Genomic DNA, 72,089 nt, shown 5'->3' on the forward strand with positions numbered 1-72,089 from the left:
TAATTATTGTACTTACATAGGACAAACTCCCCATATAATGGGCTCTCAGCGCCTCACATGAAACAATACATAATTACACGATAGTGCATGTTGTCACACAAGAACACGTGAGAACATAGAAGAGAAACTGATGAAACAAAACATAGCCATTCGGATGAGACGATAAACCGAGGTCCCGTGTGTAGCATGCACTTAGCGCACGTAAAAGAACCCATGGAAAAAAAAAAAAAAAAAAAAAATCCTGGCAAATTTCTGTAGAAAAATCCACTTCGATAGGAAAAACAAATAAAACTGCACGCAGGAAAAAATACAAAGAAAAAAAAAGGTGGGGCTGTAGTGTAGCGACGTGCTCTCCCTGAGGAGAGCAGCCCGAATTTCACACAGAGAAATCTGTTGTGATAAAAAGAAATACAAATTCGCCAAGACAATACTATGAATTGCAGATATGAATCACATAAAAAGGCACAAAATAAGTCACCCCCTCACCTGTTTACCAACAAACCTGGGAAATTAACATCACACTCCTTCCTCTGGCATGCTGTGACCAAATCCCCGCCTCCCCTCCCCTCTTCCCCTCCCTTGACCACTGAGTTCCTGTCCCCGTCCACCCCACTCCCCCTCCCTTGACCACTGAGTTCCTGTCCCCGTCCACCCCTCTTCCCCTCCCTTGACCACTGAGTTCCTGTCCCCGTCCACCCCCCTCCCCCTCCCTTGACCACTGAGTTCCTGTCCCCGTCCACCCCCTCCCTTGACCACTGAGTTCCTGTCCCCGTCCCCCCCCCTCCCCCTCCCTTGACCACTGAGTTCCTGTCCCCGTCCACCCCCCTCCCTTGACCACTGAGTTCCTGTCCCCGTCCACCCCCCTCCCCCTCCCTTGACCACTGAGTTCCTGTCCCCGTCCACCCCCCTTCCCCTCCCTTGACCACTGAGTTCCTGTCCCCGTCCACCCCCCCTCCCTTGACCACTGAGTTCCTGTCCCCGTCCACCCACCCACCCCTCCCTTGACCACTGAGTTCCTGTCCCCGTCCACCACCCCCTCCCTTGACCACTGAGTTCCTGTCCCCGTCCACCCCCTCTTTCCTCCCCCTTCCACCCGCCATTGATCTTTCGCGGGATGTCATCTATCTCATATGCCACTGCCTGGTGTGGTGTGTGTGTAACTTGAACTGAAATGTTCTGAACAGGGCGGAATTGTTTTCCTCCTGGCCAGTGCCAACTGTCCCTGTCTCTTTCATCACCCACCCACCCCAACCCGTCTCCTTGTCAGTGCCCGGTTCTGTCGGAAAGCATTGTATGTGTATGTTCTGTCACTGCTTGTTCCAGATTGGTTAGTAGTCTCCACTTCTAATCCGGGAGGTCCTGTTGCTGTATTTGGCCGATTGGTCCATTAACTCCAGTCTGGGTTTCAATCCAGTTTGCATGAAGTGAGTGTGTGGGAGAGGATACAACCGGTAGGCAGGTATAATAATCGCATCCTTTTCCTTGCTTAGAAGAAATCCTAAGAGCCAGACCGATGAGAAGACACTGAGGAGGGCTGTGAGTGGAGGACTTAACTTACTAAATGAACTTTGCTAAAAGTGTGGTTCCTGATTACTGGTTATGTGACCAGCACTTTGCCCCAGTGGTACTGTGTTCTGTTTCACAAGAGTGCTGATTATTGGTACTGCACAGTTAGCATCTATGTATGTGTAACACTTGTGCATGTTTCCATTTCTTCCAAATACATGAAAGTGGTAGGGAAGTGTTATTTGGGATCTTTGCTCTTGGAGAACAATCAACTAGACTGTAATAAGGGCTGTTATCCTACAGTTGACTGTCATTTCCAAAAATGGTCTGAAACTATGACTTATGCTAAAGTTATGGGGCTGTAAGGTGGAAAACGTTTGAAGAGTGAACTAGAGGACAAGTGACTTAAAAGGCACAATCTGCGTTTATCATAAAATAAGTCAAGATTCTGAGTGTGGGTTCTGCGGACAATGAAGTCAACACAGATGTTGACTAAGAACTGCGTGCTTGTACTATTAGTTTTGAACATGTATTTCTATATAGTGTTCAGGTGTATTTTGTACTTTTTGTCTTGACTGGTTTTATTTCCATTTTTGGTAACACTTGCATGTTCTTAGTATCTAGTTAATTGTGGCCCTCCAACATGAAATGATTCACTTTGCACCTGAACAACTTTGCCGCTAGCGACGATTTTAGACGGGTGGGAGTCCGGATGTCGATTTTCAGATATTGACTTCTGAGTAAACTTTAGGCTTTCTTTTATCTCATATTGAAGTATTTTGGTGTAATGTTTTCTTTTGCCTTTAAAGAGTGTTTAAAATGCCTAACCCATCATTCTGGAATTGACCGGTCAAATCATACGTCGTTTTTAGTGTTTCATTTCCAAAAGATCACAGACAAACAGCACTCAGGGGTTAATTATTTGAACAGACATATCAGACTAGCAGAGAAATATTCATACAGAGGATACAAATTCAAACAACAGAACCCAAGCACCAGCTGGTGTATGTACTGATTTATTGGCCTGCAATGAATTTTTGGATAACATCAATAATGTCTCACTAACACTGCATGCACCCATAGTTCTGACATCTACATAACTCAAAATAAAATTTGCAGTCACAAAAATCAACATTAGTACCACAACAGAATAATATTGATTTAAAAAATCCATTCTCATGTCCTCTTGTGTATTGAAGTTATGCATCAAAATAGTCTTTTGGATGAGATTATAAACCGAGGTCCAACACACAGCATATTCTTTGTGCACTCAAAGAACCTGTGGCAACAAAAGGGCTGTCCCTGGTAAAGTTCTGTTGAAAAAAATCACTCTGATAGTAAAACAAATACACTTGCACACAGAAAAAATAAAACTGAAAAAAAATACATGGGTGATGCTGCACTGTGGTGACATGCTCTCCCTTGGGAGAACAGCTGAAATTTCATACCAGGAAATATGTTGTGCCCAAAAGCACTACAATACAAAACAATGCATTTTTTAAAACAATGTCACTGGACTTTTCCAAATGTTTTATCACATCTGAATTGATTGATTTAATTGGTCTCTATACTTGCAATTGCATCACAATCATATGACTATATACCATCAAATCATAATCAACTATGACTATGTGCCATCAAATCAAAATCATCTATGGCTATATACTATCAAATCATAATCAACTATGACTATGTGCCATCAAATCAAAATCAACTATGGCTATATACCATCAAATCAAAATCAACTATGACTATGTGCCATCAAATCATAATCAACTATGACTATATACCATCAAATCATAATCAACTATGACTATGTGCCATTAAATCAAAATCATCTATGACTCTAAGCCATCAAATCCTAATCATCAATCACTAATATCATAACTCATATGCATCTAAGACAGTGTCATCAAGTCATATTCATCTATTACAGTATCACTGTATGCCATTAATTTATAAACATCCATGGCTGTGCCATCTAATTATCATCAGTGACTATGTGTATTCAGTTCATAATCATCAATAACTACATACCATCAAAAACTAAACAAAAACAAAATATAAAAGAGAAAGAAAAGGAGCCTCACAAATATCATATACAATAAAGTAATCGCTAAAAATAGTGAATGACTATCAAAAATGCACCAACATTGACTTCATTTATTGCACTTGATAACCAGAAATTTCCAACTGGCAAGGAAAAAAAAGCATGGTCAGATGCCTTGGAATAAGTCCAAAAGTTAAAGCAATGACAGCTTTGGATTGAGTCTTAAGATAATGGCAATGTGACAGCTCTGCATCATTAAGTCCTCAAATAAAAACAACATGACAAAGCTGTCAAGGGACAATGTAGTCTCTCTAAGGCAGGGAATGTATACAGCCTGCCACTTGGTTCAAGCAGACACTGCACGAAAACAGAGAGTAGCAATAACTGTTATTTCCCTTCACCTTCCTTAACAGACCAGCCTCACAATATGCCAGCAGGGTAATAACACAAGGCTGCTTCAAAAGAAGTTTTCAATTCAAGTCATTATCAAATTCCTTTTAACACCAACCACAACCAATGTCATCCAGTATCCACCCAAACTACGTTACCGATCGCACCAGTTCTGACCCCATCCTTCCCCATCCCACTTCCTTATCGCCCCTTTATGAATATTTCAGAATTATCGTTGTCGGTTCTTAATTTCCGTCACTCAAGCCAGTCTGGGCACAACAGACAGGACACCAACAGACTGGCAGCAAGACTGGAGACATGAGTTCCAACGCTTTTTGAAGATGAATGAAGTACAGAATTGTGTATGTACCATACAGAGTGGTCAATAAAGCGCATAACCAATGGACAGTACATACATATAGTAATGTATATCATATGTGCATCATATCCTCAATATATTTGATAATTTATCATAAAAGCACAAGTACACAAGTAGTAACATGATATATTGTGTGCATTATATATATATATATATATATTTATATTTAGTTCTTGTATACAAACATCATTTAATCACAAATATACACAATATAGGATAACTAAATTGGTAAAAAAATGTTAGGCTTTCAAAACCGAGAGGTCATCACTGTTAAAAATGCAACATACATATGCACATCCATGCACATGAGCGCACAAACACATGAACAAACACAAACACAAAATCATATGTATATCAGTGTGCTGCTGATTCCTGCACACTCTGAATGCACCAGTGATCAGCATGAACCACACATGCACACAAACAGAATTCCAGACAGACTGATTATATCAATACAATGAGTAAAAACCTTTTTTTTTCTCACACAGTATGTCTGACATCTGTACGGTAGAGCTGTTATCATGCGTGTGTGGTCAGGCACCTGCCCCTTTTCTTTCTTTTTATTTATCTATTTATTTATTTATTCATTTATTCACATTTATGTGTGTGTGGTCAGGCACCTGCCCCTTTTCTTTCTTTTTATTTATCTATTTATTTATTTATTCATTTATTCACATTTATGTGTGTGTGGTCAGGCACCTGCCCCTTTTCTTTCTTTTTATTTATCTATTTATTTATTCATTTATTCACATTTATGTGTGTGTGGTCAGGCATCTGCCCCTTTTCTTTCTTTTTATTTATCTATTTATTTATTCATTTATTCACATTTATGTGTGTGTGGTCAGGCATCTGCCCCTATTCTTTCTTTTTATTTATTTATTCATTTATTGAAATTCAGCAGATGACGTGTAGTATAAGGATCAGTCTGCACACTTTGACACTTCCTTGAAACTGAAACTGGAAGTGAAGCATTACCTTTTCATCATGCTCATTAAAAAACAATGAAACAGAAGCCCAAATGGAAATGCTTACTTGGTACACAAACATAATCAGTAAATGAAACAGAAACCATGCTCATTTGGCACAAAAACAATCAGTAAAGTGCAGGTCAATCAACAGTTGTGCCCCTCTCAAGATATCTTGTGAGTGGCTAGAAAAAATTTTTTTTCGAAAGAAATAAGGTTTGATCAATCTAGGTTAGACGCCTAACACTGCTAAGGCATCGGTGTCCACCTAAACAACTCACCCTCCCAGATCACCTAAATGCACAGACAAAGAAATGAAGACTTTACCAGCAAAACTCATTTCAAACCCTAAGGTTTTAAAAGGGCAATTCAATAATGTCATGAACTTCAAAATCATAATAATGGAAATTATTCTAATAATAAGACGAACAATACTGGTGACAAAAAAATAGCAACAAAACTGCCTTCTCAATATCCACAGCCACCAAAGAAGGTGGTGGTGGTGTTTTTTTAAGACTGATTTTCAACATACGATAAAAGATCTTAGCTTAACCCCTAGGCTGCCTGCATGACGAGATAACTCGTCATGGCAAGCATGTATGCTTCGCTGCCTGCATGACGAGATAACTTGTCATCGAAATATTCTGACTTTTCCCTGCTTTGCATTCAGTTCGTTGACAAAAATGCTGGTAGCTTTAGCTTGGGGAATCTTTCTGGATTCTATTCATAGCTAGAAACACCATCTGCGTCATAAGGCAGTCCTTTATTTCAACGTTTTGGTTGGGTTACTGGCCGCAGTCTTTGCCTGGCTCCTCTCCTCGCTCGCTCAACAAAATGTCGGACTGACTCCGTGCTCAAGACATGCGCTCGTGGCGAACTAAATCAACCAAGATTACTTTCTTCAGCTAATGCTCAGAAAGAATTGGAGCATAAATTCGAAGGAGAAGACAGTGGTGAACATTTATAGGACGATTTGATAGAAAATAAAGGGAGCAATCAAGAGAGTGGCCAAGATACAACTATCAGTGAGTGATGCAGGCTGTTCAACTCTAGCAGACGAATTTTTAGCAGGGCACCGTATGAGCTATTTTCTTGGCACTCAGCCAACACGGTCTGATGAAGTGACGGTGTGAGAGGGGTGAAGAGGAGGGGGGTGGAGACTGAGGGGGCGTGGCCTCACATCCATATTATCACTTGCAGAAGTCACAATGCATCTATTTCTTTTTCAGTTTTTTTATATTGTGGTTGTTCTAGTATGATTTTGTGTGTGCAGATATCCATTTGTCCAGAAAATGATATTTTTGTGCAAATTACCAGACTAATGTTTGTAATGAACAAGTTGAAAATGTGACAAAAAACAAAACACTGATTTCAAAACAACAGCATGTCACTTAAAATGCATAAAATGGGAAAACATCATGTGTTTTGTATTCTTTATTCATTTCCCTTTCAGAAAATATATACTTTTATGGGTCTTTCTCCAATAACAAAGAGCACAGAATTTTTTGAAAATTTATACCCGTTTTTTGTGAAAAAACCCTGGCAAATAGATTTCACTTAAATCTTATTTTCCTGGCAGCGAAAGGGTTAATTCATTCTCATATTCATGCACAGTATTCATTCAAATAACTAACTCTAACAGAGATAAAGGTATGTTTGCGACAGAGATAAAGGTATGTTGAACTCTTTCTTTACTCATTTATTGGCATTTGCATTTCAGTACATTACATAAATTAAGTATTTATCATTTTAATAGTGATGCTGTATAACAAAAATAAAAATGAAAATAAAACCAGAAATTTTTTTTTTTTTTTTAATGTGTATATACATACCATGCAGTATTACTGCACTAACATCAGCTTCGCCCTGAACATATTGGCAGAACACAGACACTCGAACAAAGGAACAGAATGGAGGCAAAGGAGACAAATGGATAAGGTCGTTTCAGATCTCTATGTATCAGGGAAAATTGTTTACCATGCTTTCCAAGTTGTTCAGACTGAAGGGGTGATATCAGACCTTCTCATGTAAATTCTCTTGAATTTATCAGTACTTGTGCTTCATGTACAAATCAAAATGTGCATGTGTGTGAAAATGTGTATAACACACAGAAGTGAAATTGTGTTGGTGTATGTACTGCCTGTACAAGCAAAAGTACTCATGAACGTGTGCTGTATGTACAAAATTAATGGGAATATGTATGTGTGTATGCTACAAATCCAAATGGGAATATGTATACATGTGTATATGCTACACATACAAATGAAAGTACGAATGAGCATATGCTATGCAGACAAGTGAAAATGTGCATGTGTGTGTATTTGTATACATAAAAATGAGTGTGTGCTACAGATACAAGTGAAAATGTGTGTGTGTGTGCGTGGGTGTTTTCTATGCGTACAAGTGGAAATGTGTATGAGTGCGTCCCTGTGCTCGCGTTCTTTCGTACCAACAGAAAGGAACATTATTTTCATGGATTTCATTTACACATTTTAAAATGAAACATATAGGTGGTTATGAGGGTATCCACAGTTAAAGAACATTAATTCTCAGCAGAGCTTGCTGCTATTGCCATGACTATATTTCAACGGCTGATTTCAATAAAATAATAAAGTACCATACACAAGTGCAAAGGCAGTTACACAGCTTTATAAATGGCGTGAATTGTATACCTTTTCAGCATACATATACTGAACACACTCCCCTCACTCCTAGCTTCTCACCTCCCTCCAAACACACACACATGCACACACACACGCACACACACACATATACACAGACACACAGATATGTGCGACACTCACTGAGTGCATGAGGTATTCCTTCAAACCTAACATTCCTCTTCCACACTCAGATCCTCAACAGCAGCAGTGTCAGTGTACAGATTCAAAACAATAAGGTTGTAAGTCCACCTGCTGGGAACAGCGATGGGCATGGGCACAGGAACGTTGGGGGAGAGGGGGTTGAACATCAAACGCTAGCTTTTGGCTGGCTGTGTTATGTTCACTGTCACCGGCTTCAGGTCAGCTGGTTTGAACTCCCTGGAACAGACAAGCACACATTTGATGTTGCAGTGTGTGTCTGTGTGTGAATGTGTGGAACAGACAAGCACACATTTGATGTTGCAGTGTGTGTCTGTGTGTGTGTGTGAGTGTGTGTCTATGTGTGTGTGTACATGCGTGCGTGCGCATGTTTGTGTTTCTATGTGTGTATATTTGTGTGTATCTATGTCCATGTGTGTGTGTGTGTGTGTGTGTGTTTGTCCGTGTGTGTGTGTGTGCGTGTGTGTGTGTGTGTGTGTGTGTGTGAGTGTGTGCGTGACAATGAAACCTGTTTGTCAGTTTCTCATTTGTGTGGAGGACAATGTGACTAACTATGTGTAGTTAGGTTTTTCACTCGTAAACAATAAATGAGGAACACTTTCTCAACCACAAAACTAACTGAAATATCAAAATCAAACAATAGTGTATGCATGACAGACATACAGTTTATGCAGCGCTCTTTGTAAGACAACTGTGACTGTGATGAAATCCTAACCCTAGCAGAAGTGCTGGATGCAGACATGAAACAAATACAAAACATCTGAACGGCACTGAATGTACAGATACCAAAAGTGTGATACTCACGAATACGCTGAAGCAGGCCACCCAATAATAATGACATGACTGCCTTTCAGGTACAGCCGCCACATGCTCTGCAACAGTTTGACAATCCTTAGTCATGCACAGCCATCACAGTAATATTATCTCAGCGACGGGTGCAAAAGCCGAGTGGTTAAAGAGTTGAACCCTCAATCTGAGGGTTCCCGGTTTGAATCTTGGTAACGGCGCCTGGTGGGTAAAGGGTGGAGATTTTTCCGATCTCCCAGGTCAACATATGTGCAGACCTGCTTGTGCCTGAACCCCCTTCATGTGTATGCACAAACAGAAGATTAAATACGCATGTTAAAGATCCTATAATCCATGTCAGCATTCAGTGGGTTATGGAAACAAGAACATACCCAGCATGCACATTCCAGAAAACAGAGTATGGCTGCCTACATGGCAGGGTAAAAATGGTCATACACGTAAAAGCCCACTCGTGTACGTGCAAGTGAACGTGGGAGTTGCAGCCCACAAACAAAGAAAGAAGAAGAGAAGATGATCTCAGCATAAAAAAATTATGTAATAATACACTACTGCTGTCTGCAGTGCAAACAGTACAGGTATCAAAGCGCTGGGGGGACACCGTCATGTGTGTTGTCCATGAATATGCGAGTACAACACAACAAATAAAGAAAGAAAAACAAACACAGAATACACACAAGCAGAAAAACACACCTAAACATGCTTGCACACACACACACACACACACACACACACACACACACACACACACACACACACACACTCACTCACTCACACACACACACTTTTTCTTTCAATAAAATGTGTAAGAGGATATGTATCTCATGGTGACTCACTTTATGAAAACCTCGCACATCAAGGTCCCAGATATGGTAACACTGCAACAACAGGAAAATGAACAATCCACATTGCAATACATATGAATTGGGCAATATCAAAAGACAGCAACAGCTTATATGCTGGTCAGCTGTTGACAGACCAGACATGTAACACTCCACAGAAACATGTACCTTCATTTCAAAAAGCATGTAAAAATACATAATGGAAAATGTTTAAGACCATTTACTCATAAACACTCCTTATTACATATATTTGCGCTTTCTAACTCTTTTCATTTTGTTTCTCTCGCACAAACACGTTTACGAAAGACTAACACACACACACACACACACACACAAATACACACACACAAACATAACTTCAACAAAAATCCAACAACACACATGCATACACACATGCATACACACACACACACTGTTCACTCAAAAAAAATCAAGGAAAACACACACACATTTACACATAACTTCAACACAGAATCAACACACACGCACACACACAAAGCTACACACAACCCCCACCCCCACCCCCCACGCCCCCACCCTAAATCTCCCTGTCACATCGTCCAGAACTCAGCAGACCTCTAAGGCCAAGGCAGAGAAACAAAACCAGAGTGGAGGCCACCTGCTCACCTTTGCAATGTATTTCCACACAGTGAAGTCTGTCTCACTGTCCATCTTCATGTAGACCACATACACCTGGTCCTGCCATCACACCACACCCATCCATCACTGACAGGTTGCTAACACTGCCACACCTCAAACTGCAAACTTCTCCATTTTTTCACCCAGGTTCCACCCCACTCACGTACATGGTGGGTTAAGGGTGGACATTATTTCCCATCTCCCAGGTCAACATAGACCTGTTAGTGTCTGTACCCCTTTTGTGTGTATACACATTCTGAAGATCAAATACACACGTTAAAGATCTTGTAATCCATGTCAGCGTTCAGTGGGTTATGGAAACAAGAACATACCCAACATGACACCCCCCCCCCCCCACCTCCTCCGAAAACAGAGTATGGCTGCCTACATGGCGGGGTAAATAAACAAAATGGTTATACATGTAAAAACTCAACACACCTGTGTGTGTGTGTGTGTGTGTGTGTGTGTGTGTGTGTGTGTACATGCATGACTGAAACCTGACTGAACGATACAGGAAACAAATGATGAGCACCCAATGGCAGTTGTCAGCTGGTTCAACCCAGGTAGGCAGCCTGTTGTGCAAATGACTGTGTTTTTAAAGTGCTCAGATTTTGGTTTCTAACTCAAGATAGGTGCTATATAAGTATCCATATCATCATCATCATTCCCCACAAATATCACTTCCACTGCAAGACTGTATTCTCTCCTTTGACAAAACTGAAACATCACCAACCAGTCATTTTCGATGCACACCAGATTTGGTATGGCATATCATTTTGCAGACTGCTGTTGCTCAAGCATCACCTTTTCATAAAACAGAGCACCTCCAGTGACAACAGAAGACTGGCTACATCAAGTCTAAAAGCTGAAAACTGAAAAGAAATCTATCACAAATGAAAGAAACCAATAGAGTACAACACCAGACGAATAAGTCAGTCATTAATGTTAATAATAATATTCAACAAATATGAAAATAAACATTCAAGACCAAAATAATGTTGAAGGTTATTAAAAAAACAACAACAACTTAACAACTGATCACTAAAACATTCAAGAACGTTTACCTTGTGGTTTGAGTCATCTTGAGTGGGAATGAAATTCCCATCACAGACGTCTAAACTGTGGTCCACAACTTTAGCTGACTTGATCAGGCCTTTGATCACATCTTCATATGCTTCCCTCTTCATTCTGCAACAGGGTAAAAAACATGGTCGGACAATTAGTCTAAATGAACAATTTCTTTCTTTTACTGTATATAGACAGAGCGAAAGAGAGAGAGAGAGAGAGGGGGGGGGGGAACAAAAATTACAGACCACTCAGATATTCATTCACACATACAACACACACATGCCGCCCCCCCAAAAAAACACACCCCTCCCCCACAAATATATATACATGCAAATATACACACAGACAAAAAACACATAAAAATGAGCACAGAATGAGAGTGATATTGTATTGTGTTGTATTGTATTATATTGTATTGTATTGTATTGAATTTCATCATATCATATCGTACCATATCATATCGTATTGTATTGTCACAACAAATTTCTGTGTGAAACTTGGCTGCTTTCTCCAGGGAAAGCATTCCACCAAGATGTAGGCCACCCACATTTTTTTCTTTTTTTTTGTGCATGCATGTGTATTTGTGTTCCTATTAACGTGGTTTTTTTTTTCTTTAAAAAAAAATTAAACAGCATTTTGCCAGGGACAACCATTTTGTTGCTGTGGCTTCTTGTACATTCTTATAAGGGCATGCCACACACAAGACCTCAGTTTACGGTCTCACCCAAGTGACAAGTGCACAGACTACCACTCAAGCTCTAATGGAGAGGAAGAAAACTATGGTCTAGTGGAGGGGAAGAAAATTCTGGGGTGTGGGATTCGATCCAATGCCTTCAGATTCTCTTGCATTCAAGGCAGGTGCATAAACACAAAGCAACACTCCACTCCACCAAGAGAGAAAAAGAAAGTTGTGTCAAACTGTCAAACACACAGTTATTCATGTATCTCACCCCACTTCACTCCCTCTCTCTTTTCTCCCTAAGCCCATCCCCCTCTCACTCCAAAAAACAACAACAACAAAAACAAAACATCTAGATCTGTCACCTCTCTCTCCCTTTGCAGTTTCTCATATCTTCTATCCAAACCATCACCTGCAACTCCACCCCAGCACCAAACCTCTCACCTGCCACCCACATAGTGCCAAATGTTTTTGATACTTGTATTATTAATGTAATATTTTCATGTACCCAGATGGGGTTTCCTGAAATAAATACGTCATATTGTCTCATCTTGTCACAACCCTACCTCAACAGAAACCCCTGAGTGTACCCCAGCAGCAAACCCCTTACCTGTCAAGGTCTTTGAGCACCACCCCTGAGTGTACCCCAGCAGCAAACCCCTCACCTGTCGAGGTCTTTGAGCATTACCCCTGAGTGTACCCCAGCAGCAAACCCCTTACCTGTCGAGGTCTTTGAGCACCACCCCTGAGTGTACCCCAGCAGCAAACCCCTTACCTGTCGAGGTCTTTGAGCACCACCCCTGAGTGTACCCCAGCAGCAAACCCCTCACCTGTCGAGGTCTTTGAGCACCACCCCTGAGTGTACCCCAGCAGCAAACCCCTCACCTGTTGAGGTCTTTGAGCATTACCCCTGAGTGTACCCCAGCAGCAAACCGCTCACCTGTTGAGGTCTTTGAGCACCACCCATGAGTGTACCCCAGCAGCAAACCCCTCACCTGTCGAGGTCTTTGAGCATTACCCCTGAGTGTACCCCAGCAGCAAACCCCTCACCTGTCGAGGTCTTTGAGCACCACCCCTGAGTGTACCCCAGCAGCAAACCCCTCACCTGTCGAGGTCTTTGAGCATTACCCCTGAGTGTACCCCAGCAGCACACCCCTCACCTGTCGAGGTCTTTGAGCATTATCCCTGAGTGTACCCCAGCAGCAAACCCCTCACCTGTCGAGGTCTTTGAGCACCACCCCTGAGTGTACCCCAGCAGCAAACCCCTCACCTGTCGAGGTCTTTGAGCACCACCCCTGAGTGTACCCCAGCAGCAAACCCCTCACCTGTCGAGGTCTTTGAGCACCACCCATGAGTGTACCCCAGCAGCAAACCCCTTACCTGTCGAGGTCTTTGAGCACCACCCCTGAGTGAGACACAATGGAATGTTTCTTGAAGTAGAGGTCCTGGAAGTAGGGGTTCATGTTGAGCCCCTTGGAGCCAAAGTGGAAGGTGCGGCTGACGTCCGGAATGATGCACTCCCGGTCCTTGCGGATGGTGCTTGTCCTCATCCACATGTCCCAGTCCCACTGCTGCACAAGCACATGGACAGGATTCAAACTTGAACTCAAACTCACCCCTGAAAACCGAGTACGGCGGTCTACATGGCGTGGTAAAAACAATCATACACGTAAAAGCCCACTCATGTACATAGGAGTGGATGTGGGAGTTGCAGCCCACAAACGAAGAAGAAGAACTCAAACTCAAATGTTTTACTGAGGGTAAAAGGACAACCTACGAGCTTCTTTTTACCTTATTTCAAAACAAAAATAGTAACAGCAACAAAAAAACAACAACAACAAAAAAAAAAAAAAACACATAGAAAACAGAACAGTAAGAAGAAAAAGAAGAAAATTGAGAAAAGAGACACTTGACATTTCATCTTTTTTTTATTTATTTTTATTTACTGCCTTTAGCTAAGTAACCTATAAGGTCAAGGGGGGAGGGAGTTAAATATCTGTCACATACATGTCATATCACAAAAGGAAATAAATAAACATACATTGCCTTGTTAGTTCAAAATAACAGGCAAGCTGGTCAATAAGTGATAATTTCTTCAAATCAGCTCACTCAAATAACATGTCACCCCTACAACCATGCAGACCATCTGCCCCCTCCCTTCCAACTCCTCCTACCAACCAAAATGTCCCCCCTTTACTCCTGTGCCTGTCCTAAGCAAGCATGCATGCAGACCTCCTTCTTCTTCTTCTTTGTTCGTGGGCTGCAACTCCCACGTTCACTCGTATGCACATGAGTGGGCTTTTACGTGAATGACCGTTTTTACCCCGCCGTGTATGCAGCCATACTCCATTTTCGGAGGTGTGCATGCTGGGTATGTTCTTGTTTCCATAACCCACCGAACGCTGACATGGATTACGGGATCTTTAACGTGCGTATCTGATCTTCTGCTTGCATATACACACGAAGGGGGTTCAGGCACTAGCAGGTCTGCACATATGCTGACCTGGGAGATCGTAAAAATCTCCACCCTTCACCCACCAGGCGCCGTCGCCGTGATTCGAACCCGGGACCCTCAGACTGACAGTCCAACGCTTTAACCACTTGGCTATTGCGCCCGTCCATGCAGACCAAAAAGTCATGCACATAACCTACACAGAAAATTATAACCCCATCCTCCCTTAAATGTTGTTCCTACCCCCCTTTTCTTTCCCCCACAGAGAGAACATGTTTTTGTGTGGGACGATAAAACAGTAGTTTGGGGCTTGTGTTTGATTTCAGAAAAGTAGTGACCCAGTGATCACTCCCATGAATCATCACCATCATTTTTTTGAATGATTATCAAACAAGGTGTTGTATTCCTAAAAAAAATTATAACACCCACCCTCCAAAAAACAAAACATAACAAAACCCCACAGAATAAATGCATTTAGCATTTCCATACTCCTTTTTGTGTTGGCATGAGAGAGAGAGAGAGAGAGAGAGAGAGAGAGAGAGAGAGTGTGTGTGTGTGTGTGAGAGAGTGTTTGTGTGTGTTTCCATGCATACACCTGTGAGAAAGCACATGCAGGAGGCTGTGTGTTCATTTGTGCACATGGGATATATATGTATGCTTGTGCATGTCAGTGTGTGCATCCCTGCACATATCTAGATGAAAGTATGGACTAACCCTGTTTTTGAAACTAGCTATGCAGGTAGGCATGCATGCGCGCGCGTGTGTGTGTGTGTGTGTGTGTGTGTGTGTGTGTGTACAAGCATGTATGTCAGTGTGCCTCAGTGTGTCTGTATGTGTCTGCATTCCTGTTCATGCATGCACAGTGCAAGTGAATCTGAGTTAACTTGTGTGCATATATTTTTGCAAGCATTCATGGTTTTCAAGTAGATCACACACACACACACACACAGATATATATGCACATACACACACAGAAACACAATCTCATGCACACATGAACACACACATACACACACACTTCCCCCCTCTAACCACTATCAACCCTTCTCCTCCCCCAATATGAAACACAAATTTCAGTTACAGTTTCAAGCAGGAATCAATTTTAAAGCATGTGGACGGATCTGTATACGCTACACCATATCTTCTATTCAACCAAATAACAAGCATGATCCATACACGTTACACCACATCCGCTATCTAACCAAACACAGCACAGTGCACATGATCCATACACGTTACACCACATCCGCTATCTAACCAAACACAGCACAGCACACATGATCCATACACGTTACACCACATCCGCTATCTAACCAAACACAGCACAGCACACATGATCCATACACGTTACACCACATCCGCTATCTAACCAAACACAGCACAGCACACATGATCCATACACGTTACACCACATCCGCTATCTAACCAAACACAGCACAGCACACATGATCCATACAAGTTACACCACATCCGCTATCTAACCAAACACAGCACAGCGCACCTTTTCCGGGCTGGGCCACTGTGGCTCCAGCTCCAGTTTGTACAGACTTTTCTTCAGCATCCACCCCAGACCCGGCATCGTCTCCACCCGGTACAGCAGGCTGGGGTCCTTGCAGGAGTGCTCGTAGCCCTGGAACCACCAGAACACTTACGATACACAGAGTGGACAGGCAGACAGTAGCCTATTGTCTTTCTTTGTATTTAGAAGAGGAGTGATGGCCTAGAGGTAACGCATCCACCTAGGAAGCGAGAGAATCTGAGTGCACTGGTTCGAATCCTGGCATAGTCGCCAGTATTTTCTCCCCCTCCACTAGACCTTGAGTGGTGGTATGGACGCTAGTCATTTGGATGAAATGATAACTGAGGTCCCGTGTGCAGCATGCACTTAGCATATGTAAAAGAACCCATGGAAACAAAAGGGATGTCCCTGGCGAAATTCTGTAGAAAAATCCACTTCGATAGGAAAACAAATAAAAAACTGCAGGCAGGAAATATTACAAAAAAAATGGGTGGCACTCTCAGTGTTGCGACTCACACTCCCTGGGGAGAGCAGCCCAAATTTCACACAGAGAAATCTGTTGTAACAAAAAAGAGTAATGCAATACAATAATACAATACAAACAGTTAATTCTTCCTAGAAGATCAGCCTAATTTTTTTTCTTTTTTTGATACCCCCTCATCTGCACCATTCAGTGGCATTACTTCCACACCACTCTCCTTTACACAGCACACATGGGTTTGTCTGATGCAGTCCCAGCGTCAGCAGTCCACAGGAAATCATCAGTGTTAGGTCGCCAGGAGGCCACACACCAGAGAGACCACATACCAGGAGACCCTGCATTGCTGCTGTGTCACTCCAGTTGTGTTCAGTTATGCCTGTTCTGATTTAAAGTACTCAGGACACCACCTACAATGCCCCCTACTGTCAACAATGATTGCCTAGTTGCAAAGCCAGAATGAATGAGCATTCCCCTAGAGTGGAGACCATCACCATGTCCCTCCAACAAAAGTCCCCCATGAATCTGCTGACACTGAAGACCTTGACAGGACTCACCACAAGCACAGAAGTGGAGGGGTATCCAAGCTGTATTATACTACCTGCATTGGCTCAACCTGTTCATGACTATATCTGTAAGATCCATGATGATCTTTTTTTGCAGATTCAACTATCAAATTTGAAAAAAAAAAGTAAAGCACTTGGTCATACACACATTCACATGTACATTCAAACAATATGCACACACATGCACACACACACGCATTTCCAAAACACTTCTATACATGTATATTCAAGAATGCATGCACAAGAAAGAGAAAAAAAATGAAGTTATATTTTTCAAGCTCTGCCCCATACACTGACAGCTGAAGCAGACCTGATCATTCCAAGCTGACACACAGTAGAGACTTGGGTCTTCTTCCAGCAGCTGTTTTGTCTGGCTGAAGTAACTGTACACAGAACCACAGGACACATATTTACTGACGACGATATAGCACACACCACAGATAGCAAGAAAAAAAACAAAGAAAATCCCTCCAACAAAAACAAACAAACAAACAAAGGATTCTCACAGTCATGACCAAACAAAATCCATACTTTTTCTGGACTTTTCCAAACCAGACTGAACATTTCCCACACCAAAAGCAAAGCCAAATAAAAAGTTGTCTGCTGTACTGCTGAAAAAACATCAGTGGATATCTTGTAATCACTTTTTCTTTTTTCAAATGTTTATTTTTCTAACTCTTAGTTAAATGGGACTAGTCAAGACTTCTCCAGACCTTGAAGGGCAAAACAAATTTTTCCATGACTTTTCAAGCCCTGGAATTGGTTCTGTCATTTTTCCAAGACATTTCCAGACTTACATGACTTTGTATTAATGCATTTTTAACCCTGCAATATACTGCACAGCACAGGTCCATACACACATCAACATAATGCAGGACAAAAGTCTACTGACAGTAACAATAACACAGGACAAATACTCTTGTCTAGAAATAATCAGAAAAACACTGCAGCAATAACATTACCATGTTAAAGAATGTGTGTGGCTGTTGAAATACATATTAACACACATGTATAGCTGTATCAGTTTCAGTTTTGCTTTCAGAAAGGTGACAAAGCATGTAGACTGATCCATATAAGCTACACAACTTAATCTTTTTTTTTTTTTTAAAGAGGGAGCAGGTGCTTGGCCTGAGAATAAATGAATGTGCTGGTCAGGCCTTGATATCCTCCCACAGGTTTCTATACACTGGTAACCTTGAATGAAATGAAATTAATAAACAAATGAGTAAATATTTCAAACTTTCATAGAAATGAAAGATACACAGAAGTCAAATGACTGAAATAAAATAAGCCATTTGGCTTTAAGAAAAAAAAAAAAAAGCCACGGCTGTAAACACGCAATACCAAAACAAAGAAAACTATACACAGCCTTGGAGATTGATAAATCAGAGAATATATAAGGTAGGGCAGACAAAAATAAGCATTTGCATATTTGTTCAATCATTTATTATGCTCAACAAACTTTATTTCATTCAACAATGTAATTTCCAGCTGCAATCAAACACTTTCTTCTCTTCTTACAAAAATTCAGCAAGATCTATTAAGTAATCATTTCATTTATTTGCTTTATTTAACACTATACATTACAAAAGAAAGAAAAAACACCAAAAATAATGGATCTTCAGAACTAAAGCCAACAAATCCATGGAAACAATGATTCTTACTTGAAGAAGTCGGGAGAGACATCCAGGTCTTCCTCAATCACAATGGCATATTCAGCATTCTGCAAACACACAGTCATGCCAAAAAATCACCAAAGCTCAGAAACTTATGTGTATTAATTCACTGAAGATGGATAAGACAGCTTGTCAGTGCATCATTCTTCCCCCCAAAAATGTTTGGGAAAGAAATCCAAGCACACAGGTAGTATGGGGTGGACGTTTTCTTTTTCTCTCATCTCAGTATTTGTGTGGATCTGCCTGATTTCCTTTAAAAAAAAAAATGTACATAAATCAATACTGAAAATAAAAATACAATAAATCTAGAATCTGAAATCCATGTCAGCAATCAGAACATTAAGGAAAAAGGAAAATAACTAAAATGCAAAACCGCTACTTCTCCCACACCAAAGGGTGCATCTGCATAACACACACACACACACACACACACACACTCATACACACACACAATCTACTTATCTATGTATAAATATACATACATATATATATACACACACGTACATACATACATACACATATATAAACACACACACACTTACACAAACACACACATGTGTAACACACACACACAGAGCCACACACACACACACACACACACACACACAGACTACCTACAGGGTAGAGATTAAAAGTGGCAGTCAGACTGGCTTTGTAGTGCTGTGAAATGCGAGCATTCTTCACGCCCAGGGGTGTGTGCTGAATTCCCCTCAGTCCAAACAGCTTGGTCACTGCCAGGGGCTCCTGATTCCAACAGAAACACAGCAGTCAACTCAGTTGTCAATACTCTCAACACTCCCAGGCTTAACCAACACGGGATTAAGCATGCTACACATGCCAGAGAAGGACAGACAGGGAAAAGAAATTTCACTTGTAAATGTAATGCAAAATATATTGAACCCTTTCCTGCAAAGATTTTTTGTAACTTCATAATTTCTGTACAATGACCAAAACGTTCGCATATCTATTTATTTCCTCAAAAGTAAAGTTATCTCCATAAGGAAAACAAGTTGTTTTACATGTTGGATGCTGATGCAGAACTAAAACGTTGTTTGAATCCTAATCTATTGTTACTGTTTAATAGGCTGTTTCATTTAACTGGGAAAATGACTGAGGGAAAGAGAAGAGAAGTATTAAACCCCTTCCATGCCAATAAATCTTCAGCTGACAGCACAGAAAAAGTGCTTCCCAAAAGCTGCAATGCTGATTTTCCCTTTATCTCAGCTTGGTTCAATGAACACAAAAAGACTGTGAGCAGTTAGCTTGATGTGACTGCAGTAAAAAACTACTATTTAAAAAAGCGTGTGTCAGGAGGAAGACCCCTTTCTTCTTGATAATGATTTGCCAGCTGGACCATGTGGAAGGCACATGGAAATGGGGTTTGCCTTTTCATGCAAGAAAAGACATCAGACACCTTGACAAGCAGACAGTGGTTCCAATCACCAAACATACACCACTTTGGTGGCTGTACAAGTTATTACATACAGGGATGATAACTAGCTATCAATGAACAAAATAACTGTCATACAAACTATCTTGTCCAGCTGTCAAGCTCACCTCAAAGTAGCCATCAATGAACAAAATTGCTGTCATACAAACTATCGTGTCCAGCTGTCAGGCTCACCTCAAAGTAGCCATCAATGAACAAAATTGCTGTCATACAAACTATCGTGTCCAGCTGTCAGGCTCACCTCAAAGTAACCTCATACCCCATACAAGCTATCGTGTCTAGCTGCCAGGCTCACCTCAAAGTAACCCCATACCCCATACAAGCTATTGTGTCTAGCTGTCAGGCTCACCTCAAAGTAACTATCAGTGAACAAAATTGCTGTCATACAAGCTATCATGTCCAGCTCTAAGGCTCACCTCAAAGTAACTCCACACAAGCTATCATGTCTAGCTATCAGGCTCACCTCAAAGTAACTATCAGTCAACAAAATTGCTGTCATACAAGCTATCGTGTCTGGCTGTCAGGCTCACCTCAAAGTAGCCATCAATGAACACTGTGACCATTTTGGGATCTGCACCTGGGGTGTTTAGCAGTATGCGTAACATCCTGAAAACAGTCAGTCACACGTGACAGTGATGTGAAAGGAAATTCTCTGCTGCAAAGAATTCAGCACTACGACATAATATAACACAGTGCAGTGCAATACAGTACAGGATAATGCAATAAAATATGATATAGTACAATTTAGAGCGAACCAGTGTCTAGTATCCATATAGGAAATTTTCTTCCTAAAATTACGTTTAAGTAACATACTTACCGTGACCCACTGGTGCAGACTCCGGCAGGGGTCTGACATTCCTGTCCTGTGCAAACTACTATCCGCCTATGTGGAGAAAATGAAAGTAGCTACAGCCGATAACCTCCCGTAAGTAGGTAACCTCCCCTTTGCCCCCCTGACTAGCGCCCTCTTTTTCCAGCAGTCATCATGACTCCTGTTCCTGTGCTCTTCATACAGCTAAGTTTTTTTGTATTTTCTGTCTGTCTGTCCATTCTCTGGCGTTCTTGTTTTTTGTCAAATTACATCTCCAACCAGGTCACATAATTATATAGCTCGATTGGGCGATCACACTAAAATTAAGGCGCGATTGCAATCGATTTGCTGACATCAACATTATCAAAGTGCAGTGCTGTGTGATTCAGTACAGAACAATACAAATACAGTGCAGTGAAATACAGTATAGTACAATACAGTATAACAGCGCAGTACAGTACAATACAGTATAACACACTGAAGTGCAGTACAGTACAAAACAGCATAACACATTGCAGTGCAGTACAGTACAACACAGCACAGTGCAATACAGAACTGTACAGGACATACAGCAAAGAACTGTCATATACTGTACAGCACCAAGTGATGGTGCTGTGTGTATGCTGCACTGTTTTTTGCTCAAATGCACAGTGCTACACAGTACTGTGCTGCTCTGTACAGTGCTGAACTATACTGACAGTTCTGCTCTTCACTGTGCAGTACTCTACAGAAGTGTACTTTACAGCACTGCACTGTACTGCTCCATGTTGCCCAGTACAGATTTACATCAACGCACTGTTTCCAATTATTCTGCATAGACAGCCCTGCTCTCTTCTGTATTTTTGTTATTGTTGTGATGCATTGCAATATGTTGTCTGCACTGTGCTGTGTTGTGCTGTGCACAATCTGGATAAACACAACAAACCAATGCACTTCCCACTCAGTTTGTCTTTCTGTAAACTATCTGCATTCATGCATATGTTGTTAAATCCGGGCAAAAATTAGCAGCCATTTTGAGCAATGTAAAGCATCAAAAAGTGAATGAAACATTTTATGTTAGGGACAAAGGAAAAGGAGAAACTTAAAATGCACTATTTAGGATTTTGGACTGTAACGACATGTGTAAGATGAAAGTGACTGAGGGAACCAGTCAATGTGGTTAGCGTCAAGGATTTACAACCAGGAGGATGCAGGTTCAAGCCCCACCAGGGGTTTTTCTTTGGCCTGTGGCCACGTCTTTCACATAGTTGAGTGTGCTTTTGGCTCAACTGGGAAAATCAGGTCCACACAGTCATGGCTCATCCAATTCACGGATGTGTCTTTGGGTGTGTTGCTCAAATTTCCTGACCAGCACTGCAGGTGTCCATCTTTCAGCCCAGTTGATGCCGAGTTACATCATGAGAATACAGCCTTGCCAAGTAGCCCCAAACCTAAATGGACCCCCACTGCAGAAGCTTCATCTCTCCCATCTTCATTCATCATCATCAACCCAAAATGCAATGTTTTTAAAAGCGAATATGTGAAATGCTTTTATTTGAGAACATATGTTTATTACTCTTGTTTGATCAAGTTATCTGCGTGTGTGGGGTGGGGTGGGGGTGGGGGTGCGGTGCGGGGGGGTGCTGATAATCTGGTTGTGGTTTTCCGCAATTCATCTTTATTCTTATCTTATCTGTCTATTATAATCAATGTGCAGTATAGTAGGCTATGTTTATAATTATATTCAAATAATGTTTCTTAATTCTTTCTGTTTTTACATTAAGAATACTAGTTATTACCTGCAGTGTGTGGATGTATGTATGAAACGATGTATGTGATATTTTTTACATTTGTATCTTCGTAATATTTGTTGGGGCTGTTGTTGGCTTTTACAGTTATGGTCCCCATGTTGTTTACTTGTCTATGTTGTGATAATGCACCTGACCAAATTTCTCCAGGTGGAGATAATAAAGTTATTCTTATCTTATCTTATCTTATCTTAGAAACAAAATTCATCAGGTGCATAAAAAAAGACTGCGACAATAAACTGGAAATGAGAAAGGGGCCAGAAATCTGGTCAGCCAGAACTGTAAAGATTTAACAAATGGTGTCTTAGGATCTTTGTTTGCACAATGTCCAGTCAAAACTGGCTTATTAATATACTCACCTGTACAGGTAATGGGGACGATCGCTGGCAATCACAGCAATGGGCACTTTGCTGACCTTGTTGTGTTTTAACTGGAACACAAGCAGACCATTGCAAAAGATACAACTGCAAGTAAATGAAAGATTCGATCAGTTAAGCAAGTGTATTGTATTATCCCACCTCTCAGCCTCACCATAAACATGAATAAGTGAAGGAAACAGTTAAACAGAATACAACAAAATGAAACAAAATAATACAAAACACTCATGCTTTCAAATATTTTCTCACACACATGCACACACATACAAACCAACCAACCTTGCAATACTCATGTATTGAAACATTTTCACACACACACACAAACACACACACACAAACTCAAGCATCAGAATATGTTTATGCATACATACACACCAACCTATAAACTCTTAGGCATTGAAATATTTTCATATACACATTTACACACAAACCCTCAAACGTTCATGCATCGAAATATTTTCACACACACACACACACACACACAAACTCAAGCATCAGAACATTTTCATGCAAACATACACACCATCCTGTAAGCTCTCATGCATCAAAATATTTTTACACACATGAAAACACACAAACCCTCACTCAAACATTCACAAAACAAAATATTTTCACGCACACACACACACACACATCAAGTCTCCTTTGTCCCACAGACCTCAGGCGGAGAGAAGTTGATGGGGGCAGCATCATCACAGCTACACACACTTCCGTAGCCCTCCACCTTGCTGCAGAACTTGCGTCGCCTCTGTCCTTCCTCATCTGCCGGCCACCGACACTCTGAATCTGACACACACATACACCTACCTGTCATCAGTCACCATCCCTAACACTCCGAATCTGACACACACACATCTGTCATCAGTCACCATCCCTAACACTCCGAATCTGACACACACACATCTGTCATCAGTCACCATCCCTAACACTCCGAATCTGACACACACAAACCCATCTGTCATCAGTCACCATCCCTAACAACACCAAATCTGACACACACACATCTGTCACAATCTATAACACTCCGAATCTGACACACACAAACCCATCTGTCATCGGTCACCATCCCTAACACTCCAAATCTGACACACACACATCTGTCACAATCTATAACACTTCGAATCTGACACACACACCCATCATACATCAGTCACCATCCCTAACACTCCTAATCTGACACATACACAACCATCTGTCACAATCCATAACACTCCAAATCTGAGACACACACCCACCATACATCTGTCACCATCCCTAACACTCCGAATCTTACACACACACCCATCACACATAAGTCACCATCAATAGCACTCTGAATCTGATACAAATACACACACACACACATCTTTCACAATCCCTAACACTGAATCTGACACACACACACCCATCATACATCAGTCACCATCCCTAACACCCATCATACATCAGTCACCATCCCTAACACCCATCATACATCTGTCACCATCCCTAACACCCATCATACATCTGTCACCATCCCTAACACCCATCATACATCTGTCACCATCCCTAACACCCATCATACATCAGTCACCATCCCTAACACCCATCATACATCTGTCACCATCCCTAACACCCATCATACATCAGTCACCATCCCTAACACCCATCATACATCTGTCACCATCCCTAACACCCATCATACATCAGTCACCATCCCTAACACCCATCATACATCAGTCACCATCCCTAACACCCATCATACATCAGTCACCATCCCTAACACCCATCATACATCAGTCACCATCCCTAACACCCATCATACATCAGTCACCATCCCTAACACCCATCATACATCTGTCACCATCCCTAACACCCATCATACATCTGTCACCATCCCTAACACCCATCATACATCAGTCACCATCCCTAACACCCATCATACATCTGTCACCATCCGTAACACCCATCATACATCAGTCACCAACCCTAACATCCATCATACATCTGTCACCATCCCTAACACCCATCATACATCAGTCACCATCCCTAACACTTCAAATCTCACACACACACACACATATCTGTCATCAGTCGCCATCCCTTACACTCTGAATCTGAAACACACACCCATCTGTCATAAGTCACAATCCCTAACATTCCGAATCTGACACACACCCACATCTGTCATCAGTCACCATCCCTAATACTTTGAATCTGACATGCTGCCTGTGCGTGTGTGTGTGTGTGTGTGTATGTGTGTGTGTGTGTGCGTGTGTGTGTGTGTGTGTGAAAGAGAGAGAGAGAGAGAGAATGTATGTGTATGTGCATTTGCATGTGCATGTGAGAGAGAGAGTGCATGTCTGAGAAAGTACTTTTGTTTGTGCATGCTTACATGTATGCATATGTGCCTCTGCTTTGTGTATGTATGCATGTATAAGTGTGAGAGAGAGAGAAAGAGAGAGAGAGAGAGAGAGTGTGTGTGCCTGTGCAGTGAGGGGGGGGGGGATGTTTGTGTGTGCCTGTGTGGGTGAGCACAAGTTTCTGTGTTTAAACTATCATACAAGCGCCTCTGTGTGGGGTAATTGGGGTCAGATGTGTGAGCATGTGTGTGTGTGTGTGTGTGTGTGTGTGTGTGTGTGTGTGTGTGTGCATGAGTGTGTATGGAGGTTAGCAGCTCACCTGAAGGATCTGAGAGAGGTATCTGAGCCTCCAGCAGCACCTTGTCGCCCCAGGTGGCCAGGTTGGGGGACCTGTTGTGGCCCTCTGCTATCTTGCCCCCTGACACACAACACAGCACAACACAATGCTGTTAGTATCATCAACCTGTGCTCACACATAAGGCACACACACACACACACACACATAACACACACACATCACACACAAACACACCCACACATAAACACACACACACACACACAAACACACACACACATTCACTCACTCACCTGCTGTTTCAAAAAAACATAACTGACATTTCAGATATCAGATCTGGGAAGTTGCGATTTGTTAACTGAATGGCAAACAATCCCATCCAACGGCTTCCCTTCCCTCCAAGGGTGCTATGGTGCCATGTTCTTGATGCTCACCCATGTGGCACACACACAAATACACACACATAAACACGCAGCTTTACCCCCTTTCTTGGTGACGAAGGCCCAGGCATCCCGCCAGCCCAGTTTACTGATGCTCTCACTGCCCAGGTTCTTCAGGAACTCCCGTGCCTGCTGCTTCAGCTGGAAGGAGCCTTCATCCTGCACACCACACACCACAGGGCCTTTAAACAATCACTTGCTCAGTGTTGCTTTTCTCATGCAGCTCATGTGTGCTTGTGTGTGTGTGTGCATGTGTGCATGCATGCATGCATGCGTGTCTACATTTGCACACTTTCTGAGAGTCTGCACAAGTATGAGTGTGCACAAGTGTGCAGATGTTGTGTGGCATATATGGATCAATCTGCATGCTTTGACACCTCCTTGAAACTGAAAACTTAATAATAATAATAAATTATATTAAAAAAAACCCACACCGACCCAACTTGTGGCTAGTCTGAGCTTATGGTTTACTGAAAACTTTCATCAGGGTGTAGTCCAGATGGTTTGTCTACAGAAGATGGACGATTGGACCCATTCCATAAATACTGTACCACTACCAACATGATGTGAAGAAATATTGGTAGGGTGAAAGATTAATAAAGATATGACTACCTACCATGGTGGAAAATCCACCTACAGGTAAGTGAGATCCCAGCTCTGTAATTTATTCTGAGTGACTCACAAACCAGACATTTCTCTCTCCTGCCCTGCTTGACCTTGCATGGCAGTCTGGATACTAGTTTGAGATCAACAGATATCCTGCTATCGATGTTCAATTTTCATGACTTTTTTTTTTTTTAAGCATTAAGCTCTTTGTTGAATGGTACTAGTTAAGGTTTTTATTCCAATTCCAAGACTTTTCAAAACCCTGAAGGGGAAAACATATTCTCCTAAGAATTTTCCAGTCCTGAAAACAGTGATCTCATTTTCCCAAATACTTTTTCATACTTCCATGACTGTGTATTGTCCCTGGTGCTACACAAACTGAGTGATTTCTCTCCCTCCATTTTGACCTTGCAGACTGATCTGGATGCTAGTCAACTAGATGCAAACATAAACTGAGATCCTATGCACAGCATTCGTGTAAATGAATGCCAGGGAACAAAAAAGTCACACTTAGCTAACAAGTCTGTAATATGTCTGTAAATAAACCTTTCTAATAGCTCATCAAAAAACCCCAAAACAAAACAAAAAACAACAACCACAAAACACATTCCTGCAGAAAGAAAAAAATCATGAGTGGCACCAAACAGTAGTGACATGCTTGCTCCGGTGGGTAAACCATCACCACGTTCACAGAGAAACCTGACGCAATATGAAATTCATACACCATCATATGTCAAACCATGAACATACCCAGACCACACACATACACACATGTACACAACCAAGCTGACACAGACCAACGTGTGTACATGCAGGTGCCCACCTTGATGGTCATGACGATGATGCGACCAGGACTGACCATGTTGAGGAAGAGCACCATGGAGTCATCCTCCTGCTGGCTGTAGGTGTCAAACACTCTCTTGGCCATCACACTGCCCTGCACACACACCCCCCAGATCTTTATTTTTGAAATAAACTATTTGTCACACAATATATCAGCCAAAGACCAAAATTTTGCTGGGTACTCTCTCACACTGGAAATGAAATTGCTGACAGAGCAGCAATAAGGTGCGCACAATGAACAGAGAATACTTTAAAGATATTTTTCAACAATGATTTTGAGAATGTTGCAGATTGCTCACTAGTGCTATTGACAGGATTTCTTACCCAAAGTAAAGGGGTTTACAAATGAAATTACACACGAAAAATGATGGATTTCCCGTCTTACTATCATAGACTCGTAACCTCTCTGGTGTCTCACATACGACTGAATGCATTAGAATTTTTAAGACAAAGTTTAGCAAAAACATTTATTGTGTATGTGGGTAAACAGATAATACGAAACCATATTTTGTTTCAGTGTCAAAGGAGTTTCAGGTCACTTCCAAAGTCATGTAATATTACAAAATTTTCATAATAAAAAAATAAACAAAATTATGGCCAATCAATTGCTATTGTTCAAAATTGCTGAATCCCTGTTACCTGTTACGCAGTCCAATAGGAGTGTGTCTAAGATGCCACCTACCACTATCTAATTTTACTTTTGTCATTGTTTATGTTGTTAATTGCTGTTTCACAGATATTTACGAACTGCTGATCCCATTGTTAACTCACTACGGATGATGGAACGCTATAGCATTCCTGATGTAAGACACAGTTCTGGACTACAGAAAGCTATAGCGGTTTCAACAATTAAAATTTTTTCCATGTTTTCCTCATGGGGTAGCATAACAGCCGCAGCTACACCGGGCATTGTGAATGTGTCAAGGGTTGAATGGAAAGTTTAATCGTGAGATTCCATAACAACACACTCGCCGGCAACCGTTTGACTTTGGCACCCAACATGACAAGCTAATCTGCATATGTATTGAAAATGGCGTCGCAGGCGATACAAATGGAAATTTTTGGAGCAAAATAGATCACGACAGCGGCTTTTACTGCTGCTGAAGTGATTGAAATGCTTCAAACTGAAGGTTTCAACATTGACAAGGATGATGAAGACTTTGAATAAAGTATCTGCAGTGAAGAAAGCTACCAGCAAGAAGATACTGACAGTGACTCGGCTTCTGAGGGCAGTGAAGAGGGAGGAGGGTGGGCGTCCACACAACATGAGGAAAGGGGTCAGTGGGTCAAGTACAGCAAGTTTCATTCAGTTACTTTATGTTTTGTATTTTTTGTGATTTTTTTCCTGACCCTAACTAATGGGTCGTCTGTTGGGAAAAGCAAGGGAGAAAACTATTTGTCCCAAGTGAGTTAAAGTTTATCCTTTATCTGTATATCCCCCTTAAACAATTATCCCCACCCCCACCTCCCATACACAAACACACATACACATGATATGTCTAATATCGTCAAAGTGAAAAGACGTTAAATCAAAGAACACACACACACACACATGCACACACACACACCACACATAAAAACACATACAAACACAACATATTGCAAAATCACACATGCTTGCACACATGCATATATACGCATCAAGATGGGTAGGCAGTTTAATGTTCCTCTCACCTCTTTATCAACATTAGGGAAAATATTATCTCGCTTATTTACATACTTTAATGACTTAGTTTGTATTTAATTCAATAATCACATCATATGCTTTTGTGGGAGTAAACATTCAACAAAATACTTTTTAAAAGCAAGTATTCAAAGCTTTTTCTTTCAAGCTTTCCAGAAGGATCATTTGAATTTGCTTTTAAATGTTTATTTCACAGTCTGTTAGATTTTTGTGTTTTGACCCTTCTGAACATTTTCCCCCACCTAAATTCACAGTGTGAACAGATGTTAAATAGAAGCCTACCTACAGACACATACATGTGCACACACACACACACACACACACACACACACACGTGCACACACATGCAAACAAGGCCTCACCGTTGCCTGATTCAAGACAATAATGTGGATTCCCCTGTTGACATCAAAGCCTTCATCCTGCAGAACCTGAAAGAAATTCCAGACAACAAAATTCAAATTCTACAATATAAGCAATCGTGCACTGAAGAAAACACACCTATTACAAAAAATGTTGGGTTTTTCCTCTAGTTAAAAAAAAATCAAAAAAATCAATGAATGTGTGTGTGTGTGTGTGTGTGTGTGTGTGTGTGTACGTGTGTGTGTGTGTGTGTGTGTTTGTTGGTTGGTCATTAATCTAACATTCACTGAAATGATCTTAGACAGAAAAAAAAAGTGCCATGTATGTGAATGAAAACATGCTAGAACAATATACAATCACAAACGTCACGAATAATAGAAATTTACAGTAAACAATGAAATTTGTGGGATGGAAAGAAAGTAAAGAATCAAATTAATTAACCATAAAATCAACTGACCAATAAAGTTAGATAAGAGCCAACTGTCAGATTACTTATGGGTAATTAGCTATTGAAAATTTGGATAAACAAACAAAAATTGAAAAAAATTGTAAGGAAAGGATGAAGAGTTAATTATTTCTATAACTGAGTAGTTAGAAAGTATCAGAATGAACTCTTATCTTAACATAAGAAAGAATATGTGGACCTGTTATTTTCTGTCTACATAGGCATGCAATATGAATATTCCTGGTATAATTTGTTCTGAAGGTATCATTTGTCCATCTACATATAAGGATCTGTATTTCCTTGCTTATGCTGAACTGAATGTTTATTGTGTTGATGTCAAACTTTGTGTGATTATTTTAATATTTCTTAAGATTATATCTGAACATATCCAAAGGAAAGCTGTCAACAAGAGTATAATATTTTTTTTGTAGAGATAGAGGAACTTGTATGCCATTTAGATCTGATGAGTTTTTTGCTCCCCTTTTCGTGGCTATGTCAACCTTACCACTGTAATTAAAGTGATAATGAGATGGTATCCAGCAGAAAGTTATCTCAGTGCCTCTATTTGAAAGAAAGTGGATTAAATGGCTTATTTCTATAAGTTCTGATTAGGTTTGCAATTCTAACGATTCAAGAACTTGAAATACTGATTTTGAATAACACAAAAACGAATCAGCAATATGAACCAGGGAAAGCTTACCAGGTAAGACTGTGTGTGTGTGTGTGTGTGCACGTGTGCGCCTGTGTGTGTGAAATTATTCTGAGATGTAGTCGACAGCCTATGAAAACCAGTTTCAGTTTCAGTTTCAAGGTGTAAAAGCATGCAGACAGATCCACCTACACTACATCTTACCTGCTGTATTAGAAAAGGAAAGAAAAAACACAACAGATGTCTGACCTTTACAAAAACCCAACACACTGGATAGGACTTGAGAACCTATCCTACCATTCTAAAAGATGAACATAAAATTAATAAAATAATCAAACAAAACAAAGAAATAGAGGTAGATAAGTTGAAATATAACAAAATGAAAGAAATGGAGAAAGCAAATGATTGAAATAAACCAAGAACCATCAGAACAGGACTTTCTACAAGATTGTCTTGTTGTTCTGTTTATGTCTAACTGTGATGTATTGTGACATGTTCATGTTTACACCAAAACAAGAACCACAACATGGCAGAAGACAAGCAGAGGCAATCTTACAGGAGTGCCGTCCACAGCCACATAGGCCTTGTCTTTGCTGGACTCAATCTCCACAGACACTGTGTGGGACTTCTTTCCTCCTCCCCCTACCCCTCCTCCTCCGGGTAAGAATTTCAGGTCACTGTCTTCTCCCACATGATGCTCTGTCACATCTGAAATCACAAAGACACACACACACACAATGTACCTTTTTGAATATACACAAAAAATACACATGCATCTGTTTGTATGTACACACATTCAACAGCACATATACACTCACATCCTCACATACACAAGACAAACACACACATTAATACACACACACACACACACACATACATGTACACACATGCACACACATATGCACACAATACACACATACTGTCTACAACCATCAACCAGTTCAGTGCCAGGGATTTTGTGCTCTCCCCTTGTCAGTGAAATTTGAGGATTTGGGGGTAATAAATTTGTAAAAATTTTAGTACAAAAACTATGCAAGATACAGACGCAAAGTAAACATTTTTGTGCCAGAAAATGAACAAGGATTCTGAATTTGAGCTTTTTTGTATTAATTTTTTATTGTAGATAACTATTCAAGCATTTCAAACAGATTTAATTATTTGTGTGCACCAAAAAAGTCTAATTCCATCTCCATAGAATGACATCTGAAAAGCAAACAAACAAAATACAACTGGAAATAGCATGCTTATAGTCATATTATACCTGTAGAAGAAAATGAAACATGGTATATGTTTACGTTAACAATCACAATGCTTGTGAACATGTAAGTGAATAACTGTCCCAACAATGATAAACGAGGGCTGTGTCAAAACAGAAAGTCAATGCTCTCAGAAACCGAACAGTCAGGCTTTTTTTTTTTTTTTTTTTACACCAAAGAGCATTTCCAGTTTAGAGGGGGTAGCTCTTTGATGACACCTTCTCCTTTCTGACTGCAACTGAGCCAATGAAGTGTCTGCTGTGTATCAGAGTTGGTCAATGAATCAGTGACAAAAAGCGTTAAAAAATACATTCATGAGATTCCCGACCACTGCCTGTCAACCCCAGCATTCATGAAAAACATGGAACACCGGATGACTGGCTGTTGTCCAGTTCCTGCCAAATGAACACTGTGAAAGACAGTTCACGGAAGTCATGGACACACCCCTGAGCCACGCTTTCTGTCTGGTCTTCGATCTGTTGTTTTTCAGTGCTCCACTCTCTCCTCCCCCTCTTCTCAAATTACATGAAAGCACTGCACCCTTATTGTCAGTCATTGTCACCTGCTCAAAACTGATGTCTGATTGGATAGATGCGCTGGACAAAGTGTTGCTCTCAGTTTCGCCACTGTCATTGTCATCACCTTCCAGTTCAAACAAATCATCAAGCAAGATAGATGCATCTCTCATTATTATTACCATACATAATCACCTGCATAGTTGTGTAAATCCATTGACTGGGACCAATGTGTCAAGTAGACAAAGTTTCAGATGTTATTTTCGCACATGACGCAAACTCACTTCTCAGGCGCACTTGACGGATTCCAGTTAGTGAATCATTATTGAGACAAATGGGATCCTCTGCTTGACGTATGTTCATTTAATCAGTATGTTAATAATCCAGACACATTAAACTAGTTGTTCAGATTCTGCTTGTGTTCAATGAACTAAACTCTAATGAAAGAAACACTGGAATACATGCAGGACATCAGCAGACTTCTTATGGGCACTATGGCAACATTTATTGTAAGTCAGCTGGTGTTTCATACAAGTTATAGGCACTCAACTGGTTAAAGAGAACACGTGAATGAGTGAGTGAGTGAGTGAGAGAGAGAGAGAGAGAGAGAGAGAGTGTGTGTGTGTGTGCATGCGTCTGTCTGTCTGCCTGTCTGGTTGTGTGTGTAGTATGGCATGGTGTGGTGTTAGTGGTGCAGTGTGGTCTTGTGTGCCGCATTATGTTGTGCTGTATGTGTGGAATGGTGTGGTATGTTGTGGTGTGGTGTTGTGTGGCAATGTATGGTGTGTTATGACATGGTGTGGTGTGGTGTGGACTCCACAAACAAGCAGAAAACCAAAAAATTAAATGTACTCAACAAAAACGGAAAATCAACTTTAAAATGAACACTGAATTACAGTGAATAAGGCATAAAAAGAAGCCAGCACCACTGTCAGCTGGTGAGACGACATTACCTGTCTTTGGCACTGTGTCCTGCAGACGTCGACTGGTGTCCAGAATAAAGGTGATGTTGATAATCACAGTCACCAGCAGCACTACCACAAGGCCCGCCTGAAAATAAAAGTATAGATATGTATAATATATACACACATACATACAGATACACAGAGATGCTACATATCTTTGTGCAAAAGTCCAGTCCTCTTTGTATCTTATGATTGAAACTCAATACAGCGTCCATGAACAGTACCTAATCTCATGCTAATGTTTGATGTACAGTTATTCTGCGCTGGACAGGTGCATTAACGCACACAGGACTGCACATATATATGAACCCAAATCAATTTAGTCATGCTACATAAATACATTGTTCATTTCCATTATAATCCTAATAGTAACAGCTTACATAGTGTTACAACAACAAAAATTCTTACTGTGAAAAACAACTGTAGCCTGCACCTGCACTTGTCATGTTCTTGGTTTGGAAGGATGTGGACCATCCAAAACTTAATCATGTTCAACATTTCAACTTTCATCCAGCATTTCAGCATCAAGAGTGTTACTGTTGTGTGCAACAATAAAAAACAACAACAACAAAAAACCATCCTGTAACGACAGCTTTCCTGTCAGACTCAAGGCCTGACCAGCATGATCATGGGTTTCAGCGATGGTTAGACAATTACTCCATTTGTTTCTCTTTTTTAATTGTATTCATACTTCAAATAATCGCCTTAGATTCCATTCTCCATCTACCATGTTTCCCCCCTACTCACCATTCAGCTCCCCATCTTATCTTAAAAATAATAACATTCAAACCTGAAAATTAACATGTTAACAAAACATGTACAATTTAACAAAATGTCTACAAGCAGTATATATGTGATTGGACATAAGACAAATTTTTTCACTTCTTTTATTCCTTTTTTTTTTTCCAAAGCAGATGGGGTGTAGCATATATATATGGATCTGTCCACACATTTTTGACACCTCCTTCAAACTGAAACTGTCAGACAGAGAGGGGTTGGGAGGAGATGGGGACTGTGCAGTGATGTCCATAATCACTGATGAGGTCAGCTTGGCTGGGCCCTGCTCCTCAGCAGGGCTGAGTATGGCTAACTCAGTAACTGCAAAGAAGTTCCTGACATGTGTGATTGTTCTGCTCCTCCACTCAGCCCAGCAAGTGTTAATGGCTTCAACAAGACAAAAAAAAGAATTTGTCTTGTGAGAGGGAGACAACTATTTTAAAACATGGTCAGAGAGAAATAAAAGGAAAAGATGCAAAGCATGATACATGTATAATATGCATGAAACACACACACACACACAAACACACATGCGCACATGTACACACACACACACACACACAAATTATGTATGGATGTATATGTGTGCTGTACACATGCACATACACAAAGTCCTAAAATAACAATGCATACACCTTGACAAACTTCAATGTTTAATCCTTGGCTGCATTTGATTCTGATCAGAGTGCTTCTATCCAAAATGCATGGTAATTACTGATACAGAGATAACACTTTTCTGACCAGTGAAAAAGCTTTTTTTACCATTTAATCTGGCACAATTCTGGTTTTATGTTCCCATAAAATAATTACCAGTAAAACTTCATACCATGCTACATGTACACTTCCGTGCAATACTTAAGCAGCATGGTTCTGAAAAATTCAAAGCAACACTGATGTTTCATTTTGTAACATGCTTTCATAAACTACAAACTAAGTGATACACTTCCATAAACTATAAACTGAGTGATGTGAATTTTGCCTCACATATGAGCAAGTTTTTAATTCTATCAACCAAACCCACTTAATGTACCTGAAGAGATCTGAAGCACAGCCCACCTGAAAACATTTGGACAAGCACCGCTGTTTGCTGATGCTGGTGGTGATGCCTGGAAAGCGCCCTGCATGACGTTTGCGACGAGGTACAAAGGGCTTGGCATTGGGATTGGGTACCCATCCATCCATCACATGACCTGTAGTGTGACACAGGTAAGCCTGCTTTGAGGCTACAGTTGAGATGAATCACCACAAACAAGGGAAACCAGTTTCAAGCTCCTGTCAACCTCTGTCCCTGTGTCAAGTGATGCATGAGGCAGTCAAGGCAATCCACTGCGTTGCAAGTTTCAACTGATTGCTTGGTGTCGTTCAAACAGCTATTTTTGAGAAGAAAGTCTGTCTCCAACTTGCTGAGCAGGCCAGACTGGTATGAAGTCAAACTACCTTTGTTGCTTGCACTGTCTCTCTTACCTGATACAGAGCATGAAATCAGAGCATTCAGCAAGTGCACAAAAGACATGCAGCAAACTGGAGATAGTCTCACTCACAGTCAGTTAATTGAAAAGCTGATTACTACCCTCAGTCACCAATATCTTTTATCCCTAAGATGTCTAATTACCTAAATATAGAACATGTAACTGTAGTGTATTATTGATTCCCATTGTCCAGGCAGTAACAATATTGTTCTCTGAGTTCCTGAGCCATTCTGCTGACATAATCAATAGCTCCCAATCAATTGGGTCAACAATTACTGCTTATCATTTTTTCTAGCTTTCATAATTATATGACCAAAATCTATTAAGTGCTGGATCCATTCTTTATTGTTTCATGCCCCAAATAGCAAGACCTTAATGCTCAAAGACCCAATAATATATATACCTAAAATTATTTACTAAAAGAACAACACTGATAGTGATATATAATGCATATGATATATTTGATCTGCTGCCTGCAATCATCACAGCTGGCTTTATGACCACAGCAGCAATGCTGATTAGTAATCTGAGTATGTTCAGTACCAAAAATAGTGTGTGGGGGAGGGGAGGTGTGTGTGTGTGTGTGTGTGTGTGGGGGGGGGGGGGGGTGCATGCATGTGTGTGCGTGCGTGCATGCGTGCGTGCATGTGTGTGTGTAGGACTAGGAGAAAAACAGGTTGTGTGTGTGTGTGTGTGTGTGTGTGTGTGTGTGTGTGTGTGTAGGAGAATTACAGGCTGGGTGAGTTTGTGTGTGTGTGTGTGTGTGTGTGTGTGTGTGTGAATGTATGCTTGCATGTGCTTTTGTGGGTATAATGCCTTTCTGCATTTGTGTGTGTGTGTGTGTGTGTGTGTGTGTGTGTGTGTGTGTGTGTGTGTGTGTGTGTGTGTGTGTGTGTGTGTGTGTTTGTGTAGGAGAACTACAGGCTGTGTGTGTGTGTGTGTGTGTGTGTGTGTGTGTGTGTGTGTGTGTGTGTGTGCAGGAGAATTACAGGCTGGGTGAGTTTGTGTGTGTGTGTGCATGTGTGTGTGTGTGTGTGTGTGTGTGTGTGTGTGTGTGTGTGTATGCTTGCAGGTGCTTTTGTGGGTATAATGCCTTTCTGCATTTGTGTGTGTGTGTGTGTGTGTGTGTGTGTGTGTGTGTGTGTGTGTGTGTGTGTGTGTGTGTGTGTTGGAGAACTACAGGCTGTGTGTGTGTGTGTGTGTGTGTGTGTGTGTGTGTGTGTGTGTGTGTTGGAGAACTACAGGCTGTGTGTGTGTGTGTGTGTGTGTGTGTGTGTGTGTGTGTGTGTGTGTGTGTGTGTGTGTGTGTAGGCAAATTACAGGCTGGGTGAGTTTGTGTGTGTGTGTCCATGTGTGTGTGTGTGTGTGTGTGTGTGTGTGTGTGTGTGTGTGTGTGTGTGTGTGTGTATGCTTGCAGGTGCTTTTGTGGGTATAATGCCTTTCTGCATTTGTATGTGTGTGTGTGTGTGTGTGTGTGTGTGTGTGTGTGTGTGTGTGTGTGTGTGTGCATGCATGTGTGCCCATGTATGCAAAAGTGTATACATGTATATATATATATATATATATATATATGCATGCGACTTTCTGTGTGCATGTGAGAGACACAGACTGACAAAGAGAAAAGCAATCAATAATTCCAGCAGTACCAAAGTTCAAAATTTATAAATTCCAATGAAAGATGTATGTTTCTCATTTTACATAATCAACTTATCAAGCTAACAAGGATTGAGGATATTATCCTTATCTGTCAGATTTCATAATTTAGTCAATTAAGCTAGCTGATATAATGAGATGGTTGGTCCAGTTTGTATTATGTTACAAAAGAATGACATGTAATTTATTATTATGTTAATATGCAGCACCTTGGTCAGATGGTGCACAGTATCAATAAAATTCAATTGATTCATGTATGCTATATATGTTTCAGACATTTTTTTTTTTTACTGTATAATAGAACAACACAAATTTTGGGAAGTGGATTGGACAGTTAGACTTAGACTGACATGCTTACAAGGCAAGCAGAAAAAAAAGCAAAAGAAAAAAAAAGCAAGACAATGTGCAATGATTTTAAAACAACAATTCCTGTATCCAAATACATGCCTGCCATAAAGTTTTGAAACTCTTTAAATAAATTAAAAATATGTCAAAGTAAGACAATGTGCACTGATTAACAAGCAATCCTGCAGCCAAATACATTCCTGTCGTAATGAAAGTTTTGAAACTCTTTATCAAAAAACTTTCTGTCAATGGAAAAATTAAAATGTAGAAAGATCTGGGCCATCATATTATTCATAACCTCCAAAGCAGTTACTTAAGAAAATAAAATCAAAAACAAATTTTGAATTCCTGCACAGCTTAAACTCTCCAGTGATTGACTCCCAGTCTGGTATGTCATCAACAAATGACAACAAAGAAATAACAAAACACAAAGAAAAGAAAATAAGCAAAAGATTTTTTAGCATATGAAACTTAAAAACTTCAATAAAGATACTCAAAATTAGATTCAGAACATAAAAATATAATACAAAATTACAATGTACAGATGACACAGGACTGATGATACTGTGGAAGGATAAACTTATAGGACTGAACAGACAATGTTCTATCTGCCCAGTTTAAAGTTAACTTTTAAAAAATCAAAATGAGTATCATGTGATTGTGAGTTCAGTAAAAATAAATACCTATTCACTACAACACAAATCAGGGATTTTCTACCACATTTGTTTTTCAATGATCTAAAATCTGCTGCGAATTGCTTGTGACATAAAGGGTGCTGGTCTGATTTGATCTTGATAGGATCTATCATTCTATATTACTTAAAAAATGACTAAAACAGTAAGGAAAAAAAAGTTTTTCTAATAGTGAGTAATACTCTTTAGGCACAATTCAAGGAATGAGAAACAGATAACAGGAGGAGTTTGTATTATGCACTGGATCCCCACTAATGTGAGAAGTAAATATAAAGTTGTGTGTCTCTGCCATTCTGCTTTCCACTTCACAGGACCTATCTTTCTGACCTTTTTAATGGTTACATTCCCTCAAGAACTCTCTGCTCTTCCTCTGACTGTTACCTTCTGAAAATTTCTTATGTGAATACAAGAATCTATAGTGAAATTTCTTTCCTCTTTGCTGCTCCTCATATCTGGAACAATTTTTCTCATATCCATGCATCTGATTCCACCTCTGCCTTTCGCTCTTCACTTAAATCTTATCTTTTTAAAAGCTTTCTACTAATTCTAAAACTAGTATAAGCACTCTCAGTGTCCTCCTTCTCCAACACCACCCCATGCCTGTCAGCTCACTTTGTATAAATGACAACTGAGCGAGGGAGAGTTGGGGGAGATGTGGAGGAGAGGAATGGAGAAAGAGTGGTCATGAATGATTCAAGTAATTTGTAACTTTTTCTTTCATGTAAAATACCCTGAGCTCTTACAGAGAAAGGGTGCTTTACATATGTTATTATTATTACTATCATTATTATTTGGAACCCACACTGTTCTCCATTCTCTTCACTGCCATGCTGATTGACGCCTTCCAAGACTGTGACCGGGGCATCTACATTCAGTTTCGCACAGACAGCAACCTTTTCAACTTGCGGCGGCGACTCCACGCCAGGTCCTGGGTGTTTGAGGCACTGTTTATTATTATTATGATTATCAAGTTGGGTAATCAGACTTTCACACATGCAGTATCTTTAAAAGATTATCCATTGCTTGAACTATCATAATCATTGTATTATCTATTAAGTGTAATCCTGCACTGTAGAATTTTGTTCTGTACCATTTGCAGAACTTTGCTGAGAATAATGTTCTATGTGTTCTTAATCAGTTTAAATTTGCCATTGATAAACATAAGACTTGCAAGCTTAAATTAAAAAGACACACAGAAAAACTTGCACACACACACACACACACGTAAACGCACATACACACGTGTGTGCACACACAGTGACACACACACACATACACACATCCAGTGACACACACACACACACACACACACGCACGCACAAGCACACGCAGACATAAAATACACTTGTACAGGCTCACACACACAATCTGTGATACGCAGACTCATATCCATATCTTGATTTCAGCGACACCCCGCCGATTTCAGAAAGCGTCAAACCTCCGGAAGTACTAAAAAAACCCCCACTGATTTTGTTTTCATTTAATATTTAAAATGAAGCATCAGCACTAAAAAGAAAAGGAAAGGGGGAGGAAAAATCCAAGATCATGAAGCAGATGATCACCCATAATCATGATGATGATGATGACACATCTTACCTTACAATGAGTTCCCACTTTTCATTTTCATCTGAGCATGAAAAGGCAGAATTACACAAAACACAAACAAATGTTCTGCACGCCGATAAACCACTGACACTTGACGGGATTCTGCTGTTATCAAGTTAAGTGTTTTCAACAATACAAGAGCTTTCTAGGGGAGGACACTCAACGTTCCGCCTCTCTCAGGACGCTGAAGGTGGGATCTCAACCGGTTGAGACGCTTATGGGCCAATACAGTTGTCCGTGAGGGTATGGGTTCGAAACCCGCTCTCGCCCTTTCTCAAAATTTTTGACTGGAAAATCAAACAGAGTGTCTAGTCGTTTGGATGAGACGATAAACCGAGGTTCCATGTGCAGCATGCACTTGGCGCACCGGCTGAAAAAGAACCCATGACAACTGACAAGTGTATAGTCTGGCAAAATTCTGTGGAAGAAATCATCTACTGTGATACACACACACACACACACACACACACACACACACACACACACACACACACACACACACACACAAAACTAACTCACAATTAATACGGTTTGCAATTCCCATATCTTAAAAAAAAACAACATTTCTTCCCATGATTCTATGTGATATGCGAAATTATCTGATGTGTTTGAAGTTTTCATGAAATTTGTTAAAAACCATTTCCAATGGAATAATTTGTTCCTATAGTTTCTTGGACCACTTGTGGCAAGATTTCGCCGGGGAGTGTATACACAAATGTTAAAACATCATCCTAGTTTCTCCGTGATCCTTTAGGTGTCGAGTATATCACTGATTTTCAATGTCCCGGGTATGGGTTATTGCTGTATATTCTGGCATGTTGGTCTAGTACATTCAGCCGACCTACACATGATGTTCTATGATTGCTCGATCTCAAGCAACCGTTTTAATATGCCAGAAAATGTACATATATTTCCTACAAAGTTCATTTTGTGTAAGAAAACGCCCTTTGTCATTTAAGAAATATGAAAAGCAGTACACCCCATTATCAATCCACTCTCTTTCATTTATTGTTATTTTTCCATCTTTAATTCATCAGTATAGCGGCAAACTGGTTTTGACCGAAGGTCAATAATTATTCGATTAGGTTCCATCTGACAACAAAAATACCGGCGGATGAGCCATGAAAGTATGTTTCCGAAGTTCATCTGTAGTACGCAATGCACTGATAAATCGGTCAATATTTTTTCTAATTAATCATGGAAACATTTCAGTTGCAATCATATGCTTTCCCATTTATGTTTTGCAATTTTGAATTTTCTTGATTAACTGAGTAAGCTAAGTTTTCATGCTTCAATGCACTTTCTTATATCTGGTATGTTTAGACCCCTTTTTTGACTGACTCTTTTTGTTGCTGTCTTTCCACTTGTATTTTGTTTCGTTGCCTTTCCACACGAATTAAAAGCACATTTTCTGACAGTTATTTACAAAAGCCATCAGGAGAATTTGGAAGTAAGATCAACAGGTGATAAGCTTGGATAAGATAAGAGACACGTCCTGTTCGTGTAATACTGAGTTTATTTTACGACATAATCCACAGCTGTCAGATTGCTATCTTAATAGGACGTAATCAAAAGCTGTCACACTGCTTTTATTACAGGGCTTATTTCCAAGACATCTGACCATGTTTTTCCTTGCCAGTTTGAAATTTCTGGTCTTCACGTACAGTAAATGAAAATAATGTTGGTGCATTTTGAATAGTCACCCATTATTTTAACGATTGCTTGATTGTATCTGATATTTGTGATGTTCTTTCTTTTTCTCTCTCTTATCTCATATTTCATTTGGTTTAGTTTTTGATGCTACGCAGTCATAGATGATTATGAATTGATGACACATAGTCATTGATGATAAATTGATAGCGCAGTCATATATGATTATAAACCAATGACATAACTTGATGATAATGATACTGTCTTAGATGGATATGAATTGATGGCGTTAGTCATATATGATTATGTGCGCGCGCGCACACACACACACACACACTGACACACGCACGCACGCACGCACACACACACACACACACACACACACACACACACACTGGCAAAACAAAACAAACTGATAAACACTGAACACACACACACACACACACACACACACACACACACACCAAAAACAACAACAAAACACCAAACGAACAAAAAAACATGAACGCAACGTGTGTTCTCTCCATTACGAATAGACTGTAAATATTTTTTTAAACTATTTTTTCATAAGCTGTTAGAGTATGATGGAACTGAACAATGAAGCATTAGTCACTTCTGATGCTCAGTATGCAGCTCATCAGGATCATATCTGAACACTCGTGTGCACGCACGCCTATCAAATGAGAAAAAAAAGTTACCCAGCCTTACACAACCCGTCAACAGGTTGATCAAGAAATTAACTCGGTGACTCGGTGACTTTTAGCTTTGTACTTTGATGTGACTTTTATAATCAATTTAAGTGATGCAGTGACTTTTTTTTTGCAATTTATGGACGGTCTTCTTGGTGCTAACCAAGAACATTACTGAGCCGTGTGTTTTGTTGTGAACGCTGCAATGATGCATTCAGTCCAACAGTGCTGAAAGCCCGGGCCAAAGCCCCGGATGGTGACTGCGTGACCAATTAGGTCAACGTCCCCTAGAGCTCCCTTCGGCTTTGCCGAGTGCTTGTTGAACACTGATATATGTATATATTCTATTTTTAGATCAGTACTGTTGACCCATGACTGATTCAGTGTTTACAGTCCTGTCATAGTCAGAAGTACACATGCATAGCAATTGACCGATAACACACAGAGACCATGATTCGGAGGTGGCGCCCTGTCGTAGGGTCCACAGAGATCACGGCCACTTGAAAAGTCCGTGACTGAGGTATACCTATGTACAGCAAGAGCACAACCACCAGTGAGATACATTATCGTGTTAAATAAGGTCAGTATGAGCCACGAACAACTTGACTGAGAACAGGTAGGCCTACACTTATTTTGATCTATTTCCTAGGGCCAAGGCCACAGACTTTATGTGTAAAGCAACCGATTAGCCTTCTAAAAGTCTGATTATCAGTTTTCTGTGTCGACGCATTTCGACAACGCTTGTACAGCCGAGAAAAGCGAGACTTCCACTTGTGTGCCGTACATTTGCAAGTTGACAGGTAGGGCCTATCCGCCACTGTGACAGTAAGTTAATTAATTTTGTGTATGGTACTCTGTGTGCGTGAGAGAGAGAGAGAGAGAGAGAGAGAGAGAGAGTTTGTGTGTGTGTGTGTGTGATGTGTGTGAGTGTGCGAATGCGTGTGCGCGAGCACGTAAGTGTGTGAGTCCTGACGGAAGCACACTAATGTGTGTGTGCATGTTTGTGTTTGTCAGATTCAGGGAGATATCTTAATTCACAATTTTATTTTCGTGCATAGGCGAAGCGACGTTATAATGAATAGATATTGTGACTCATTTTCTGTGGTTTTCATTTGTATTTATTGGGTTATTTTACACCCCCACAAAATTCAGTCGTTTGTGAAGCCATCTTGCGAAGTCACCTATTCATTTACAATGAGCTCATTCAGTCCGGCCAATCAGCGTGCCGCTCTTTACATTTGTTGCCCCCCTATCATGCCAAGGAAAACGAAGAAAGCACATTGCGGGTTCAGTTGGCTCGCCATCTGTCGGTACGGCGTGTTCGTGATACGGTTGTATTGCATTGTTTTCACGCCGAACACCTGACTTGAAGACAGGATTACGTGCCACTTGTCATTTCTCATGTTTCAGCATAGCTTCCAGTCACGCTACAGTACACACACTGAGGCTCCGTCACAAGCTTCAAAGCTCAAATTTCCAAGGAGCTGGCCACCTCCTACCAGTCGGCCATCCGACATCGTCCTTCCATCCCGTACCGCACCCCCAGCCCCTGTCGCAACTTATCAAGTGTGTGTGTGTGTGTGTGGAAAGTTTGCAAAGTTATATGAAAAACAACAACCGAAAACGGAGTGTGGTTGCCTACATGGCGGGGTAAAAACAATCATACACGTAAAAGACCACTTATGTGTGCATATCCTTCAGACGTGTCACAGTGTGAATGTGATTTAAGCATTTTTTGTCTTTTTTAAGATGTGTATATAATTTACATTTGTATCTGCGTAAAGACATGCTTCTCTCATTCACCTTATTCCACTCTCTCTTCTCTGTCTCTTCTAACTGAAACTTCACACGCATACACGTCTGCAGACTCACACACACATAACCCTGACACTGTAAGTATATACATACATAATAAATTATATACATGAATCAATAAAGCATATGTATGTCAATACGTTTATTCAATCAAAATTATATCCAGAATTAAGGACCATTACATCATCCGATACTAACCTACTGAGACCTCACTGATACCTATTTGACCTTCCTTCAATGTAGGCCAGAAACAAGTTACAACAGGTTAGGGCTTATTTCAGAGCTTTAAAAAGCCCTCAAAACCCAGCGTATGATGCAGCCAAGAAACTAAAGTCAGCTGTCTGGGACGCGGAAGATTGTGGATGGGACAAGCAGAAGACACAATCTAGCTTGTTTGCCGGCTAAAAGAAACAAATGAACGGGAGGAAAACCATGAAAACCTCAAACATCTCTTCAACACAGTCATTTCACCCACTCTGGGAAGGCATTGTCGGGAATGGCCAGAAGGCCGAACTGATGCAGAATAGGTGAGGCTACTCATAGATGAAAACATTAAAGAAGAGGACATTATCATATGCACAGATGACTCTGTCACCAAAGACCCATCCGGTTGGGGTTTCTCTGCAAAACAAAACGGGGAACAACAACAATAACAACAAAAAAGTTAGGGATGAGAATGCCGCGTACGAAGACACAACCTCCTGACAGTGGAAGTTGAGCCTGTGACTCATGCTCTCCAGTGGCTGTCATCTGTCCGTACGCCTGGAAATCAACATGCCATGATTCTGACGGACTCAATGAACCAAGTGGAATGGGGAGGCCAGAGTGGCATGAGGCAATGCGCAACTTTCAGATTCAAATGCTTACATGGATATACTGATCTGGACATGTAGGTGTCTAACGGAAATGAGCGAGCTGACAGGCTTGCCGGCAAAGCAACAACAACAATGAGCAGTATATGCCTGACAAAATCTGAAATCATAAAAAAAGGTTTGTTTTGTTTTGTTTTAAAAAGAGTTCATCAAAAACCAGGTACAAGGCCATCACACCATTGATCGCCTCACAGAAAGAAAGATAGAGAAAGGGAAAGGCCGCAAGTCTAGCTTGAGAGGTAGTGCAATCCTTTGCTAATCAAACGAATATTGGCATCATTTCAAAACCAACAATGCGCAGATTTCTTCAAAATGGAACAGCCGCTCTGGGCTTTCCCAAATACATTTTAAACTGAGCAACACGCTAGGCATCAGAGAACATTTCCCACCCCCTCTTGCGGTAAATCGTTGGCGGCGGTGAGTATGTATGTGTCTGTGTGTGTGTCTGTGTCTGTATTGTCAACAGTTTACAATGGAATCAAAAGGTGACTGAGTATTAAATAAAATAAAATTTTAAAAAGTTCTGTTTTCTGTCATTACAGATTCTTTTGATACAATGTCCCAGTGTCCTTTGTTTTCAGTCACTGCAATTTCTTTTTCAACATTTTGAAAGGAATTTTTTTTATTTCAATCTCAAGTTTCAGATTCTCTTTGCCAGAATGTCCGTGCTATCATCACTGGACCCAACATCTCTGTTGGTGGGAGCAGTGGTGCTGCTGTGTCTGCTGTGCTGGAAGTCCACACGACGACCCCCGGGTCTCCCTCCAGGCCCTGGATCTGCTCTGCCCCTGCTGGGACACCTGCATCTGATGCCCAAAGACCCACGGGCCCAGTTAATGACATGGAGACGTCAGTATGGGGACGTGTTCAGTCTCTACATGGGAGGCAAGCTGGTGGTAGTGCTGACCAGCTATTCCGCCATTCGTGAAGCCCTCGTTACCTTCGCTGATGTCTTCTCTGATCGTCCTCATAACTTTTTGTCAGACCATATTGCCAATAATAAAGGTGATCACTTCTTCATAGTCTTTTGAAATACAAAATGATTTGGCCAGAGATATTGCTTGTAAGTCACAAAAAGCATAATTATACATATAATTGACATATACATTGACTTTTACTTGTGTTACCTCATTGCAAGAGTACAGGTCTTCTAAAGATAGCGTTAGTCACTCACAAAGTAGTGATGGTGTTTAATGAATCATCATTATCCTTCTCCTTAATTTTCCATGATTTAGCATCTTCAGAACTAAGACAAAAGTGCAACATTTATTGATACAAACAATTCAGCACACACAAGTTTCAATTCATTTTGTTTCCGATATTTCATCTGTTGCTGTTTCCTCGCAAGTACAATCTTATTTGTTCAAGTACACCATGTCTAGAAAACCAACATAAATTGTACAGTTCTGTGTTTGTGTAAATCATAATGGAAATGACAGCACAGCTTTACAGCTGAACCACCAAAGACGGCTCAATCACCAATGCAAGGGGAATAATTCAGAATACCAAATGCGTCCATGACATGATGCAGCTCCTGTATATACATGTATGTTTAGCATGGCATGTTTTATTTTCTTGGCCACGAATTTTGGAAAAAGTATACATGGGCTGCCAAAAATGCTAACACATTGACCATGTAATCTAACAGACCAGTGTCAGTCTGCTGTAATTGTATGCATCAGTTGCAAAACACTCGAAAACTTTCTTTAAAACTGGTGCCATTATTTAGGACGCTAAAATTAGATGATAACATTAAAGTAACGCATTTAAAAATAATTTGAACGTGATTAAGAAGAAAACTATCCACAGTAATTTTGATATAATTTTCTCTTCTGTTTCATCAGCATCTGTCAGTAATTTCGATCTAAACGTTTCTCTACTCTTTTTAATCTGCATTGTGCACCAGTCTTTGTAACGCGCTGAAGTATTTACTACGTGACTGTGTTGTAAGGACTGTAGGCTGTTGATGTGATCCTGATTTCATGTCAACACCACTGAAAGCAGGATGAGGCTCTGATTCATCAGTTTATTTTGTGTTGTCTGGGGTTGTTGTGTTGCTGGGGTCACAGGTCTTCTCTGGATGACATGACAGGCTAGTGTCGGTTGAGGCTTCCTCCTGGCACTCGGATGAAAAGCTGGTGATGCCGAACTGTACTCCTGTGTTTCCGTTTCCGGTGGTATTCCTGGCCGTCACTGGTCTGGACAATGCACGAACGAAGAGCACACAACTGTTTGGCAATGGCTGGGTCTTCTCATTCTTTGCGTGGAAAAAACTCCTGTAGAACGTGTTGTCCTGGTTGAAGGTCAGGGAGTCGATGACAGTTAGTCTCTTTCAGCAATTTTCGTTGTCATACATTTTCCGACACAGAAGAGTTGGCAGTGTTGTGCGTAGACGTCGACCAAACATAAGTTCTGCTGGGCTCATTCCCGTTGGTGATGTCACTGTAGATCTGGTGTTAATGGCAGTTAGCTCGGTTTTATTTTCAATCATCTTCAACTTGCTCTCACTCATCCACTCAGCCACACGTCCAATGCTATTTTTCAAACTACAGGCAAGAGCTGGAACATCTGACGGACAGTAGAGTTATGGAACTGGAAATAACTGCAAAGAAATGGCATGAGTGACCCGACTGATAAATGACAGAGCTAAGAGGCTGTGTGTATATAGTAAATAAAACTGGACCCAAACTGAAACCTGTGGCACTCCATACATCAATACAGACGGAGTGGATTCATGACCAACAAGGTACAGACTGCGTGTGACAAGATAAGTAAGGGACAAGCCAAGTCATGACTGTTCCAGAGTAGCCAAAAGTAGAATGCAAACATGTAATGAGGATGCCATAGTCGATGTTGTCAAACGCTGCCAACAGGTCAGGCAGTGACAAAATAGACATACGACCACTGTCCTAAGCTTGAAGGTCATTAACAACATGCAACAAGGCGTTTTAGGTGCTGTGCAATTACTAAAACGACTCAAGAAGTTTGTAAGACTCCAAATACTCGAGCAACTGTTTCAACACATTTGGAACATATTGATTCGGACAGAATTTTCTTGAAATGTATAATAACAGAACTGGTTTAAAAGAAGCCGGTTGTTTGGTTATAAGGTAACAATACTGTTGATAGAAAAATACAATGCATAATTATGTAATGATTATGTAATCAATTTTATATGGGTTTTCAACATGGAACAAATCAAAAGTTAAAAAAAAGAAGGTTCGAAGCATTTTTCGAAGTTTTTGGGTTTTAAACATTGAAGTAGCAACAAGCATACAAAACCAGAGAGACAGAGACAAAGTTTCAGTTTCAGTTTCAGTAGCTCAAGGAGGCGTCACTGCGTTCGAACAGATCCATATACGCTACACCACATCTGCCAAGCAGATACCTGACCAGCAGCGTAAAAAGAGACAAAGAGGAATAGATTATATTTGGACAAAACGGATATAACCATTACTTTTACTTTAACAGGCATTGTATTCACCTCGGGTCACCAATGGAAGGAGCAACGCAAGACAGGCCTGGAGATTCTCCGTGCAATGGGCATGGGCAAGAACGTGCTGGCTGAGAAGATCCAAGAGGAGATCACTCACTACATCCAGGCCATTAAGGACCACCAGGGGGCGCCTGTGGACCTTGCCCAGATGACTCAAGTTAGCATCTCCAACAACATCTGCTCGATCCTGTTTGGAAAACGCTTCCACTACGATGATCCGGAGTTCATATACTACTTGAAGACCTTTAATCGTAACTTTGAACTGTTATCAGGTGTGGGTTTTTTGTGTTCAGTATGTATTGTCTGAGAGAGAGAGAGAGAGAGAGGGAGAGTGTTCAGAGTGGTTTATGGAAAATCAGTTACTCTTTACAACATATAACTACTGTTCATCTTTCATTGTGGTTTCTATAAAGAGGGAATCAGAGAGAGAGAGAGAGAGAAGATGGATGAAGACCTGGGCTTTGCATTAAATTTTCATTTTTACTTAAAATCAAGAGATAATAATATATTTGATACATGGTATGATATGATGTGAAATGATATAGGTTCTTACATAGCACATATCCTCCGTCAGAGTCCAAGCTCTAAGCTGTTGTTACTGAATCTTGTGTTTCCAAATAATCAACAACGAGGAATTATTCACTCATGCCTTTCATCACATATTTATATCATCAATCAGTTTCAGAACTAGAATTATAGCGATGCTTTCGGACATAAAAGCATGCTGTCTTTGTAGTGTGGAGAAAAAAAGACAAAATATGAGCTTGGTTATTCTGGAAACAAAGTACAGTTTTAACTACGGAGAAAATATTTTCAGTCATTGAACAGTGACTATCCATTTTCAAAACCAACATCATTGTCATTTTTTTGAGGAAAAGTTTCATTTCTTGTCTAGAAAGGAGTCCGTGGCTAGGAGGGGAGGGATAATAGGGGTTGTGAGGTGGGGTGGGAGCGTGAGAGAAAGAAAGAGGCAGAGGTAGATTATCGGTTTTTATCCAAATTAGGACAGAGTTGTTTAAAAATGTGAAGTGTGTGAAGTTGACCAACAAGTCACTTTGTTTTGCAGGAACTGCCATCCTTAACTTCATACCATCTCTGAGATACATTCCTGGTGACCCGTTCAAAGGCAAGGAGGCCCAGACCAGTGTTCGACATGTGTATTCCTTCATTGACAAGCTTGTAGCAGAACACCGGAAGACTCTGGATGAGGACGTGGACAAAGTGGAAAACCCCGATTTTATCTACAGTTACCTTAATAAGATCGAGGAACAAAAATTCATTGGAAATGTCGAATCAACTTTGAATGGTATGTACTATGAAACAGATTTAGCTCACTTTTGTGAGCAAAATGAGCTTTCTGTCGTCACCCCAATTCTTCTCTCTCTCTCTCTCTCTCTCTCTCTCTCTCTCTCTCTCTCTCTCTCACTCAGGAACTACTGTATCTCTGGTCACCAAATATAGCATGATTAGACACATAGGTCTTTCTAGACATCTCCTTTTGAATGATTATGAAAAAGCAAAGACCAGAGGACCCACTGAAAATCTAAACAATTCAGAATTTTTCAGAAAGATAAGTATTTCAAATTTAAAACATTAGCTGCCAAGAAACATCAGTGAAGTAGTTTTTTTTTCTTGAAACGGAACTGTTTCTGGATAACTTAAGGAGTAAAAGCACATAATGGTATTATGAACGAGCATGAACAAAAAGGAAGTAAAAAAACAAAATTAGTGTATGCCTGGCTTCTTGCCAGGTCCTCCACAAGAGATACACTATGTTTGATTGAAACTTGAGAAAACTATATGTTGCTATCAGTGGTTGTTATCTGCAGAGAAACATTGAAGAACTTGCAAAATGGAGCTCCCCAAAATGGGGAGACATACTCGCACACTGGAAAAATCCCACTTCAAAAATCACATGAGCATTAATTGGAGAATGGAGAGCCAAACAACGAATTTGTGTGTGTGTGTGTGTGTGTGTGTGTGTGTGTGTGTGTGTGTGTGTGTGTGTGTGTGTGTGTGTGTGTGTGTGAAATGTAACAATACTTCTGTCTCTTGTGCCCCAGTAACCGTTTCTCAATTAAACATTCTCTGGTCATTATTTTCTCCACGTTGTATATCTTCATCCTCTGTATTATCTGTTGCTTTATCATCACAAGATTAAGAGTGTGTAAGACTGGATATGACCTGGAACATTCATTCAGTTCAGGTGCATGAAGAGACTGGATGATGGAAAAGGTTGACCAGATTACTGTTTGCGGGAGATGGGTCTGTCTCACAGACTTGCTTCAAAACAGTCTAATACATTTCTCTCAACCCCTTTCAGATGAGAATCTTCAAAAATGTGCGTCCAACTTATTTGCTGCGGGAACTGAGACAACTTCTTCAGGTCTGATGTGGGCCATGCTCTTCTTTCTCCACAATCCCCACGTCCAAGACAAGTGCTTCGAGGAAATCTCTGACGTCATCGGACTTCACCGCCTGCCCACAATGCGTGACAGACCGAAGCTGACATACGTGGAAGCCACCATCTGTGAAGTGCTGCGGAAAGGGAATGTTGCTCCTTTAGCTGGCATGCACGCTGCTGCTTACGACGTCAGGTTCCGCGATTACGTCATCCCCAAAGGCACCTCCATCCTTCCATACCTGGGCTGTGTCCTGCAAGATCCTGAAATCTGGGGAGATCCTGAGAACTTCCGGCCTGAGAGATTTATCGACCTTGATGGAAAACTGACCAAGCGAGAAGAGTTAATTCCCTTTAGTGCAGGTAACTATTTTATATATTCAGTGTTACATGTTTGTTTAATTTGAAAAAAAGCGATGTAGACTGACAAAAAAAAGAAAAGAAAAAAAGATGACATGGATAATAACGGAAGCATCATTCCAGAAACAGTAAAAGATAAGTTCAAGCAGTACTTGTTTAGCTCTTAAGTTCTAATTGCATTTCTTTAAAAGCAGTACTAATTCAGCTTTGAAGTTTAAAATGGCATTTTTACATTCATTCTCATCCCTGTTTTTCACGAGCTTTTCAATTTTAACAAGTTCTTCCCACAATATTTCATTGTTTGGGCTTAATGCTAACCATTGTCAGTATCAAAGCATTAAGATGGTTATCAAGTTCTATATGTTTGTTTCTGTTGACATTTACTACAGCTTACCTCTTGCCAAAACCACAGCCTCAGTTCAAAACTAATCCCAGCTGATCAACGAATAAAAAATCTGTCAACTTTTCAATATCAACTGAGTAACAGGTATAGAAATGAAGATTACAATGCTAAGATTAATTCCAGACATAAGTTTGACATTGAATGACACTGTTATAAACCATTGCTTCTGTACTAAGATATATAACACCGTTAGCTTTCAATGATCTATGCAGCTTTGTTATAATCTGTATGATCTAATTATCACATGCTTGAAAGTCTATTTAGACTCTGACTTAGACTTTGATTCTCCTGTCGTTGGACTCATGAGGCAGTCAAAAGTACTCTGTTCTCTGTGGTCCTTAGCCAAATAGCTGGTGTCAGCCTATTGTCTGTCAACAAGTCTGAGGTCTCACTCTACTGCTAGCCACCAGTTCATCCCAAGATGAACTGATCAAGTCTATTCAGACTTGTATGAATGTTCTGAATGGCTATTATTGATTTTGTTTTCTTTCTCACTTTTTTGTTGTTTTTTTGTTTTTGGTTTTTTTGTTGTTGTGAGAAATGATTAAAGACCTTGTTAGGATCTGATGATAAACTGAACTGATCATTATTAATTTATGTTATGTTCCACAGGTCGCCGTATGTGTCTGGGAGAGTCCTTGGCCCGGATGGAACTGTTCCTGTACCTGGCCACTCTCATTCAGCACTTCCGCTTCCTGCCAGCGGAAGAGGGACAGCTGCCGCCTCTGGAAGGAGTGTTTGGAATCACTTTCCCTCCGTGCCCTTATAAAATCCGTGCTGTGCCCAGAATGTGAAATGTACTCACAGCTACGACTTTTAGAAATACATTGATGTCAAATCCTAACACAGGATGATCACAGTTTGAGGAGAAAGCAAACCTCATGTTATAAAGCACAGTGTCCTCTCAAAACTATTTCAGTAATCAAATGTGTAAGCAGTGTTGTAACAGCAATGTTTGTAACCTTTGTTGGGTGTTTAATAAGGGAAATAACACATTCAGAAGTATCATTTTAGTAACATGGTAACGGAAGAACGGTCGCCTTCTCTTAGGAAAAGAAAAAGAATTCTGTTCTTAAACAACTGGCGGGAGTTATAATTTATTTGTGTTTTGAATAAAGTCCTAAGATATTTGAGTTATTTTAACGGAAAGAGTCTTTGCTCTAATATCTTTTGAGACCATGATATTTGGAGATTATAAGGTATTTTTTTTAATGTTTATTTTTACATAATCTCATTAAACCAAACACCGATCCATGTTTTGATTGTGGCCTGTCAATCGGCCATCTACTTCATCTAAGATTTTGCACTCCTACATGATATGATAATAATGATGATAATGATAATGATGATGAGAAGAAGAATGTGAATATAGCGCCTGTTCTAAATAGGGCTCTAAGCGCTTTACAAAAACGGGCCCGTGTAACCCCCCAATCCCCCCCCCCCCGCCCCCACAAGAACTTGCACGTGTGCGTACACACACACACACACACACACACACACACACACACACACACACACACAAACAAACAAACGAAAAGTCAGTGATAATAATGGGGTAGGGCTGTGGTTTCTACATTAGTTAAAGAAGTGGGTTTTCATGGAATACTTTAATGCAGTGGAAGAAGAGGAGCTTGGGTGCTTGCGATCATGTTGTTTAGTTCAGAAATGGAAACTGATGTTTTTAGCCGTGTGACAGTTCCTATTTGTCGATTACACTAGATACAGGTCTGACTGACAAAACGAACAAACAGAACAGGCCGTGAGCACAGAACCCTGTGGGACCTCATAGGTCGGTGGTGTTGCTGATGAGTAAATGCCGTTTACAGAGATTGTCTGAGGCTGGATGCAGATATGACTTTAGCCAGTTTTAAACTGTGCCAGAAATGCCAAGGGAGTTTTGAAGTCTAGATAGAAAGATATCGTGAACAATAGTATCAAAGCAGTAAAAAGGTCGGAAAGAGTTAGAAGAGATATTTTGTCATCATCAAGGGGAAAGAGAAGATCGTTTATGACTTTCAGGAAGACGGTCTATGTGCTGTGCCCAGCCATATAAGTAGACTGGTGAGGATCAATACAATACAATACAATACAATACAACATAATACAATACCATACCATACATCTTTATTCATCCATTTGAAAATTGATTGTGCATCCATAGATTCGTCACTCAACCACACAATATCTCACCCCATACTGAAAACATTTTTCTTAAAAAGTAGTCGTGTGAGGCTGGTCAGTTAAGCAAAGTCAAGGGAAATAACAGTTATAACGACTCTCTGTTTTCATGCAGTGTCTGCTTGAACCAAGTGGCAGGCTGTATACATTCCCTGCCATAGACAGACTACATTGTCCTGTGACAGCTTTGTCATATTGTTTTTATTTCAGGACTTAATAATCGAAAGCTGTTTGTATTTGATATTTGTCAAGCTCTTTTTTCCTTTCTCTTTTTATATTTTCCTTTGTTTAGTTTTTGATAGTATATAGTCACAGATGATTATGAATTAATGACACTTGTCATAGATGATAAATTGATGGCACTGTCATAGATGATATGACATACACAGTGACATTGTCTTAGGTGGATATGAACTGATGGCGTTAGTCATAGATGATTATGATTTGATGGCACATAGTCACAGATGAGTATGATTTGATGGTATATAGACATGAATGATTATGATTTGATGGTAACCAAACAAGCATATGTTAATTCAGTTGTGAGAAAACATTTAGGAAAGTTCAATGACAGTTGATTGTAAGAACATGTTGCATTGTTTCGAATTGTATTACTTTTTGGTTCTCTCTGTATGCAAGTGTATTTGTTATACTATCAAAGTTTTTTTTCTAAATTATTCTACCAGGGACAGCCCTTTTGTTGCCATGCGTTCTGGGAACGCCCCCCCCCCCCCCCCCCCCAACCAAAAAAAAAAAAATCGTTATAAGCGGCATTTCGTTACATCCGACTTCGTTTCGTTACATCCGACGTGTTTTTAGTCACATAAAGAAGGATTTTTGCCGGGACCAACCTTTTTGCTTCGTTATATCCAGTATTCGTTACATCAGACTTCGAGTCGTTACTAGCGGCTTCGACTGTATCTAATAATGAATGTGTGAGTGTGGTCGATAAACCTATTTGACTGAAACTCACCACACACATTCAAGGTGTAAACAAAGGCGTGCGTACACACACACACACACACACACACACTGAACAAAATGTGTTGTTGTTTTTTTTCCGAAGCTGATAAAGTATGATGAAGCTGAACAACGTAGCATATAATCTATTTTTCACTTCTGCTGCGCAGTATGCTACTCATCAGGATAGAATTTTAACATACTCGCGAACATGCACGCAACCCCCCACACTCCTGCCCCCCCCTCTCCCCCCCCCCCCCCCCCCCGCCCCCCCCAAAAGTGACCCATTTTTACACCAGCCCGTCAGTTGCGACCTCCCAAACCAGACACGTTAAGACTGTGACTCACTGACCTACATCTTCGCATTGACATTAAGTCTTTTTCATGCAAATCACGGAAGCCATTATTCGGTCGTGCTCAGCGCTTCACGTCTGCTTTGGTTCTGTGATCTTGCAGCAAGTATTTGTATCTCGTTCCTGAGGGCAGAGAGAGAGAGACAGAGACGAAAAAAAGGGCGAAAAAAAGGAAAAGAAAGTGGGTGGTTTTTGTTGTTATCGATGGTGTTGTTGTTGTTTTTAGTGTGCCACCACGAAGGATGGCCAAAGTCTATGCGTGTAACTGAATAGTCTACTAAAAGTTTCATCAGTTAACTCAGTCGACGTGCACTACGCTTCTTGAGACATTGTGGCCTATATTTGCATGTCAGGTAGGGAAAATCACTTTGACATGGTAGTTTTGTTGTTTGTAGTATACCTACTCTGTGTGTGTGTGTGTGTGTGTGTGTGTGTGTGTGTGTGTGTGTGTGTGTGTGAGAGAGAGAGAGAGAGAGAGAGAGAGAGAGATAATGAGCTCGCGAGCACGCACATGCGTGTGTGAGCGGTGCACATGAGTACGACTTCACACAACATGTCATTTCTCACATGCCTCCACTGCAAAACACGCAAACAATTTTCTCAAAGTAGGTGCAATAATTTTAGTCGATAACATAGGACATTACGCATGAGTTTGTATGTGTGTTTGTTGATTCAGGTAGCGATTTTAACTTTTAAAATTTATGTTCGGGCATAGGTGAAGCAACATGAATGGATGTGGTTTTCTTTTATATGTCATTACTGGGCCAAAACTGTTCAGTCGTTAATCCTTCGTTCAGTGACTTTGTGGGGACACTCAGCGAGCAGCTGTAGTCAACCCAAGGAAACGAAACAAAACATGCACATGGCGGGCTGAGCCGACTGCTGTTGGTTCGTGTTCATGATGTGGTCATTTTGCGTCGTTTTTACGCCTAACACTTTGTCTGAAGGAAGGATTACACGCGACGTCATTTCCCACGAAAATTATCGCGAAAGTTGTTTGTGTATGTGTGCGATCTTCCGTGCATGTATAAACGTGTGTGTGTGTGTGTGTGTGTGTGTGTGTGTGTGTGTGTGGATAAAGTTTACAAAGTTATATGGAAACATTACGGAATATGAGCAATATGATTAAAAAAAGAGAGAAAAAAAAGAGAAAGACACCATTAAGAAGAAAATCAAAATTGTTATATGCTGTTAACGTGTACACACATGGGACGCGGCAAAAACAACAAACATTCCTAACATCAAACAACAGCTAGGTGTCCATTGGGGCTGCATAGAAAACTTGCAGTATCAGACAATATTTAGTCATATTAAAATTTCCAAACTGAATAAAATCGAGAGGACTTTGAGAAAAGTTGTTTTTATTGTCTATATGTGTGTGCATGCATTTCTGTGTTCGTGTGAATGCAATTTTAGCATGTTTTTATTATTACCATCAGTTTTTAGATGTGTGTGTGTGTGTGTGTGTGTGTGTGTGTGGACCTGCATGAATATATGCCTCACTCATTCATTCTTATTCCCCCCCCCTCTCTCTCTCTCTGTCTGCTAGATGAAGCTTCACACACACTATTTGCAGACACACATGCGTACATGCACACACAAAATATCAACTCTATATATACATATATAATATATGCATGAATCAATAAAATATATGTATGTCAACATTCATTTACTCAAATGATATTCAGCATTAGTTAAGGTAAATTTGATCACTTATAAAAAAAAAAGAAAAAAAAAAAGATGTTACGCACATTGGCTATGGCATCATCAGTGTTTTTACTTCTTTAAGTTATGACACTGATATGCTGCCAAGTTGGAACATACTAGTTATGATCTGCAAGTATACACGTGCAAGATTCGTTCGTATATCTGTTTATAGTCTGTTCATCTAAGATGATGATATTAGACTTAACACATACAAGGGCAAATGCCTGGCGGTTCCAGACTTTGCCAGCATCCCAGAACAATGAATGCGAACACAGGAAAGTGCACTGAGATTGCCGACAGTCTTCCTCCTTTCTTACGCGTGTCAGAGTACTAATATTGTTCTTTGATTGTAGCCTCAGTAGAACATAGCACCTTGTAAACTAATATCGACATGAGTTGAGTGTATGTCAGTTTGAATGTGAACATACAAACATAGCAATTGGCGACAAGGACGGTTGTCGTGTTTGTGTCTGTAAGAAAGAATCCACAAGGCTTGACTTTAATTTCGTGCACGCCAGACTTGATTTGCTACAGATGTGACGCTGTGTTTTTTTCGTCCCCCCCCCCCCTTTTGTTACTGTGTTGGATGACAAAAAAAAAAGCGACTTCTACATCAGTCGCTCTCCACTGCAATCTTCTTTAGTGTGTTGAAGCAAAGACCGAATCAAAATTAGATCATGAATCGTTTTCTTCTACAGAAAATTATATGTCGGGTGTGTTGTGGTTGTTTTCAGTTGACGCTTGTTGACTGTTTGATTAGAATGTCGACGGTCGAAAATCGGAGATTAGAGGAGGTTGATGAAACCAGTTGTGATCTTGATACATGAACTGAACGTCTAGACTTGTTTATGGCCAACATAAGAGAGGACGCAAAACTTCCCACTCATTAGTTTACTGAGCTGGGCAGAGAACATAAAAACTTCTCAAATCACTAGTTTCCCAAACGGATGCCACCTGAAGAAACTGTAGATTAATTGAAAGACATTTTGAAGTCTCATGTTCAAACCCAAGGATGTTCTGCACCAGGAACTATCAAAGGCCCACAGAAAGCAGCAGTCTGATTTTGTTGCAGACCTGAAAAAAACATCTGCAGACAGAATTTGAGCAATGTTTGAATGAGGCACTCAGGGACAATATTTTTTTGTGGATAATCGATGTAGCAGACTCGGGGCAACAACGCTCACAGCAGAAAGACGGCGTCTCACATTGCAAGGCTGTCGCAGGGCTGCAGAGCCACAGGCGCCAGAACTTGATATTGATGCGGGCAACGCCACGACCCTACCCAGTGCATAAATTAAAACATATGCATGCCACAGCTGTCAAGGAATCACCTGCAGTCAATGTGCCGCTCTGCTGTTGGCGCCAGGAACCATTTTATTCAAGAAGAACAAGAAGGGAGAGAAGAGGGACAGGATGAGATGGACTGAGGAATCATGGGGTATCTTCCACAACACAGATGCCAAAGCTGGCCGGAAGGCGTGGACGACGTTGTTGCCAGTAAACAACAAACAGCTTGCATTTAAAATTGATACGGGATCAGCAAGAACAGTATTGGGAAAAGATTCTTTCCGAGCCTTAGGACAGGAAGTGTGTCTTTGCCCAACAGAGATCACACCTCAGACATACTCTGGAGACACACTCCCTGGCCTGGGGGTAGCAGCAGTGGACGTCCAACATCTGGGAAAGAAGCATGGATTGGAGCTCGTGGTGGCTGATGTGACAGGCCAACCCCCCATACTGGGTAGAGAATGGCTGGTTGTGCTGAAGTTGGATCAACCAAGTATCTGCACACTAAACACCATCAGCTCAACTCGGTCAGTGGAGATAGATCTCTCCAAATATAAAAATGTCTTCTGTGAAGGCTTGGATACCTTGAAGAAATTTAAGGCCACAGGGATCAACCAAATTTGTAAAGGCCAGACCGGTTCCATTTGCTGTCCGTCCCAAGGTGGAGGCAGAACTGGATAGACTGGAGAAGGAAGGTGTCCTTAAGAGAGTCAGATTCAGAGAATGGGGATCACCTATTGTGGTTGTCCCAGAGACAGGCTGAAAAGTCAGGATCCGTGGAGACTATAAGGCTGCAGTGAAACCTTGCCTTGACGGAGGTCCAATACCCAATTCCCAAGGTTTCGGACCTCTTCACCACACTGGCACGCAGCAAGATCTTCTCCAAGTTAGATCTGACACAGGCCTGTCATCAGATGGAGGTTGAAGAAAACTCTCAAGGCCTGACTAAGCGCGTTGGGTTACGCTGCTGGTCAGGCATCTGCTTGGCAGATGTGGTGTAGCGTATATGGATTTGTCCGAACGCAGTGACGCCTCCTTGAGCTACTGAAACTGAAACTGAAACTCTCAAGAGCTGCTCACCATCACCACACACAAAGGCCTGTATAGTTACTGCTACCCATCCTCAGCTTTCCATACTGAGACTTCTTCTGACCAAGAAACAATGCTCAAGATTAAAATGCTTTTGATAAGACTTAAAATACGTTCTGAAGTATATCTTGACTAACATGAAATACTCCAAGCTTCCAAAGCAGGTATACATGTTGCTGGCCTTCTTCACAATCATGTCTCTGTATTCATTAAAAGAAAGTTGGTTGTCAGTTGTTATACCTAAATATTTAAAACATGGCACAACTTCCACATGCTCATTGTTTAGTTTCACAGGTGCAAAGCTGTCATCTGTCTTCCTTTAATCTGTTACTAATTCTTCCAACCCCCGGGCAACGACTTTGACAGGCTGGCTAAACTAGGTGAAGGTAGCCGACGGGTCTCAAACCCTTGGTGAGTTAGGGCTTGTCTACCCAAGCATGTGAAGACTGGATCCGGCGGACTCTGCGGAAGAAACCTTCATGGTTCAACAGAGAGGAAGGCGGTTGCAGCAGAGCACTGTGGAGTGCTGAGAGCAGGATGAGGCACATAGGACATCCTGGTCATCCACTGCATCCGTTTCCATCTCCAGTCGTCTTGACCTCGTCTTGCCACTGGATACAGACGGTCTCGGACAAGAGAGTGAGGTCGACGGTGCGCAACTCCTCCTCACTATAAACAAAGTCATCACGCAAGTCATCAGTCATCCTTCATTCCATACCATCATTTTCCCCAAGCCCTGTGGCGACAGGCGAGCGACGAAGCGACAGGTGTGGGTACACTGGCAGTCATAGCCGCGGACCTGCACACAGGCGGCTCAGGCCATAGGGTCGTTTTTCACGGACTGGGGCAGCGGTGGAGATCGGCAGCCCCCTGAGCGACTGAGCAGCCCTCTTCAGGACAGCACTGCTCACCTCCATGGCATGAGGAAGGGCCTAGAAAAGGTGCCCTAAACATTGCCTGCTCCACACCACCCTAGTCAGCATACCTACTCAAGCGGTCGACGCACAAAGGAAAGAAAGAAGAAAACAAGGAGCACCCCATTGACCATTGCCACATGGAACGTGCATACGCTTCTGGACAGAGGCGACTCAGACAGACCACAGAGACACACAGCACTCATTGCGAGTGAACTAGCCAGGTACAACATCGACATCACTGCCTTAAGTGAGACCAGACTGGCAGAAGAAGGCGAACTCTGTGAGTGAGGTGCAGGCTACACCTTCTTTTGGAGTGGTCGTGGACCTGAGGAGAGACGTGAGGCTGGAGTTGGCTTTGCAGTGAAGACGACCCTCGTTGGCAAGCTGGCTGGCCCCCCGAAAGGAGTGAACGATCGCCTGATGACGATGTAACCCCCTTTATGCAACGGGAAGAAGTTTACCACCATTGTCAGTGCCTACGCGCCCACCATGACCAACCCAGATGAGATCAAGGACAAGTTCTACGAGGACCTGAACGCTGTCATCACTTCTGTTCCCAACGCAGACAAGCTCATCATTTTTGGTGACTTTAACGCGAGAGTTGGCTGTGACAGCACCTCCTGGGAAGGCGTGATATGGAAGCATGGTGTTGGTAACTGTAACAGCAATGGTCAACTACTTCTCCAGACATGTGCCGAGCACGACCTTCTTATCACAAACACCGTCTTCTCCCTCCCTACCCGTAACAGGACGTCATGGATGCATCCTCGCTCTGGGCATTGGCATCTCATCGACTTTGTCATCGTCAGGAAGAGGGACAGGCAGGACGTACGAGTCACGAGGGCCATGTGCGGCACCGAGTGCTGGACAGACCACCGCCTTATCGTCTCCAAACTCAACCTCCGCATCCAGCCCAAGAGACGGCCTCAGGGCATGAAAGCACCCAAACGCCTGAATGTCAACAAGCTGGAGCTAGGCAACATCAAGCAGAGCTTTGCTGACACCCTGGAGGAACGCCTAGAGTCCACCGTGCTAGAGAACCAGAATGTGGAGGCAGCGTGAGGCGCACTGCATGAGACGGTGTACAACACTGCCATGGAGTGCCTGGGGCCTTCTGCCAGGAAGCACAAAGACTGGTTTGATGAGAACTGCACTGAGATCAAGCAGCTGCTGGAAGACAAACGCCAAGCCTACAGAGCCCACATTGAAGATCCCAAGTCACAGTCAAAGAAAGACATACTGAAGAGCGCACGCAGCACCATCCAGCTGAAGCTGTGGCAGATGCAGGATTCCTGGTTGAGCAACAAAGCTGATGAGATCCAGGGCATTGCAGACAGGAACGACATAAAGAACTTCTATAACGGCCTGAAAGAAGTCTACGGTCCCACCACCTCCGGATCTGCTCCACTCATCAGTTCTGATGGTTCTACCCTAATCACTGACAAGGACGGGATCCTTGAGAGATGGGCTGAACACTTTGACAGCGTACTGAACCGCCCTTCCACCATCAATGATGAAGCCATTGACCAACTCCCCCAGGTGCCAGTCAGTGAGTCGTTGGATGCCATTCCAACTTTGGAGGAGAACCAGAAAGCTATCCGTCTGCTATCCAATGGCAAAGCCCCTGTCTCAGACTCCATTCCAGCTGAGATCTACAAAAAAGGTGGCATGGCGCTGACTGAGAAGCTTCATCAGCTGTTCCAGCTCATATGGCAGCATGAGGCAGTTCCACAGGACTTCAAAGACGCTTCCATCATACACCTGTACAAGCGCAAAGGAAATCGTCAGGCCTGTGACAACCATCGTGGAATATCCCTGCTGTCCGTTGCAGGCAAGACTCTGGCCATAGTGCTACTCAACTGTCTCATAGCGCACCTTGAGCAAGGTCTCCTACCAGAGAGCCAGTGTGGCTTCCGGAAACAACGCGGGACTATCGACATGGTGTTTGCTGCCAGGCAGCTCCAGGAGAAGTGTCAGGAACAGAATGCCGACCTTTACTCCACCTATGTCGATCTGACCAAGGCCTTCGATACTGTTAGCAGAGATGGCCTTTGGAGAATCATGGCGAAGTACGGATGTCCCAGAAAGTTCATCACCATCATATGGCAACTACACGATGGGATGCTGGCCCAAGTCCAAGACAATGGAGAGAATTCAGAACCATTCCCTGTCTCTAACGGAGTCAAGCAAAGGTGTGTTCTTGCCCCCACCCTGGTCTCATGTTTTCAGCCATGCTGACAGATGCCTTCAGAGACGCTGACGTAGGCATTGGCATCAGGTACCGCACAGATGGCTCACTCTTCAACCTCAGGAGGCTTCAAGCAAAAACCAAGGTGAGGACAGACACCGTCAACGACTTCCTGTTTGCTGATGACTGCGCTCTCAATGCTGCCTCCGAAGCTAACAGCGTCGACAAGTTCTCTGCTGCCTGTGACAACTTTGGCCTCACAATCAGCACAAAGAAGACTGAGGTGCTGCACCAACCAGCTCCAGGAAAGCCTTACGTTGAACCAAACATCTTCATCAACGGGCAACGACTGAACGCGGTGGACAAGTTCACATACCTGAGCAGTACACTCTCTCGCACAGTTGTCATCGACGACGAGGTGAATGCTAGACTCGCCAAAGCCAGCGCTGCCTTCGGCAGACTCCATAAGAACGTTTGGAACAGGAGAGGCATCACCCTGGAGACGAAGCTCAAAGTATACAAGGCCATAGTTCTCACCACACTGCTCTATGGATGTGAATCATGGACGGTCTACAAACGCCACGCCAAAAAGCTGAACCACTTCCATACCACCAGCCTCAGAAAACTGCTCGGCATAAAGTGGCAAGAGAAGATCCCTGACACAGAGGTGCTCACTCGTGCAAACTTGCCCAGCATCTACACCATCTTGATGCAGGCCCAGCTGCGCTGGGCAGGCCATGTAGTTCGCATGCCCGACCACCGGCTCCCCAAGAAACTGCTGTACGGCGAACTCCAACATGGCAAGCGCTCCCATGGAGGCCAAAAGAAGCGCTTCAAAGACACTCTGAAAGCTTCTCTGAAGGCCTTCAACATCAGCCACGACACATGGGAGCTGAATGCGATGGACAGACCAAAGTGGCGTTCAGCTGTCCACAAAGGCGCCAAATCCTGTGAGGCCAACAGAATCGCTGCAGCAGAGCAACGCAGACAGGCCAGGAAAAGCAAGTCCCCGACAGCCGCCACCATCCTCTGTCCACACTGCGTCAGAACCTTCATGGCGCGGATTGGCCTGACCAGTCATCTGCGCACCCACAGAGCCCAACTCACCCACCCCCAGGATGACTAGATGGTCCTCATCGATCCCGACGGACGAACCACACTAATTCTTTTGGCATACCAACATTCATTTCAAAGTAGCTGTCCTTACACCATCCACTAACAACAGAAATATGAGTAAAGTATGTTGCAAAGGAGTCTTTCAAAATATTGTTTCTTATCATATCATTTGTATTGCCAACAGAGTTTTTACTGGAATTAAAAGGTGATTGAGCACAGAATAAATGATGTAAAATGTCCTCTATTTTTTGTTACTACTAATTCTTTTTCAATATATTTGAAGGAATCTAATTTTCATTTTAGTTTTAAGTTTCATCTTCTCCTTCCCAGAATGTCACTGTTGCCGTCACTGGATCCCTCATCTCTGTTGGTGGGGGCGGTGGTGTTGCTGTGTCTGCTGTGGTGGAAGTCCACACGACGACCCCCGGGTCTCCCTCCAGGCCCTGGACTCGCCCTGCCCCTGCTGGGACACCTGCATCTGATGCCAAAAGACCCACGGGCCCAGTTCTTGACATGGAGACGTCAGTACGGGGACGTGTTCAGTCTCTACATGGGAAGCAAGATGGTGGTGGTGCTGGCCAGCTATTCCGCCATCCGTGAAGCCCTCGTTACCTTCGCTGATGTCTTCTCTGATCGTCCTCATACCTTTATGTCAGACCATATCTTCAATAACAAAGGTAATCACTTTTTCGTCGTAATTTGAGAGAGTCTGAGTTTGAATTCTGCTCTCATTCTTTCTCCCACGTTTGACTTGAAAATCAAACTGAGTTTCTTGTCATTCGGATGAAACGATAAACTGAGGTCCTGTATGCAGCATATTCTCAGCGCACTGAAAAAAAACCCATGGCATCAATAGTTGTCCCCTGGCAAAATCTAGTATAAGAAATCCACTCTGATGGGTACACTAACATACATGAATGCACTAAGGGTCTGACTTTGGTTATGCTTCTGTCAGGCATCCGCCAAGTAGATGTGATGTGTAGCACACATGGGTTTTTTCCAAACGCGTTGACACCTTACTCAGAAACTTCTGCTTCCTCGTGGCAAGAGTACAGGTCTGTTAAACACAGCATTAGTCACTCGGAATTAAGTGACGGTGCTTATAATCGATCCATTCTTTTCCATGATTAAGTATCTTCAGAACCAAGACAAAAGTGCAACATTTAGTGACAATCTAACACGCACGCGCGCGCGCGTACACACACACACACACACGCACGCACGCACGCACACACACACACACCCGCGCGCGCACACGAAAAGTCGGTGGTAACAATGGGATAGGGCTGTGGTTTCTACATTAGTTAAAGAAGTGGGTTTTCATGGAAGACATGAATGAAGTGGAAGAAGATGAGTTCTTGATCTGCACACGGAGTTGGTTCTAGACAGTTGAGCCATGAAAAGAGAAAGAACGCTGACAGAGGGGGTGCGAAGCATATGAGTATCTGAAGAACGCAGCTGACGGGATGGGATGAATGTGTGGATCATATCTGTAAGATATCTCGGGGCAGTGCCAGAAACAGATGAGAAACGGATAAATGCAGGTTTTTAGTTGATTCTGTTTTGGGCACATAGCCAGTGAAGAGACTAAGAGAGGTGTGACGTGTTCCTATCTTGGTGACTTGCAGACCAACCTGGCGGCACGGTTCTGGACGTTTTGAAGATTTTTTAAGAAGGTTCTTAGGTGAACCAACCAATAGACCGTTACAATAATCAAGTTTCAACTGATTTTCTTCTGTCATTTTATATGTTGCTGTTTCCTTCTTTATACATTCCTTGATTTAAACATTGTCTATGCAGCAACATATTAGCTCCATCTGCCATGCAGCTTTTCTCGTTCGAATCTTTCAAAGAAAAGCTGTTGGGTTGATGTTGCAAAAGTATACACGAGAGAGCGAGACAAAGACAGAGAGTAAGAATTTCTGTGTGAACATAACTTAAAAGTAACTTATTTTCACTTGAACAGGTATTGTATTTACTTCGGGTCACCAATGGAAGGAGCAACGTAAGACAGGCCTGGAGATTCTCCGTGCAATGGGCATGGGCAAGAACATGCTGGCTGAGAAGATCCAAGAGGAGATTACTCACTACATCCAGGCCATTAAGGACCACCAGGGTGCGCCTGTGAACCTTGCCCAGATGACTCAAGTTAGCATCTCCAACAACATCTGCTCCATCCTGTTTGGAAAACGCTTCCACTACGATGATCCTGAGTTCATATCCTACTTGAAGATCTTTGATGAAAACTTTAAACTGTTAGTAGGTATGGGTTTGTTGTGTTCAGTGCATAAAAAGATTATATGTATGTATGTTGGTACGTGTGTGGGTGTGAGGATGATGGGTGGGTGGGTGGGTGTTTCTTGATGGCTTATGGGAAATCAGTTACTCTTTAAGTCATAGCTACTGTTCATCTTTCAGTGTGTGTGTGTGTGTGTGTGTGTGTGTGAGAGAGAGAGAGAGAGGGAGAGACTTCGGGCTTTGTAATAAATTTTCATTGATGCTTAGAGCCAAGAACAAATAATACTGTTGATATTTCATCTTGTGTTTTCAAATAATCAACGACAAGGAAACATTTACTCATTGCCTTATTCACATATCTACGTCATCAGTCGATTTCAGAAGTAGACGAATAACAATTTTTATACAATAAATGTATACCATCTTTGTGATTAAAAAAAGAAAAAAAAATTGCAAAACAGGAGCTTGGTAATTATAGAAACAAACTGCAGTCATAATGTCAATCCACCACTGCCAACACAGTAGCAGTTTTCCGTCATTTAACAATGATCATCCATTTAGAAAAACAACATCATTGTCAATTTCGTGAGGAAAGGTTTCATTTCTTGTACAGAAAGGAGTCCGTGGCATGGAGGCAAGGGATAAAAGGGGTTGTAATGTGAGAGGAGAGGGGGAGAAAGAAAGAGACAGAGATAGATTATTGGTCTTTGTCCAAATGAGGACGTAGTTGTTTAGAAATATGAAATATATGAATCAAACGTCAAGCTGACTAACAAGTCACTTTGTTAATACAGGAACTGCCATCCTTAACTTCATCCCATCTCTGAGGTACATTCCTGGTGACCTGTTCAAAGGCAAGGAGGCTCAGACCAATATTGGACGTTTGCATTCCTTCATTGACAACCTTGTAGCAGATCACCGGAAGACTCTGGATGAGGAGGTGGACAAAGTGGAAGACCCCGATTTTATCTACAGTTACCTTGATAAGATCAAGGAACAAAACGTCATTGGAAATGTCGAGTCAACTTTGAATGGTACGTACTAAAGTTTAAACAGGTTTGGTTTACTTGTGTAGTAAACAAAGTGACTGGGCCTTCTATAGTCACACTAATTCTTCTTCTTCTTCTCTCTTTCCCTCGTTGTATATATATATATATATATATATATATAGATAGATAGATAGATAGATAGATATTTTTTTTTCATGGCCTGGCTTCGCTGACGAAGATCTAGGAAGGGCGTTGTCCACGTCTGATGCAGGCACGCTCATGGCTGACAAGGCCAATGCGGGAAAAGCAGAGTCGGCCGCAGCGGTTGCAAGGGAAAGTCTGGTCTGGGTTCGCGGCTGCAGCGTCGTGGTTCTTCCTCCTTCTGCGTTTGTCCTCAAGGCTGGCCCTGCGGTTGTTTTCGAAGGAGGAGACAGCTTGGTGGATGGTGCGTCGCCAGGTCTCTCGATCAGCGGCTACTGCGGACCACTGGCGATGGTCAATGTGACAGGCACCGAGAGCTTTCTTCAAGGAGTCTTTGTATCTCTTCTTGGGTGCTCCTCTGTCACGGTGGCCAGTGGACAGTTCGCCATACAGCGCGATCTTGGGCAGGCGGTGGTCCTCCATCCTGGACACGTGCCCTGCCCAACGTAGCTGGGTCTTTAGCAGCACTGCCTCGATGCTGATAGTCTTTGCCTGCTCCAGGACCTCGACATTTGTGATGTAGTCACTCCAGTGGATGCTGAGGATGGTGCGAAGGCAGCGCTGGTGGAAGCGATCAAGCAGTCGTATGTGGTGCCGGTAGGTGACCCAGGTTTCGGAGCCATACAACAAGGTGGGCAGTACAACAGCTCTGTACACGCTGATCTTTGTGTCTTTCTTCAGGTGTTTGTTGTTCCACACTCTCTTGTCTCCTTGTCGATCTTGGCGTCAGACGAGATGGTGCAGCCTAGGTAGCTGAACTGGTGGACCGACTTCAGCTCTGTCTCACCGATGTTGATGTGAGGAGCGTGGAATTCTTCCTGTGGGGCAGGCTGGTGGAGAACTTCCGTCTTTTTCAGACTGACTTCTAGGCCGAAGAGCTGCGCAGCCTCTGCGAAGCAGGACGTTATACGCTGCAGGGCCGCTTCTGTATGGGCGACGAGGGCAGCATCGTCGGCAAACAGAAGCTCTCTGATGAGTTGCTCCAGTGTCTTGGTGTGGGCCTGTAGCCGCCTCAGGTTGAATAGGCTGCCATCAGTGCGGTATCTGATGAAGATACCGTCGTCGTTGCCAAGATCTTCAGTGGCCTGTTGGAGCATCATGCTGAAGAAGATCGTGAAGAGGGTTGGCGCGAGGACACAACCTTGTTTCACTCCATTTCCAATTGGGAAGGGCTCTGAAAGGTCGTTGCTGTGTCTGACCTGTCCACGCTGTTCCTCATGTAGTTGGATGACCATGCTGAGGAATTTTGGGGGGCATCCTAGACGTTTCATGATCTCCCACAGACCTTTTCTGCTCACGGTGTCGAAAGCTTTCGTGAGATCGACGAACGTCGCATACAGTCCTTTGTTCTGTTCCCGACATTTTTCTTGTAGCTGTCTGAGAACGAAGACCATGTCAGTGGTGCCTCTGTTGGCTCTAAAGCCACACTGACTCTCTGGGAGATGTTCTTCGGCGATAGTAGGCACCAGCCGATTTAGGAGGACTCTGGCGAGGATCTTGCCTGCGATGGAGAGCAGAGTTATCCCCCTGTAGTTGGAGCAGTCCGACTTTTCTCCCTTGTTTTTATACAGGGTGATGATGACTGCGTCACGGAGGTCCTGTGGTAGTTTGCCTTGCTCCCAGCAGCAGACAAAGAGGTTGTGGAGTTTGGAGTGTAGTGCTGGGCCTCCATTCTTCCACGCCTCCGGCGGAATTCCGTCAACCCCTGCTGCCTTGCCACATTTCAGCTGTTCAATGGCCTTGACAGTCTCTTCTAGGGTTGGTAGCTCGTCCAGTTGTAATTTCACTGGCTGTTGTGGGATGCGGAGAATTGCCGAGTCTTGAACCGTGCGGTTGGCGCTGAAGAGGGCCTGGAAATGTTCCGACCACCTGTTCAGGATCGACGTCTTGTCTGTGAAGAGCGCCTGGCCGTCTGCGCTGCGCAAAGGACTCTGGACCTGGTATGAGGGACCGTACACCGCCTTCAAGGCTTCGTATAAGCCCCGGTAGTCACCAGTGTCTGGACAAAGCTGAGCCCTCTCTGCCAGGTTGGTCCACCACCCATTTTGAATCTCACGAAGCTTGTGCTGGAGGTTGCTGCATATGAGCCGGAAGGTTGCTTTCTTCACCGGACAAGACGGTTGTGCAAGGTGAGCCTGGTGGGCTGATCTCTTCTTCGCCAGGAATTCTTGGATCTCCTGGTTGTTTTCGTCAAACCAGTCCTTGTTCTTTTTCGACGAGAACCCTAGGACTTCTTCAGAGGACTGCAGGATGGCTGATTTCAGCTGTGCCCATAGTGCTTCTGGAGAGGGGTCTGTGGGGCAACTGGGGTCTTCAAGTTTGTCCTGAAGCTTCGCCTGGAATTCAGCTTTCACTTCAGCTGACTGAAAGTTGCCGACCTGGAATTTCTTCCTAGGAGCTCCTCCTTTCTTTGGTTTGGGCTTGAAGTGGAGCCTGAGCTTGCTGCGGACGAGGCGGTGGTCAGTATGACACTCCGCGCTGGGCATCACTCGGGTGTGTAGGACGTCTTGTACGTCTCTCTGGCGCATCAGGATGTAATCAATGAGGTGCCAATGTTTGGACCGAGGATGCATCCACGTTGTCTTCAGGCTGTCCTTCTGCTGGAAAATGGTGTTGGTGATGGTAAACTGCTGCTCTGCACAGAACTCGAGAAGAAGGCGCCCATTGTCGTTGCAATTACCAACGCCATGCTTGCCAAGGACTCCTTTCCAGGCTTCTGAATCTTGGCCAACTCTGGCATTGAAGTCGCCAAGGATGATGACCTTGTCGTCAGCAGGGGTGTTCTGAACGAGGTTGCGCAGATCAGTGTAAAACTTGACCTTTTCTGTGGGGTCCGCTTGGAGGGTTGGAGCGTACACGCTGAACAGAGTGGCATGCTGTTTGTTCCGTAGTGGGAGGTGCATGGACATAATTCGGTCTGAGTGTCCTGTTGGCAGGTTTTCAAGCTTGGAGGCAATGGTGCTCCTGACCATAAAGCCTACGCCATAAAGGCGTCTCTCGGTCTCTGGCTTGCCTGACCAGTAGAGGGTGTACCCAGCGCCGTGTTCCTGGAGGCTGCCTTTCCCTGCAAAGCGGACTTCGCTGACGGCAGCAATGTCAATGTTCAGTCTCTGAAGTTCGTGTGCGACTAGAGCGGAACGCCTTTCTGGGTGGTTGCTGTCTGCAGAGTCACGCATGGTTCGGATGTTCCAGCATGCTACCTGTAGTCCTTTTGCACCTAATTGTGAGGCAGGTGCCGGCCTTTTCTTCTCTATTGTTGTTCGACCGCGTTTGGAGATGCCCGTTGACCGCGGCTAGCCAACTGGGGGGTATGGAGATGAGCATTTGTTTGGACCACCTTTTCTAGGCCCCTCTCCGTGTGGAGCAAGCACTGCTGTCCCTAGAAAAGGCTGCTTGGTCGTTCAGGGTGCTGCCGAGTGATGCTGTCACCTCCGGGTCAACAATCAGGCGACCAATATCCTGAACCGCCTGCATGCAGGATTGGAACTGCGGCTTCCAGTGACATCTTCCACCTGCCGTTTTCGCCCCTTTCCCATCGCTACAGGGCTTGGAATAGTTGGTGGCGCGGACGTGGACGTGTCCTTCAAGCCTGCGCAATGGAATTTTTAGGTGGAGTGCAGTGTGCGCAGTACTGGCCCCACCCTTTACACCCGTGGTTCATCTGCCATAGCCTAGCAAGCTGGGACGGTGACAGTGAGGTCCTCAGGTCGTAGGTTTTATATCAGACTGTCCTTGTCCTAGCCTCTGGCTCAAAAACCTTCCTCGGAGGCACGGGGGCGCGGCTACTGAAAGTCGGGACATGGCCATGGACCCAGGGTCAATGCATGTCGAGACTGTCCTGCATTCCTTAGCACTTCATGGGTTTTACTTCAGACTTTTCCTTGTCTTAGATGGACTGCCTTCCCGGGCTGTCGAGCTCCATCTGCCCGCATGTGACAGGTAGCACAGGGTTACATGGTACCTGTGGCAGGTAGAGACCTGACCTGACCATTATATATATATATATACCTTGTAGTAGTAGTAGTAGAAGTCTTTTTCGTTAGTTTCTCATGTGATCTTTCAGTGGATTTTTGTCGTTAATATCTTTCTTGTTCATGGTTCTGTGCTCATGTGTTCTTTTGATGTAGCCCTACCCCCCATATCCTATTTTCTTTCTTTTTATACCCCATGGCTAGCTGAAAAAAAGCATATGTTTTGCTTATCTCATTACCCTGGTAAAATAAGTTATCGTTTCGTTTCGTTTCGCTTCTTTTCTCTGTCTCTCTTGAACGACTGCGTTTCTGGGCACTGGTATATACAGCATAATCATAGACACAAAGGGCCTTCTGGACGTCTCCATTTGAATGATTGTGTTAACACCAAGGCCATGAGACCCATTGAAAAATTTAAAATGTGAACTGCTAATTAACATCTAGGAAGTACTGTTTTCATGCACTGGAACTGTTTCTGGTCAACTCGAGGAGTGATGGGTGCGACAGTCGACTGGTTAGAACACTGGATTCTCACCTGATTTTCCCGGGCTCGATCCTCGGTCTCGGCGCACCTGCTGAGTTAAGGGTGGAGATTTTTGTGATCTCCCAGGTCAATATATGTGCAGACTTGCTAGTGCCTGAACCTCCTTTGTATGCACATGCGCACGTTAAAGATCCTGTAATCCATGTCAGCGTTTAGTGGGTTTTGAAAACAATAAGTTACCCAGCATGCACATCCCTGAAAACGGTTTATGGCTTCTACATGGCGGGGTGGAAATGGTCATACACATAAAAACCCACTCATATGTACGAGTGAACCTGACAGTTACAGCCCATGAACGAAAGAAAACCCTCCAAAAACTTTATGGATGAATGTACACATAATTATTGGGAAGGAATTTAAATGGGTCTAGTAAACTAGTAAAAAAGAAACAAAAACTAAATTAACAGTCCTAATGTATGTCCTGTTTCTCTCAAGGCCCTCCACAATAGAGATAGGTTAACCTATGTCTGATTAAAACTTCA

The 72,089-nt window shown here is 42.2% G+C and overlaps 3 protein-coding genes across 13 annotated transcripts in view; 2 read left to right on the forward strand and 1 right to left on the reverse strand.

Annotated features, from left to right (window-relative positions):
* Positions 1–2,518: 2,518 nt before the first annotated feature.
* On the reverse strand, positions 2,519–40,301 carry LOC143279858 (protein O-linked-mannose beta-1,2-N-acetylglucosaminyltransferase 1-like). 3 transcript variants are annotated; one of them, XM_076584114.1, is made up of 21 exons: positions 40,172–40,301; positions 35,473–35,880; positions 33,628–33,724; positions 31,460–31,611; positions 29,812–29,877; positions 27,746–27,859; positions 26,358–26,475; positions 25,901–25,999; positions 23,919–24,046; positions 23,243–23,313; positions 20,816–20,891; positions 19,454–19,579; positions 18,824–18,882; positions 17,470–17,542; positions 16,098–16,226; positions 13,525–13,715; positions 11,462–11,585; positions 10,386–10,457; positions 9,753–9,794; positions 8,917–8,984; positions 2,519–8,331 (listed from the first exon to the last, which is right to left on the reverse strand). In XM_076584114.1, the coding sequence occupies exons 2-21, from the start codon at positions 35,596–35,598 to the stop codon at positions 8,268–8,270; spliced, it is 1,995 nt and encodes a 664-aa protein (XP_076440229.1). In that variant the 5' UTR covers positions 35,599–35,880; positions 40,172–40,301; the 3' UTR covers positions 2,519–8,267. The 3 variants fall into 3 exon arrangements, with proteins under 3 accessions (XP_076440229.1, XP_076440230.1, XP_076440231.1); XM_076584115.1 differs by having other exon boundaries at positions 35,473–35,606; positions 40,172–40,274; XM_076584116.1 differs by lacking the exon at positions 2,519–8,331 and having other exon boundaries at positions 8,913–8,984.
* A 2,577-nt stretch (positions 40,302–42,878) lies between these two features.
* On the forward strand, positions 42,879–53,297 carry LOC143280507 (cytochrome P450 2U1-like). 9 transcript variants are annotated; one of them, XM_076585177.1, is made up of 7 exons: positions 42,879–43,099; positions 43,930–44,085; positions 45,845–46,211; positions 48,678–48,974; positions 49,769–50,008; positions 51,026–51,466; positions 52,479–53,297. In XM_076585177.1, the coding sequence occupies exons 3-7, from the start codon at positions 45,866–45,868 to the stop codon at positions 52,658–52,660; spliced, it is 1,506 nt and encodes a 501-aa protein (XP_076441292.1). In that variant the 5' UTR covers positions 42,879–43,099; positions 43,930–44,085; positions 45,845–45,865; the 3' UTR covers positions 52,661–53,297. The 9 variants fall into 9 exon arrangements, with proteins under 9 accessions (XP_076441292.1, XP_076441296.1, XP_076441298.1 ...); XM_076585175.1 differs by lacking the exon at positions 42,879–43,099 and adding an exon at positions 43,118–43,319; XM_076585176.1 differs by lacking the exon at positions 42,879–43,099 and adding an exon at positions 43,118–43,319 and having other exon boundaries at positions 45,865–46,211.
* Positions 53,298–63,995: 10,698 nt separating this feature from the next.
* LOC143280261 (uncharacterized) overlaps positions 63,996–72,089 on the forward strand; it is a 37,245-nt gene continuing 29,151 nt past the window's right edge. Inside the window, exons 1-3 of the mRNA XM_076584892.1 lie at positions 63,996–64,341; positions 65,631–65,927; positions 66,697–66,936. Of these exons, the coding sequence (XP_076441007.1) occupies positions 63,996–64,341; positions 65,631–65,927; positions 66,697–66,936 (883 nt within the window). The remainder of the gene's footprint in view (positions 64,342–65,630; positions 65,928–66,696; positions 66,937–72,089) is intronic.

This window comes from Babylonia areolata, chromosome 3 (genome assembly GCF_041734735.1).
Source record: "Babylonia areolata isolate BAREFJ2019XMU chromosome 3, ASM4173473v1, whole genome shotgun sequence".
In the NCBI taxonomy this organism is placed as follows: domain Eukaryota; kingdom Metazoa; phylum Mollusca; class Gastropoda; order Neogastropoda; family Buccinidae; genus Babylonia; species Babylonia areolata.

Coding starts and splice junctions, on each gene's coding strand:
- LOC143280507 (XM_076585177.1), top strand. CDS start 45,866: ATGTCCGTGCTATCATCACTGGACCCAACATCTCTGTTGGTGGGAGCA. Junction 50,009..51,025: donor TGTCGAATCAACTTTGAATG/GTATGTACTATG, acceptor AACCCCTTTCAG/ATGAGAATCTTCAAAAATGT. Junction 51,467..52,478: donor GTTAATTCCCTTTAGTGCAG/GTAACTATTTTA, acceptor TATGTTCCACAG/GTCGCCGTATGTGTCTGGGA.
- LOC143279858 (XM_076584114.1), bottom strand. CDS start 35,598: ATGGATGGATGGGTACCCAATCCCAATGCCAAGCCCTTTGTACCTCGT. Junction 19,580..20,815: donor TCATTGATGGCTACTTTGAG/GTGAGCCTGACA, acceptor TGTTGGAATCAG/GAGCCCCTGGCAGTGACCAA. Junction 10,458..11,461: donor AAGATGACTCAAACCACAAG/GTAAACGTTCTT, acceptor GTGTGATGGCAG/GACCAGGTGTATGTGGTCTA.